General features: G+C 39.8%; 5 protein-coding genes across 13 annotated transcripts in view; 3 read left to right on the plus strand and 2 right to left on the minus strand.

The window, feature by feature from the left end:
- The first annotated feature begins 212 nt into the window (after positions 1 to 212).
- On the plus strand, positions 213 to 7,745 carry plekhs1.1 (pleckstrin homology domain containing S1, tandem duplicate 1). Of its 4 annotated transcripts, none has more exons than XM_079596275.1 (13): positions 213 to 232; positions 2,011 to 2,046; positions 2,168 to 2,265; positions 2,350 to 2,465; positions 2,550 to 2,702; positions 2,850 to 2,895; positions 3,101 to 3,184; positions 3,287 to 3,400; positions 3,514 to 3,578; positions 3,964 to 4,062; positions 4,450 to 4,539; positions 5,136 to 5,268; positions 5,370 to 7,745. In XM_079596275.1, exons 2-13 carry the CDS (start codon positions 2,028 to 2,030, stop codon positions 5,427 to 5,429), a joined length of 1,077 nt encoding a protein of 358 aa, XP_079452401.1. In that variant the 5' UTR covers positions 213 to 232; positions 2,011 to 2,027; the 3' UTR covers positions 5,430 to 7,745. The 4 variants fall into 4 exon arrangements, with proteins under 4 accessions (XP_079452401.1, XP_079452400.1, XP_079452399.1 ...); XM_079596274.1 differs by lacking the exon at positions 213 to 232 and adding an exon at positions 1,292 to 1,388 and having other exon boundaries at positions 2,014 to 2,046; XM_079596273.1 differs by lacking the exon at positions 213 to 232 and adding an exon at positions 1,320 to 1,388.
- Positions 7,746 to 7,769: 24 nt separating this feature from the next.
- dclre1a (DNA cross-link repair 1A (PSO2 homolog, S. cerevisiae)) lies at positions 7,770 to 16,295 on the minus strand. Its single transcript, XM_079596270.1, has 9 exons — positions 15,641 to 16,295; positions 13,709 to 15,115; positions 13,350 to 13,483; positions 12,577 to 12,695; positions 12,285 to 12,428; positions 12,007 to 12,152; positions 11,422 to 11,576; positions 9,316 to 9,454; positions 7,770 to 8,280 (listed from the first exon to the last, which is right to left on the minus strand). Exons 1-9 carry the CDS (start codon positions 16,032 to 16,034, stop codon positions 8,069 to 8,071), a joined length of 2,850 nt encoding a protein of 949 aa, XP_079452396.1. The 5' UTR covers positions 16,035 to 16,295; the 3' UTR covers positions 7,770 to 8,068.
- Positions 14,445 to 35,756, plus strand: nhlrc2 (NHL repeat containing 2). 2 transcript variants are annotated; one of them, XM_079596272.1, is made up of 12 exons: positions 14,445 to 15,137; positions 16,551 to 16,671; positions 17,142 to 17,294; positions 22,669 to 23,124; positions 23,751 to 23,872; positions 24,030 to 24,159; positions 27,212 to 27,296; positions 27,777 to 28,008; positions 29,745 to 29,867; positions 30,780 to 30,989; positions 31,073 to 31,301; positions 34,206 to 35,756. In XM_079596272.1, the coding sequence occupies exons 1-12, from the start codon at positions 15,072 to 15,074 to the stop codon at positions 34,460 to 34,462; spliced, it is 2,184 nt and encodes a 727-aa protein (XP_079452398.1). In that variant the 5' UTR covers positions 14,445 to 15,071; the 3' UTR covers positions 34,463 to 35,756. The 2 variants fall into 2 exon arrangements, with proteins under 2 accessions (XP_079452398.1, XP_079452397.1); XM_079596271.1 differs by lacking the exon at positions 14,445 to 15,137 and having other exon boundaries at positions 16,478 to 16,671.
- Positions 35,757 to 58,171: 22,415 nt separating this feature from the next.
- adrb1 (adrenoceptor beta 1) lies at positions 58,172 to 62,289 on the plus strand. Its single transcript, XM_079596065.1, has one exon. It carries the CDS (start codon positions 58,175 to 58,177, stop codon positions 59,399 to 59,401), a length of 1,227 nt encoding a protein of 408 aa, XP_079452191.1. The 5' UTR covers positions 58,172 to 58,174; the 3' UTR covers positions 59,402 to 62,289.
- Positions 62,290 to 67,980: 5,691 nt separating this feature from the next.
- The window catches only part of ccdc186 (coiled-coil domain-containing protein 186), a 28,592-nt gene continuing 25,043 nt past the window's right edge, over positions 67,981 to 71,529 (minus strand). For 3 of the 5 annotated variants that reach the window (XR_013795663.1, XM_079595420.1, XM_079595421.1), the window contains exon 17: positions 67,993 to 70,099. Coding sequence is in view for 4 of the 5 variants with exons in the window: in XM_079595420.1 (XP_079451546.1) it covers positions 70,016 to 70,099 (84 nt within the window). In the remaining variant the exon portion in view is untranslated. Of the gene's footprint in view, positions 70,100 to 71,529 lie in introns of all 5 variants that reach the window. The other 2 variants (XM_079595422.1, XM_079595423.1) reach the window with 1 other exon arrangement.

Raw genomic sequence — 71,529 nt, forward strand, 5'->3', positions numbered from 1 at the left:
TAAGTCAACAAGGTCTTCACAGGGGATCTTTCTCTAGAGCTGTAGAGTCTATCAGTAATGGTCTACGCTGACATTCAGGACTGGTCGTCTCTGAGTGCAGGTCCACCCTATGGACCGGATAAAGAGCCTGGTCAAGCTGACCAAGATAACTTTAGGATAAGGACGAAACAGAGGCTAATATGAGCATAGATGCCATTCCTCTTCTGATGTAACAAGTACATCAGGTGTTATGGTAAGTGTTCCCCGTTACGGTTGAAATGCACAGTAGGAATGTTTTGTCATTTTAAGATTTCATCTTAGTTCCTTGTGTTAATCATGTTCCCAGAAAGCCAAAGACAAACACACAAAAAAAAACTACTTTATTTTGATGGTCCATTTTGAACATTCTGTTGACTAAAAGTAAACTTGCAACTACATTTTAACTAAGTCTCATTAGAGTATTAGTAGACCGTCTGTATTGTGATGGTCCCCCAACAGACATTCTACTTACTATAAGTAACTTATATAAGTACTGACTATAAGTACATTTCAACTTATTCTAACCCCACCAGTCTACTAATACTCTATTAACATTCTAATGAGTTAGTAGACATGTAGATGCAAGGGTTACTTATAGTCAACAGAATGTGTTAAAGGGACCATCAAAATGAAGTGAAACCAAAAACCTCATACTGTATGTATCAGATATAATCTGATTCTAACTGAGAGTGATCAATAAATCATTCATTTATTGTCCATGTGCAAGTAGTTTCTTATTGTTTACTTGCTATAAGATGTAAAATCAAGGCACTCATCTTAGTCATCATTCAATAATTGATCTGATCTTATGCCTATGAGGATAGTATTATTGACTGTTATTAAACAGTAGTGACTTTTAGATGATTATTAGTGACCTTTATCACAAGTATATTAAATATAGCCATATGTAAATATCGTATTACATTCTATTACAAATGTATTACATTTATTACATATACAGAATGTATTATCTACATATGACATCTTCTGATTCTATCATAAATGACAAAAAAAAGGTCATGCGTGCACCTTTATCAAGTAATCTGAAATGTGGTGGAATTTTTCTAAGCTTGGAATAAAAGAAGTGAAAGGAATTTGTGTAAATAACCACAGCCATCTGAGACATTAAGGAAAAGAAAATGACCCTGCATCGCTTTTAGTCTTTACCAGTAAATATCTAGTTACCATAAAAACAATTCCGTACACCTAAAAGAAAAAATGCTTCCAATAAAGGGAGGACTCTTTGGTGACAAAACTCGAAACTCCTCCTTCAAAGACAAAAGGAGTTTAGTTTCAAAATCATAACATGCATTCTGAAAACAGGACAGCGGTACAGAGGACACTGTTTTAATTGCAACACAGTAGTGAAGGTAATGTATTTACTGCAGGGTCTACTGATCTTATGACAGCCTGTTTCGAGCACATAAAGAAATGATGGCTACACCACTGCTTACAATATGTGCATCTTTCTTACAGTTTTAAGAATTGCAATGAAAAACACTCATTGCCGTAAAAGACTCAGGAAGAACTGTACATAATACTCTATTATATAATAAGGGATAATCCAAATGAAAATGATGTCATCGTTATCCTCATGTTCTTTCAAACCTGTATGACTTTTTTCTTCTACAGAATACAAAAGAAGAAATTTTGAAGAATGTTTTCACTGTTTTTGTACAAAACAACATTAGACCCACTGAATTTCACCATATGGACTTTTTTTTTTTTTTTTTTTTAAAGATCTCCTTTTGTATTCCACAAAAAGTTTGTAATGACATGAGGGTGACTGAACTACAAAATGTTAGTTTTAGTGGGTAAAAGGTCTGGTGTGAAGATCATGTGAAGAGTTTTTTTACTTTATGAATACATTTGTGTAAAATACCTAACAGCACTGTGGCTTTTTCTATGTTGTAAATTCTTAAGCATTAATCATTGCTTAACAATTGTCTGATGTGTGTGAGGTACTCACAACACATATCATGTCTGTTTTAGCAGTCAACGTCATCCAAATGTCAAGACATAAATCAGGTATGTCTGAAATTTATTTCGAACAATATAGAATGACTGGAACCAGAATGGCATTGAAAAGAGATCAGAAGAAAACATTTGTCTTATTGTCTGGTTGATCACATGTACTCTTCTGCAACAGATTCAAATACTTCATGTCACAATGAAGCAGCTGAGGCACACGAAGTGTACTCAGGTTATCTGTACAAGTCCCCTCCTTCTAGCAAGATAAAAATGAAGGTATACTATTTAGATTTCCTAAACACAAATATCAGCAGTTTGCATGTATTATCTCTGTATTTCAAGTTTCATTATCCATTGCAGACAGCATGGAAGCGTCGCTTCTTTGTGCTCGCAAAGACAAAAGACAGCAGCCATGAGCTAAAATACTACAGATCCATTGAGAGAGGAAGTCATATAAAATCCATAGTGGTTTCCACGTAAGACAAAATCTGCTGAATGCTTCTCAAATGAGTAAAAAAAAATTATATTATGCAATTATATAATTATTTTCTTTTATGTAGCATCACACTCCTGCATATGCGCCCTCAATCGCATTCAGCTTTTCAATGGATCTGCAAAAACTTCAGGTGCTCTTCATCCTATGTGCTCTTCATGAAAGCAGAAGATCGAGAAGAGAAGGTCCAAAGAGAATATTTCTTCATTGGAGACACCAGGTTTGCCATGATTACCATTGCTTTACTATAATTCCAAATAGTTAACAAAAAGCTGGATTAAAAAAAAAGGAATTTATGCAAATAAAGGCCAGTAAATAGAAGGCTAGTAGTTTTAGTGCTGTATGTGATCTATTGTTTTCTTTTCAGTGAGGAGGTGGAAAGATGGTTCAATGCTTTATCTGGGGTTATGAAGGTAAGACATTCTACTTTTTGCCTAATATGAAAAGCTGTAATCAGTATGCTCTCTGAAAAAATATATTAACTATATGTTTTATTCAAATTATATAATAAACATTTTACTTTTTAAAATATTTTGCAATTGCATATATTTTGAAGTAATTTATAATCAATGTAATTTGATGGGTCTTATACTGTTCATTTTCAAATTATGTTAATAGAATATCAAATCTGAGTCACAAACTGAACCGCAGATCAAGGCAGAATCCAACTCTAGTGACCAAAACCTCTGTGACACTGAAGAGGTAACTCATCAGCATTGCTTTCACATGAGTGTGTGTGACTGTAATTCAATCCCCATAACTCTGTCAGCATTATTTCTGAGTATTACCTCTTCTTAACTGTAGCCTAAAGTTGATAGTCGACCCCCAGTGCCTCCAAGGAAGAAGTCAGCATCTAATGTTACCACTCAGCATGGTCCATGTAGCCAACCACCCAAGAACAGTCCATCTGCAACAGAGGTATTGTATAGTTCAACCAATAAAAACAGGCTCTCACTTATAAAAACCAAACACTTTCATCATGATTCATTCTGACTTTAAAAACCCCACATACCTTTGTTTTATGTATTCAGGTGTATAAAGAGATGAAAAAAGATGAAACCCTAGATGAGGACAGCAAAGAGGACATGTCATTAAGGTATGACAAACTTATTCTAGATTTAAATGTCCTTTACCTCTCTTTAAGTTGTTAGACAGTGATTGTTGTTCCTCAGGTGAAATTACTCTTTATATTTAAATCCATTTGTGTCCTTGAATAAGCATGAGGTGGTCTAATAGACCAATTTGTCTTTGATTTGCTGCTCATTTGATTTCCATCTTTTAAAATTGTTAATGTTGCACTGAATGTATGAAAGCTTGTTTGTGGTAATCAAGCGTCATTTTGCAAAGTTTTTTATAAATGTACTCAGCATGTAGATGAGTTCACTGATTTTAGAAACTCACAGGCTTTGTGCAGTAATGTTTTACTGGCTGCTGATCAGTGCTGCAAATATTAAATAATAATTATTTGCTTCTCTCTCAAGGCAGAGTGTGACTGGTTCATTTGAAGGCAGCCTGTTGGATTGTCTCACAAAAGCCTTTAATTCTTTGAAACAGCAAACCGAGTCGACTGAGGCAGATAGGTATAACACCCTAGAGGATAAAATCTGAAGCTTAGTGCAAAACTATGTTCTTTTTGTTGTTGTTTTCTTTTTCTGTAACTTTCTGCACCACCATAATGGGTCGTCAATCAATGTCATCCCAGAATTTGTGTAATGCAAGAAACCAGAACGATAATAACTCTTGCTGTGACTTCAATGAAAACTGTGCCTCCACTTAAAGCTAAACTGGTCAGTTCCAGACACGAGTATATCTCTAGTATATAGAATATATCTCTAGTACTTTCTAAATATATCTTAGCATGAAGAACAATTCAATGGAAAACAACTGTTTGAAAATATCAATCAATCTCTGGTTATGAAATTGTGGTGGAATCAAGTTACATTTTGACAATGTTTTCCATTCCTCAGTGAAACGCACACCATTGTCGAGAAGGAAATCTGCGTAAGTCATCATGAGCTGAAAAGCTTGATCTTTACAGAGGAGGGGGGCAAACCATGGTAAAATTCTCACTGATAAATTAAGAAAAGTCATTGCTTCAAAAATACTCTATCCGCTGGAAGACTTCAAATGTTGAGTTGACCCCAAAAAGTGTCATGCCCATGTGCCCTCTGGTTTTTGAGCTAAGTTCATGTAAGTTTGCTTGGATGTATGTAACAACAATTAGCAATATATTAGGGCTGGGCATTGTATTGTATCTTTCAACATAATTTCTGCCGTTCATTCATTCATTCGCTTTGAACTGTCTGTCACATCCATAGACTGAAAAAAAATAGGTCACACCACATTAATTAGCGCCGACAGAATTTGAAAGATGACTTTGTTTCATATAAAAAATAACAAAGCTTATCTCGATTTATTGGATGAGGCGTGCTACATGTTGCATGTTCCATTCATTCATGAACTGAAAACAGACTGATTAGATTGATCCTTGGAATTTAAGAATCGAAATCGGTTCTTCAAAATGAGAATGGATTAAAATCAACACATTTATCCAGCCATACCATCGGTCTATACACCTCTATATGTGCATGTATGTGTGAAATACTCATGTTTAAGTTGTGTTATTTTCCTCCACATCTCTTTTCCTCTCCAGTGTGTCTGAGTGTCAGCAGATTCAGAACTCATGTCTCTTCCAGAAGGGGGATCAGATCCTGGCTGTCAATGACCTGTTGACAGACACAGTGGAGGAGATGCACAGATACCTAAAAAGACTTAGCAAGGATGAGGTAGTCATGAGTCAGAGTACAAGAATGCTTTTGTAATAATCAGGGCTACAATATAACTAGTTTAATTATTTTGTTATGTTTGTTTTTCGCTCCCCCTCCAGGTAAAACTGACCATCCGACGGCTCTCAAGCTCCAGTCCTCTACATTCTGAACCCTGCTGAGAACAAAAACTAAACGACCTAATCTCATAGCAGGTTATTTATCTTCTTCATCTGATTTTTCAGGCCCCTACTATTCTCTCTTTAAGTTTCTCTTAGTAACTAGCAGCACTGAGCTGGAGATCAGTTGACGGTTGTTTGAAACAAAATGAGCTGATGAACGGTTTTATCGTAATATAACTTCTAGACTCGCTAGTGGAGATTTCTAAAACTATGCTTCACTGGAATTTATGATTTGTTAGTGCCAGATCAAACAGGCTGAAAGCATTGCTTTTCACACAACCCAGATTGCTTGCTGAGTTCATGTTTCTAACTAAAGAGGAAAGACCTGTTATACTTGTACAGAATAGTGAAAATTTTTGAAGTTAATGAGGTAATAGAAACAAATTTACAACTTTCTTCTAAATGTTGGGATTACGGATATGTTGAATAGTATTTTGATGTTATTTTTAACTGCCTGTGAATCTGTGTACTGAAACTGCAATTAACTGCAGTATATTCTGTAACCACATGGTGGCAAACTGACACAAACTGAATTATTTTAAAACTTAATCTTGTGATTCTTATATCTTGAATTCTGATTACTTCCAGCATTTAAATTCACAGCAAAGCGTCTTGGTTTGTTAAAGAATGTTTTTTTTTTAATAAACTCCAGCAGCATTGAAACTTGTTTGTTACAAAGCCAAATGTATTGTTTTTAATTGAAATGAGATTCAGATGTTTAAAAAACAAAAGCTAAAACTCAGTGGCGATTCTAGGGGGTGGCCTGGGGTGGCCAGGGCCACCCCTGAAAGCTCATTGGCCACCCCTGTGGCCACCCCAGATCTGATAGGTAGTTGCATGTTCGTCAACACAACAAGAGATGCTGTCAATGATGACAGCTGATCAACTGATTTAGGGCCAGTACAATGTTCAAAAGTTACTTTTTAAAGAAGCACCTTAATCCTTAAAATATTTTTGGTCTGTTGGCATAGGGGTGGAACGGTACATGTATTCGTATTGAACCGAAACGGTTCGGTGCATGAATTTACACGGAGAATACATGGTATAAAAAATTAATAAAACTCGCGTGCAAATTAATGCATGTAATGCTGCGGTACTACTGCTAGATACGCGGGTTATTTGTGGAAACCTAATCTGTAGCCCCGCCTTAAGCTAGGTTTGTTTATACTTTCGCCTGCCTCCGCAGCGCGAGCCTCCGATGACGGCGCGCGCGCCTCCCCAAATGGACGAGGCATTTACTTCGCGCTCGCCGGTGTACTATTCTTTGAAACGACAGGATGCGACTCGGTGTTCTCTAAACCACCAGGAATCAGCGGCGAGAAGTAGTAAGGTACATTCGTGAATGTTTATTTAAGTACAACACTTTAGTAGACCAAAACCACACTACAAAAGAGTTGTGTAAAGCAGTAGCTAAACCAGATTATTCCGTGACATTAGAGAGAAAAAAATGGATATGAGAACGTAACCTACAACTAAATTAACGTTACATATTTTCTAAACATTTTTATTTAGTTTTGTGAACCTTTTTATAAAACATGGCCATTTATTTTTATTTAAAGGGCTTATGTCTGCTATTGTAGGCTCATTTTGTTAATGTAAGCAACTCATTTAGACGCAAGGTTAGGATTAGGGGTGGGGTTAGGATTAGGCAATCAGCACATAAATAAGAGATGCTGTATTTTCAGTTTTATGGCTGATTGTCTTATTTTGCTTACAAGTTAATGCTAACTTAATGTTAATGTGGGGTACTTATTGTTTACTGTTTACATATTACTTTACACACTTCAGGCTGTTGCAGCTGCTCATGGGACTGTATGACACTAGGTGGTACAGACTGAGACATGCACAATAAAATAAAAATGCCTTCTGCATTTTTGTTTTGCTTTTCCCTCCATTGTACAGAATTCATACCGAACCGTGACTTCTGTGTACCATTCCACCAGTTGGCATCATTGGACTTTAAGTCTTGTCTTGTGGTATTATGGCCTATGTGAAAGCATTTTGTAGCAGGAGAATGAGCAAAAAGCAAGAACTAGCTACCTCTATTGCACTTTGTTACTATTATTAGCTCTATTGTTCATGCGAGTTTCAAGGTTTACATAACATTACTTTATAGTAGATATGGCCACCCCACACTAGCTTTGTGTCCCATCTTGGCCACCCCAGTAAAAATGTCCTGGATACGCCACTGCTAAAACTACTGACTACCTGCTAAAGAACTGTTGAGAATGTGTATTTAAATGTATTACTTTTCTTACAGGAAATTGTATTATCTTGTATGTGCATAAGTATAAAATAAAAATATGCAATTCAGAGAACAAAATCATTAGTACACATGTGAAACGAGTGTAGGGTGTATAAAATTTATTTCCTTTAAAACTTAGAGTACAAAAAAACCTCGAAAAAATAAGAGCATATGTGGTCCATTCCAGCATTAGCCACTGGCAAGGTAAAAACAGGCGAAGGAGCCAAAAGTAGAATAAAACACTATTAACTGTCGTGCACCCAGCACTTAAATGGCAGGTTGAAGTCACTTCTTTTTAAACGTGAGAAAGCAGCCCAAAACACTCAGTGGTCCAATCAACAAAGGCACCATCTGACTGTTTGGTCAAAGGTTTGATTGTGGATGTCAGTTTACTTTATTGCCTTGTTCCACAGCTTGAGCTTCTCAGGGCACATGGTGTCGAGCTAAGGTTTCTGGGTTCAGTCTGCCACTCATAGAAGAAGCCCTCCATGGCTTTCCTGCTCCTCCAGCTGCCCACATTCACAGTGGGGATGATCTTTTTCGGCTGCAGCCACTGCACGAAACGCTTCAGCTCTAGATAACTGCTGTGCTCGCTGTAGGGAATACCTGGAATAGATAAGTAGGAAAGTATCTTTCAAAATCTTTGAGATGCTGGGAAAACCTACCGGTATTTATACAAAAATAGTTTTTCCGCCATCGTCAAAAGTCTGTGAACAAACAATGATTTCTGCTGCTCAAGCAGAGTCATATTCTAACCTTTTGTACCATTATTTTACAAATACAGTGTCTTTGTGTAAAGACCTGAAATAACAAGAACAAATTCCCATTAATTCCCACGTTGGATGTCTCAGATTCCAGCGGAGCTTGTGAAATGAGATGCATCTAGTGCTTGAGGCAGCACCTGGTTCGGCTGAAAGACCGCTGATATTCTGAAATTAAAACCCTGGGCTTGCGAAATCTGACATCTTGAGTTTTTCTCTGGGTCAAATCACATCTGCTGATTCTGTTAATACAAGGCATGCTGTTCTTAGCCTGAAACAACATTCAGCATTTCCTACAACTGCAGTAAGGGTGAAAAAAATAAATACAATGTAATTACATTCCACATACAAAGCCATTAGGTATAATCTTGTCAGTTAGTGGAACAGAATGACAAGGCTGTGTTGTGTCTACACTGAAAATCAGTTTAATAGAAAGCAATCATTTCTATAATCTTATTAAGGAAAGGATGGTGTGACATATCAATAAAATATAACGTGATTTCTGCATAATTTTGGCAAAATGGAGCAGACCTATTAAACCGCCATAAAACTGTCAAATGGAGTAAAATGATAAGGTGTTCTCTATATGCTTTGTCAAACACCTTATTTCCATTTTGATTTAAAAAAGGATGACAAAAATACTCACTCATTTTGCCTAGAGCTCTTAAAGTCACCGGACCAACAGGAAGGAAAAGTTGGATGAATATTTGGAAGGTATTTTTTTTTCTCTTATAAAATCAAAATGCAAATACGGTTGCGGTATTACAGAAACAACTCCTGTTGTACATTCACTTCCCTAACTGCACTTAAACACTTGCTATAACAACTCAGATAAATACAATAATTTTATTAAATCCTTTATAAATAGACAGACACATACCATAGATACTGATGTTCCCTTGGGTCTGAGGTTGAATGTCTTCTACTCTCACAGTTTGGTTGAAGGTCCAGCCTGTGGGTTTGAAGGCCACTAGCTGGTCATACTTCCTGGAGAACTTATTCAAGTGTGTCCGCAGGTTCTGTACAGTAAAGAAAGGGCGGGTGTGAAAACATGAAAGGAAAAAAATAATTCCATCTAATCATATAAACATTTAGGCTGGCTAGTTTAAGTTTTTTTTTATAAAGTTCCCTGTCTGGGAAAACTCTCCACAAACTCTCAATTGCAAGTTATAAAGTCTCAAGTCTGAGGGATAAAAGTCGGCTCATACAGTAATTCTAACATTTTCTTACAATTGTGAGTTTATATTTCACAATTCTGACTTTATAACTCGCAATTGCGAGTTTATATTTCACAATTCTGACTTTATAACTCGCAATTGTGAGTTTATATCTCACATATAGCGCGAGATGTAAACTTGTAAGTGCTAGAAAAAAAAAATCAGAAGTGTGAGATAAAAAGTCACAATTTTTATTCAGTGGTAGAAACAAGCTTCCATAGGACATGTGCTGCCATGAATATTTATTATTTCTTCTGGGATAAGGCAACGCAGTCTCACAAATAATTATGAGAAATGTGTAATCGATGTACTACAGTGTTTCGCCAAGTCACATTCTGTGAAAATACAGCACTCATTGCAGAGCGAACAGTTTAACCAGTGTTTGTTGAGGTGCAGTTCCTTTTCACATCTGTTTTATGGTATTCCACACAGGCTACACACGGTCACAGTTAGATGCATATTAAGTGATTTTCTTTAGATTTGAAGCAGAATTTATTTATTTTTTGCCACCCCAATAAAATCCCTGGGTCTTATATGGCCACCCCTGAAAAAAAGTTCTGGCTACGCCCCTGTGCAAACATAATACATCCGAATGTAAATATACAATGCTGTTCTAAAGTTTGGGGTCAATAAGATTTTCATTTAAATAAATTAATATTATATATTATATTTCCTTATATGCAGGATTTTTTTTTTAATTGATCAAAAGGCAGTAAAGACTTTTATAATCTTACAAAAGAGTTTAATTTCAAATAAATGCTGTTCTTATGAACTTTCTATTCACTTAAAGAGTCCTGAAAAATATGTATCACTGTTTCCACAAAAATATTAAGCAGCAACTGTTTTCAACATTGATAATAATTTAAAAAATATATATTTGAGCATCACATTTCTGAAGGATCATGTGACACTGAAGATTGGAGTAATGGCTGCAGAAAATTCAGCTTTGCCATAACAGGAATAAAAAATAAAATAAAAAATAATATTTAAAAAAAATTCAAAAAGATACATTGTTTTAAATTGTAATATTTCACACAATATTACTGGTTTACTGTATATTTGGTGAGCATAAGAGACTTTTCAAAAACATTTTAAAAAAATCTTACCCACACCAAACTTTTCATGGTAGTGTATATGGCAAAAACTTACAGGGTAATCAAAGTCAAATGATGCCACATTGCAATCAGCTTCTTTCTTTCTTTCAATTTACATAATTACTTTTCAATGTTGCTGCAAAAGAAAATGTAGTGCAATCTACAATTAACCTCGCCATGAAATTTTTCCTCCTTCCTGTCATGGGCATTTAAACACGTCTCTCATTGGGAACAGCTCCAATATTGCTCTGAATCAACATCTACATTGGCATGTGTGAGAAAAGTGGAGTATAATGGTTTAGTGCACATATGACTAATCTTTATTATCTGCAACGGTCTCATTACAATTTACTTTCAATCAGTGCTACCGCTGCCAGAACTGCTGCGTTGGCACTTGGTCTCTGTAATTAGAATCCTAATTTTTTCCTTCTACATTAGCATAAACTCGCTGTCAAGGAAAATTTAAGATAACACTGAACTCTGCATGAATTTTAAACTCCAAATTGAATGAGTAAACATAGCCTCATTGATTGTGTTTAGCATAATCAGCTCTTTTTACATGCTTATGATGATCTCAAACAGCAGAAATTGCAGATGATAAAAATTGCACTTCGGAATGTATAACTGACATATGAGAAACAAGTCGAAGAAGTTTTTTAATGTAGTTAAACTCACTTTAAAATTGAGCTGCATCATAGGTAGCACATGCACCTGGGCCGTCTGCCAGTCTGTAGTGATGCGCCAGCCAATCTCCTCGGACTCCAGGCAGCACATGGTGTTATACTTATCCTTGGACAAACATACTTTAGAGCCTAACACTTCCGATACAGCTAGAAGAACAGGCGAGACAGGTAAAAAATCGTATCTCTATATACACAAGGAATGAAAATCAACCTATTGGAATTTGGAAAGAAGTTGTAATTAAGCAAGACAGTCAAAAGAGATTTCATATTACTGGTGAACGGAGACAACACTACTCTGTGTGATCAGAGCTTTAGAAGTAAATGGGCATAGGACATTAATCATGGATGCATCTTGTAAAACAAACAGGAAGCCAGTCAGACAAACTGCTGAACAGAAACATTTCAAAGTCAAGTAAGGACAGCATCTGCAAACTATTTTTTGTTTTACATGAGCCTCATTCATTATAGTCACAGTTTATAGAAAGACGAACAATCTGTCCTTTCAAGAGTGGATAAAGAAGCACAAGGTCTACAAAAGGTCTGCCTGTACAAAGCAGGACAACATATTCTCACTTACCTAGAAAGACCTTCTCTTTTCCAACTGAGTAGGTGCCACACACCACAAGTGTACGAGGGTTCAGTGTGACCTGTTCAAAAGCTGTGTTTACAGCAAAGGTGATGACTTCCTGTTGAGTGGGAAAGGTATACTCTGGACTGCAATACCTATGTAAGATAAGATTTTTTTAAACCTATTAATATCAGTCTCAATTGATGTGATCAAAAGCGGTTTGACACATTGTCACAAGAGAAACAGAAAGCAGAACATAAAAGTAGCTTTGTTAGTAGGGAACTCACGTTGTGTCTAGATAGAGGGTCTGTATCCTGAGACCCTGCAGCTCTGGGTAACGCTCCATGGACGGATCAGCCCGGAAGTCACCTGTGTGGAGTACCTTCTGGCCATCTGGCAGCACAAATAGCAACATGGCTGCCCCAGGACAGCTGGGGGGAGAAACAGTTATAGTAATTACGGTCTTACTCTGTATGAACAGTCCAAACAATAATAAAGCAACAAAAGTAAAAAAATAGGATGCTGCAGAAAAGAAATAAAATTGGCTTCAAACATTCATTAGTTAGAAGATACACTCACTGATTAGCATCCAGGAGAGCAACCTTCACTCCTTGTACTATACACTCTTTGTTCATTGGGAGAACATGAACATACTGCTCATCCACCTTCAGCTTGGTCTTCACAAGGTTACCAGTTACCTGCCATGATTAACATCATTTTGTCATGAAAACACCATCATTGTTCTATCCATTTTGCTTTCCCCAATTTCCAAGTCCCCTTAAAATGGTAGTGAAGGTTTCTTTTGCCAAAAAGTTTTGCATTTTCCACCTGTGTCCTGACCCTTAGATTTAGACATTGATTTACATATAAATCTGAGGTTTTATGCTAATGTGTTGACAATTCTGTTATAAAAACCACAACATTTCTGCAGCTTAAAGGGATAGTTCACCCAAAAATAAAAACTCTGACATAACTAACACCCTCAGGTGGATCAAAATTGTATGAATTTCTTTCTTCTGTGGAGCATAAAAGAAGATATTGAGAAATAGGCCTAGTTGTTTTTGCATACAACAGACAGAATCTGTCAATGGTCTCCAGTTGTTTGGTTCCAAATGTTCTTCAAAACATCTTCCTTTGTGTTTAGCAGAAGAAAGGTTTGGAACAATTTTTACATTTTTGGGTGAACTAAAATATCCCTTTAGTTTCTTGGAAGGGAGATTTTAATTTTGAATGTTAGAGTATGTATTTCTACCGTACATAGAAAATTCATAAGTAAAACTCTTCTGTTTCTAAATAGCAAGGGAAATTCAGTTTGTATGGTTTTTAAAGTGAAATTAGGCAGGGAGACATACTTTGTTACAATAGATGGGAAAGACAGAGTTTTTCTTCAAGCCACCGTAGTGGTCCGAGTGGAAGTGAGTTAGAAAGTAGGCTGTGACGCCTTCAACAGTCCCATACTGAAAAGCATCCACAGCAAATCCAGTTCCTGAACAGAGAAATATCATATTAAAGTCTCCAAAGTACAATCGACTAAAACATTGTCCCTCAAGCTAAATAACAGACTATATCATAGCAAAAATAAATAAATTCAACACAATCTGGTGCATTAAAATTCTGGCACAGCTTATGAGACAAAGTATAAGTGCTTATGTAATCATAGCAATTGGTATTGAATAGGTAGAAAAAAGAAGCATTAAAGCGGTTCACAAACCAGGAATTTTCTTGTAGAATGGACAGCGCTTGGGCTCCTTGGGATCTCCATCTGTCGCTATTCCTCTGTTCCATCTCTTCCACCCCCCTCTCTTTCCTTCTGTTTGCGTGGGACTAGTCATACCATCTTCTACAGCAGGCGAGACACTGGACACTTCAGATGGTGCTTTGGTCTTCCTACGCCATCTACCCTGGTGCGTAGCGTCTTCCCCCTGAGCTTCTGAAATCCTCGCTTTCCTAGGCCCTTGCTGATCGGCCTCTCTGACCGCTGCCTTCACTTCCTCCTCAGCCTTTTTTTCACTTAATGGCTTCAGGCCAAAAAACACTCCAATGTCTGTTTGCTTTAATCCAGAGGGACCTGTCTTATTCTGAGTCCTCCTAGGAGCCATAGATGGTGTTTTCTGAGTTATGGATAGGGCTGTTTGGGTGGAAGACAACTCTTGGTTTATGAAAGTGGCGTTAACTTCTTCAGAAGGTGAAGCCAAACTGTTGACACATGCAGGATTAGATATACGATCCCGAAGATGCTCTAATACCAAACTTTGGGGTGACTGTAGCAGAGAGTTTGAACCTTCATTGTTTGTTGTGGCATGTTTTCCCATTGATTGAGCTCCCTGCTGAAATGTTCCATCAGAAACACCTGTGGAACTGGAAGTGGTCAGGTGATTATCAGGTGCTAACGATGTCTGCAGTTTCTCACAGGTGTCTAATAAGTTTTTGTCTGGGCCATGTTTCCTGTTCCCAGTCTCATATTGGTCCAGCATATCAAAGAACAGATCATCATCTTCATCGCTGAACAGTTTAAGAGAATTATCATCAACTTCATTTTCATCTTCCTGCAATGCAGTACTGTGAAACAGTATCTCTTTATTGTTTTTTTGCATCCTGTGCTCCTCATCCACATCTGGAAGTTTGGAGAGTGGAGAGTAGGAGATATAATCATCATTATTACATTCAAAGAGCTCTTCTTTAACCTCATTAGTCTGCGTCTGAACAGCACCGTGAACACGATGTCCCTTGAATGGAGATGGAGTTGTCATACTCGACTCCTGCGATGAATTCTGGGACTGAGATCTTTTGATGGAAGGAGACCAGCCTTTCTTTTTCTTGATGTCCTCAGTGTTAGGGGAGCGCAAAAGCAGCAGAGCATTGCTCTGGGTGGGAGTTCCCTTTGGCACATCACCGGATGATGAGTTTTGGCTGGATGAAGCAGATATATTTAAAGCACTGTACACTGAGCTCTCTGTACCATTTGTGGGAGCAGCATTATTATGTGACTTCAAGCTGAAGTCTGAGATGCTTTGAACCGTGCAGTCGTTCAACGCTCGAGTCTGAGCGAGCAGAGAGTGGCTGTGCCTCTTGTAATGATTGGGAATGGAAGACGTACATTGAAGGCCATCTGGACATTCTGTAACATTAGAAGGGTTAGGGTTAGTTTAAACAATTTTTTTTCTGAAATATTATACGTATTCTCACAAACATTGAACATTAAGGTTTTAAAATCTCACACACCCAATTCATGGATAATTTGAATAATGACGGAGTTCTCAAACCTTAGGATCAATGAATTTCCATGAGTTTTTTTTTATTCAAATAACAAATAATAAAAAAACAAAAACATAAAGCTGGCTAGGAAATTAATTACCACAAATAAGTCAGGGAGCAGTCAATTTCAAAATCTATAACGAAATATAACAAAATCTATATATGTAGTGCTTTCAAATCGAGTAATCACATCTAACATAAATGTTTTTGTTTATATAATGTTATATATATATATATATATATATATATATATATATATATATATATATATATATATATATAATATTTATTCTGAATTATGTATAAGCGTATATGTGTGTATGAGAGAGAGAGAGAAAGAGAGAGAGAGAGAGAGAGAGAGAGAGAGAGAGAGAGAGAGAAACATTACCTTTACAATTGTCAACAGGGGTATCTAAGCATTCTGCAACATGCCATTGTTGAGACTGAACCACCAAAAGGGAAAATGGCATTTGACAGACAGGACAGAAGCCTCCTGACTGAGTGTCTGTATCCTGGACATCCTGAGAAAGTGTCCCACCATGATTCAAATCCACAGATTCTGAGCTTACAGTGTAAATGGGATCAGTATTGCTATTCTGGTCTAAATCAGTGTGTGTTTCGGCACTGTTGACTTTTATTTTTAGCACTGATGTCCCAGAGTTGCTATCCTTTCTCTTCTTTGTCCCACGTTCCCTTGATATCTGTGATTTGCAGCTTCGTTTTTTGGTCTTCTTAAGAGGTTTATAATTCCAGATGTCATTCTCAGAGCCGCTCTGTGACATTTGTAAACATTAAGAGGTTCTACTGGTTTGTTTTGTTTAACACCGTTGTTTTGTAACATCACATTCATGGTCTCCTAATGCAAAAAATACAACCGCACAAAGACCGTATCATACAGAAATTCATCCCGAAATAAAAAGCCTACAGAAAAGCGAATTTTGTTAACGTATTTTAACAAAAACCGTTCATATTAGTTGAGAAATAAAACCGACCACTATCTTCCGTCATTGCACTTACCGCCAACGTTGAAAGCATTTATTATCACATTCATGTTCGCATTTTCAATATTGCATAACCTCTCTGGTAATCCCATAAGGCATCCAGGACCTTTATTTAAACATTTAATAAACCCATTATTTTTAGTAGTTAGACGAATATATTTACAGCTCGCAAAATAAGTTTGTCACGGATATGGTTGAGATATGTTTGTCGAAAGTGCCGAGCATAAACTCTGGGTTGTTATTGTTGTGGGAGTCATGGCGTCGTACAGTAAGCTGACAGATATTTTCTCCATTCAGAGCCAGCTAGATTGTGCCTTAGAGGACTCTACAACCCAACAAGAGAAGGAAAATCTCGTACATCAGTATTTGCACAAAATAGACGAGAAGGAAGACTTAATTATACCGGATTTTGAAGATGGTAAGAGTGTAACGTTAAAATGAACTCAGTGGTGATTAGTGTATTTACAGTACCGGTATTTGTATCTTATGGGAGTGGATTTTAAACTTCAGCCCAGTCATAGATCGATTTGTGGTGTTAGATAAATGACTGGCATCATGGAACATGACAAGACAATTACAAATTGCTGTTGTCTGCTGTTTACTGCTGTGTAATATTGTATTGAATCAACAGTGAGTGGTAAAGCTGTAGCAAGCGATTTAATGCATATCTGGTAGAGATCCGAGATAACGTATTGATCATCCATTGGTTTGTAACTAGGGCCCTCAGTAATTTTCCAAAGAAAGAGGTCTTACGATGACTTAGTTTTTTTAACAATATAATTATGTTGACAATCCTAGTTTCTGTTTATTATATATTATATAGTTAGGACCACTGAATCTAAAACTCACATAAAAAAAAATCTCTAACCATTCATTGTTATTCTGCAGGACTGGAATGGTTGAACACAGATAGGCCGCTGTCACTCGGGAAGGAACTGTCAGGCAAAGTGGTGGTGCTTGACTTCTTCACCTACTGCTGCATAAACTGCATGCACCTACTTCCTGATCTACACCATTTGGAGCAGAGTTACTCCATAGAAGGTATATACACTTAATTTTGGCATGAATGTAAATGAGGATGTTTGTGATGGAGTCTGTTTGTTGACCAATGAAAGACAAAGAGAGTGCAACATTTTAAATGACATCTATCCTGACTTCAATGGTCATTATGCTGTATATTACTTCATTAGGTAAACAAAAAGAATCTTACAATATGAAGCTGCAGTCAATAGCCAATCAAGATAAATGTTTCTTGGCTGTTTTACTTTGGACCTTACACATATTCCATAGTAGAGCGGGATATCCCAGGGTTCACTGGGTTAGAAGTCAGAGCCTTTTGAGCTTGATAACTATTTTCTTCTGATCCAGCAACACATTCCCATTATCTCTTAACTGTATCGGATATGAGACTGAAAATATCCAGAGACCAGGTCGAGGGCAGGCAGTTTCACATAGATACACCATCATACTGGCCTGTGGCTTATTATAGCAGCTCTGCATCCAGTGCTATCAGCTCCAGCTGTCAGTAGCCCATCGGTAGCCACTTCTGTGGGATCATCCGGGGCAACTGGCCAGGCAGCCGTCAGCCCACTCACTGGCATATCTCACACATACCTCATCTTGGCACTTCTTTTGGTACATTCTGTTACCGCTGTTCTGTAACAGAAGCAGAACATGCCTCCCCACCCCTCCTCCCAGTGTCTCATTAATTATTATGGTTTATCGCTGATTATATCACAGAGCAGTGGCCTTTTATTATTACGCAGAGCCTTTGTTTTTACTCCTGCCATTCAAGTCACATATTCAACTGTTGGTTCTGGGAGGTTATCAATAAATCAGTTCAGATTTGTTCTTGCCCTGCTAGTATTTTTAAAGGCTACATCACAAAAATGCATTTTATTTTCAGCAACATACTTTAGATGCGTAAGGAGAATCTATTTATATTTTTAATTTAAAGGGGCTATATGGAACTTTTCCCCCCAAAATAAACGAAACAATAGCCTTTTTATGAGGCAGTGTAGAGAAAAAAATCTCTGATAGCCGAGGCACTCCTTAATTAAAATGTCTTTATTGTACAAATGACATGTCCTAAATGGACAAATTTAAAATGCCCACGCGTAGCGGCATGGGGCCTTCTTCAGGGCATGAAGAAGGCCCCATGCCGCTACGCGTGGGCATTTTAAATTTGTCCATTGTAAATTTGTCCACCGAAGAGCACCCAAATCAAACTCAAAAAGGATTGAGCACGCCATTCATCTTGAATCTAAACAATAGCCTTTTTATTTTACCATTTATGACTCAAACATCCCCTGATGAGCATACTGACACCTTGTCTCCTCACAGTGGGTGCACCTATAAGCCTGTATCCTATTTTTCCTATTTTCTGTCGGGTCGGATTTTTCCCGCGCTGTCTGCGGATGTGACGTCAAGCGCGTTCATGTTAAACGTTTCAGATCACTCAGAACACTTATCTCAAGCAATATATGTATTTGACTGTTCTTACCTCTGTAAACATGATGTTGACCTGACCTCCTTGCAGCAGATGACTTGTGAAGTGTGCACGTACGAGCGAGCAGAAAGGAAGAGCAGTTCTGTTTTTTGGCCACAGGTGTCAGTCGCGAGTTTAAATTTCAGAAAAACGCATATAGCCTCTTTAACGTAAAATTGAATTTACAAAAAAATATATATATTTTTTATTTATTTCAGACAAGTCCTAAAAGTAGACAGAGAACCCAATCAAACAGATAAAAAAAACTATTTATTACTCATTTATTTATTGAGAAAAAGGATCCAGTTTTACATATCTGTCAGTGGCAAAAGCATGTGAAAGCATTCTTTGGTAGAGCGACTTGTGTGGCTGGGGTTTTCTTTCTTCATGACCCACTTTCTATTGAGCTTCTGTTCACGGACAGATGTCCGGACATTTTCCTTTAGAATTCGCTGGCATATTTTAGAATTCATTGTTTCATCAATGATGGCAATTCGTCCTGGCCCACATGCAGCAAAACAGGCCCAAACCATAATACTACTACCACCACCATGTTTAACAGTGGGAATAAGGTTCTTATACTGGAATGCAGTTTTTTTATTTCTCCAAACATAACACTTCTTATTTAAACCAAAAAGTTCTATTTTTGTCTCATCTGTCCGCAAAACTTTTTTCCGATAGCCCTCTGGCTTGTCCACATGATCTTGAGTAAACTGCAGACGGGGAGCAATGTTCGGAGTTGTTTGGAGAGCAGTGTCTTTCTCCTTGCAAATCTGCCATGGACTCGTAAACATTAATATCGGCCAACGTGAGATTGGCCTTTTGTTGCTTAGAAGTTACCCTGGATCCTTTGTGACCTCTCAGACTATTACACATCTCTCTTTTGGAGTGATCTTTGTTGGTTGACCACTCCTGGGGAGGGTAGCAATTGAGGGTAGCAACAATCCTTGTTGTTGAGACCTGCATATTTTCCATAGTTTACTCTCATATCTCACTCTCATGCTTATCATCATAAGTGGAAGTGCTGGTTTTACAACCCATTTACTTCCCTGGGGGGACATCAGCTGGGGAGACATTGATCACATTTTAACTAAGCTTGGTATATTTCAAATGCATCTATAGGCAAAGGGGAAGAAAGCTAAAAGCATACTGAAATGGGACACTCGTCCCCCGTGCGTGTGCTTCCCGTCTCTGGTGCTGAGCCTATGAATTTTAATCTTCTAATGGACGGCTGAAACCGGAATTTAAAAACCACCATCCGTCTGCTTCAATCTTAAATGGTGGTGTTGCATAGCCCAGGGACACAGAATGGAGGAATGTCACTTCCAGTGACAAGGCGGAGAAGTTCCGCTGACATTTTTGTTAAATTAGACAAAGTCAAGCGGAGTGATCGCAGACTATAGCGCAGTGCAGGAGACTGGAACAAACAGAGAAACGGAACGCATTGGTTATAATGGGATGCCTGGGGGCTGCATGAGCTCTCAATCAAGACCCCCGTGTTTGCCTTGATTGGTTTTAACATTCTGCATGCAGTTGCCCATGTTAGGATGTGTACCTCTGGGATTCTTATACTCTCATTCTTTAAAGGGGCCTACATTTTCTTCACTTTTTTTGTAGCATTTATTTTTCTAAAGTCCACTTATAACTACAAGGTTTCTTGCACCAAAGGTTTTGACCTTTAAAGGTTTGACCTTTTAAAGGTTTGGCTCACCCATAAATAAAAAATGTCATCAGTTACTCACCCTCATGTTGTTCAAAACCAATAAGTCTTTGGTTCATCTTTTTTTAAATGGAATCTGAGAGGTTATGTCCCTCCAAGGAAGGTCCAGATAACCAAAACTTATCTAAAAGTTCTACAAGATCTAAAAAGGTCACAAAGGCATCATAAAATTATTCCATATGAATCAAGCAGTTTAATCCAAGTCTTGTGAAGAGCTACGATCTATTTAAATGATGAACAGATTTAATCTAGGATTTCCAATCAAAGTCTTATTTGGTTTAGAATGACAAAAGGTGAGTAAATGATGACAGAATTTTCATTTTTGGGTGAATTAACCCTTTTAGGCCTATTCACACCAAGAAAAATAACTATAAAGACCATTATAATGAACACTATATTAGCATCCACAACACACAATAACATTCTGTTTATTATAAGCGCACGCTTCAGTTATGTCATCTGTCACTTTAAATGCTGAAGGGCTTTAATGTCAGTGTGGATTCTGATTGGCTGTCAAATCTGAAAGTGATTTTAAATATATCGTTCCTCTGTGTTATCGTTATAGCTATTCTTTAATAATTCTTAATTGATTATTTAAACTTTATAGTTATTGTTATAGTTACAGTCCTTTGTGTGAATGGGCCTTTAGTGTCCTAACCAGACACTGCATCAAGCAATCAAAGCTTTTCCATTTTGTCATTTATCACTTGACCTTGATAAGCAATGAGTGATATTACATTGTCAGTTGCATAGTTTTTCTTTTTGCAGCATTATGTTGGGTAGCCATACCCACTGTATCCCATTGGTCCCATTGGTCCAAAAACACACTCATCATAACTGTATGTTATAACAAATTACTTGTCGCTGGAACGTACCCTGTTCTGTCTATTAGGACACAATGTTAAACTGCAAGTTTTTGCTACTTTACCAAGGCTTCTATATGTAAATTAGCTATGTTATGGCTGGCTAACCTCTTTGCATATCACTTTGTATAACAAAGCCCCTCCCAAATTATGTTTCCAATATTATGTGTGTTTTTTTTTTATATGATATTATTTCTGCTTTTATTATTCTCCGGGAGAGTGGATGTGAGGGAGTTTTACAATGTGATTGTTACAGTGTGTCTAGTACATTGAGGTCTTTTATATCAAGTAAAATCCCGTTTTCATGTCCCCATTACAGACAATTTTGTTCCTGATAGACTTTTGTTGTTCTTGTATTGAACGTTTTTAAAAGGAAGGAACTGTGACTCACAAAGAGTGAAGTTTAGTACTGTTGAAAATATTCAAGGGCTGACACTCAGACAAAAGATGCTTCTTTTGAGATTTTCAGTGTTCAAGGACTCGAATAAAACGTGTCAGAAGCATACACCAACGCAACATGCTTCCACGCATTGTTTGATGAGATAAGAATGAACAGCTTTGTGTAACCTGAATAGATTTTGTTTGAATGATAAAAAAAAAAAGTGTCCACAAAAACCAATTAGGCAAAAAAATCAATTTTAATAATTAAGTTAAAGACTCCTTTTGATTTAGGGCCAGAGATATAGATTAAACAGATTAAACATTTATTATTTCATAAACGTTCTCTATAAAGGACCTTTTTAGAATAACTTTGAAACCTAAATGTACCTCAGGGCGTTTTAATAAAAAATCTTCTAAGGCCAGCAGGTTTTGATGAAAAAAAACTTCTTCTTTTTTTCCGTCCCCATTAAAGAGAGTATCAAGTGCTATCTGATAAAGCAGTCTGAATTTGTGAATATTGTTTTTATTATTTTATTATAAATATTGACTTTTATTATTAAGTCAGGATCACTTGCGTCACAAGTCTTTTCTTCTCTATTGTGACTTATTTTCAAGTGAAACGGCTTTTCGAACAAGAAAATATTTAGGATAGGACTTGATTTTGTCCATTTGGAATTGATTGGATCGTTGTGGTTTGCTATTACTGTGATCTCATGTGAGTGACAGGTTGTCTCGCCCTCGTTCCATTAAACACATCATCACAGAGAAGAGCTGTTGCTGCAAGTGGGAGGGACGTTATTTTGATTAAAGATTATGAGGGGACATGTATATTTAAAAAAATTATGAAGTACATGCATACATTATTTATAATAAACACTACAATATTCCATAAATGATGCTATTCAGCATCAAACGCTCTATAAATGTTGTATATTGCGTTTCTCTTCTTTTCCATCTCTGCAGACGGTCTGGTTGTCGTAGGTGTGCACTCGGCTAAATTCCCCAATGAGAAAATCCTACAGAACATACGCAGTGCGGTGTTGAGATATGACATCACCCATCCTGTAGTGAATGACAGCGATGCTCGTCTATGGCAGGAGCTGGAGGTGTCCTGCTGGCCCACACTGGTGCTGCTGGGACCCAGGGGAAACCTGCTTTTCTCACTGGTGGGTGAAGGTCATCGAGAACGGCTCTTCCTTTTCACTGCTGCTGCCCTCAAGCACTACAGAGAACAAGGGCTGCTCAAGGACCACGGTGTGGGAATCAGACTTTATAGAGACTCCCTACCTCCCTCCATCCTCTCTTTCCCTGGGAAAATAGCCATGGACCCCAGTAGCAAGCGGTTGGCTATTGCCGACACGGGACACCACAGGGTTTTGGTGGTCTCCAATACTGGGCAGGTGCTGCACTCTGTAGGGGGTAAGACCTGGTAATACACACTTTTTGAGTAGAGTTACCAAATTCAGCAAGGATGTGTTAAAATGATCAAAAAGGGATGGTAAAGACATTTACATTGTTGCAAAAATTCTTTTGATTTCTGAAGGATCATGTGACACTGAAGACTCAGCTTTGCCATCACAGGAATAAATTACATTTTAAATTATATGAATACATTACACAAACATTACATGCATTAATACATACATAGTGTATTTTGATGAATAACAATAGTAATTTGATTTAGTAGCAGAAATGTAATAGTTTAATACATTTTACGTTATTTTATTTCTTAATTAATAAACAAAGTCCCATGCATAATCTTTTTAATGATACATATTAAAGCAAAATTCTGAATGTCTTTGCTGGAAAAAGGACATTCTCTGTAGCTGCTTGGTGTAAAATTATGTGCAAATGGCATCCTGTATTAATTTAATGTGAAACGCAATTCTATTGCCGTAAATATCGGATGGTTCCATAATATATGGGGCAGTTGGCAATGGCAGCTCTATTTTTAAGTATAGAAAGGCTGCTATTTTTCTCCTTGGTGAATGTTTTGAGGCTATTTTAGTCTACTTTTAGACTGGTTTATCTTTGCCTTTTTTTAGGTCCCTCAAGTGGGAGACAAGATGGAAATTTGTCTGAGGCTCAGTTCAGCTCCCCACAAGGGGTGTTCATAAAGGGAGACACGGTCTACGTGGCTGACACTGAGAACCACCTTGTTAGAAAGGTAAATCTGCAGAATCAGGTCAAGCTAGTTCTGCTGGCATCTCTAACCCAAATTCACTCTGATTGGTGCTTGGAAAAAAAGGCGCCATGATAGTGCTTGTGTCTGTTCTCAATAGAATTTGACACTTTTTTTTCTTCTTCTTCTTCTTCTTCTCCAGATCAACCTTTCAGGAGGAAAAGTCTCAACCTTAGCCGGCATCGGCGTGCAAGGCACAGATAAAAAAGGCGGAGCACTGGGACCACAGCAGCCAATCAGCTCTCCCTGGGATGTTACCCTTGGCAACACAGGTACTTTTACTAGCCATCCTCTTCCAGTATACTCTGCTCCTGTTTAGAATAAGGGTCACTTTGTCATTTTTTTTTTCCTACCTTGCTCATAAAATTTTATATCTTGTGAATCTGCGTTTTATTATTCTGCCGGTAGCATTGTATGCGTCCCTTTTTCTCCCTCTCACATATTCTTCACATCTTCTCTCTATCTGTCTGGTCCATCTTGGATTCTTTAATCAGGTTGTTCTCAGAAGTCTTCGCTTTGTAGATACCACACTCGCCTTTGATTTTCACACAAGTGTGTATGGTGAGGGGTGCAAAAAGATCTTTGTTCTGCTAAAATGGCCTCTTGTTGTTTGGCAGCAGCCCTGAAGTAAATTGTGTGGTCTGTCAGTTGCTAACCAGAGACACAGAACTGAATGTTGTGGTGTTGCCTGAGTTAAACCCACAACACCAAAGAAAAAGAAAAAGATATGATCAGAAAGCACTCATGTGGCTGTGGTTTCGATAAATGGTGCCTCTAACAAACTGTTTCGTCACAGATTGCCTCGTTTTATGAAGAGCAAGATGTCCCACTGGTCTAGATAGAAAATTAAATTTTACATGCTTCTAAAACATTACTTTACATTGAAGCCATTATTAAATCACTCTGCATTATTCAGTCATATCGTTCCATTAATCTGCTGAAGAAATGGATGTGATTAGCACTAGCTGAGCAAGAGACGTTTAAAGTGGTCTGTGTGTTGTGTGCCTGATTTAGTCAGTGTGTGTTTGGAGCACATTCATTGAGTCCCCGCTGTGCATTAGGTCCGTTCCCTGAACAATCGGCTGTTTTCTTGCAGGTTCTTCTACTAAAAAAACAAGATATCGCTGTATCCTGTGCCTATCACTTTTCCTTTCCTTTTTCTTTCTTTCTTATGTCATTTAATGCAGAAAATCAATTTAAATGTTTGATTTAAAGTGGTCATAAAAATGTATTTTCCTGTTTTGAATAAAAGCTACCTCCAGTCCAAAAGACCATTTAATAACTAAGCTGCAAGTGCTCCTCGTTCCAGATCGTTGACGTCAATTTTTTTTATCAAATTAATATATGGTCGCCTACATTTACACATCAGTGATGCCTATGGTCAGAAACTGGCACTAGCAGGGACAAGGGTTAGGATTTATAAAAAAAATCCTAAACAAACCGGAAGATGATATTACTCAGTTTGGCATAAAACTAACAAAGATAACATGACTCTCAGTGTAAAAAAAAAAACTAGTAAGTAAAGTGCCTAAGACAGCTACAGGGAAACAGGAGGGACAGCTGATCGTCCTTGCAGTGTCAAATCATGTGTAACCTGTATGTCTCCTCAGGTCAGGTGTGTTTGAAGACTTACAGATGTTTTGGTGGTAGAGTAGGGTAACATCATGGTAACAACATGATATTGATCCCCCCTCACTTTGTTCAGGGACTCATTATTCTATTTCTGTTCATCAAATGCCTGTGAAATTGTTGTATCTTTTTTTGTCACATACAAATATTTACACATGTTAAGAAATTAGCTGGAATTAAAAGCAGTTGAATGTGAGAGGATGTTTCTTTTTTGCTAAATTTTGTTTATTTAGTTGATAACAGTTATTTTCGTTATTTTAGTTTATTAACTATATTTTTGCTCAAATAAATGAAGCCTTGTGTTAGCATTATAATGGGCATTATAATATTTTTAAAGTTATTTATTTATTTCTACACACACCCACACATGTACATACATTTATTTAATCATTGGAATAATACATTTTTGTAAGCTCAAGTAGACTGAGATCATCTGAAGCACTTGTTCATATAGTACAAACCAATACCTTCTGTAATGTTTTATATGTGCCACTTCATAATGTTTCCTTAACCATCTAGCTAAATAAGCGCGTCTTTGACCTTCATCAGATTTGATCCACTTTGGCTCATTCTCTGGTTTTACTTTTTCTATCCATCTCCGATTCCTTTGAAAACCCAGGATGAGGAGGAGAGTTCTGGTCCCTTCCTCTCCATGTCAAACCTTTTCAATTTCTCTTTCCCTCACTGTTTCTTTCCCTCTGTCTCGCTCTTTCATGAATGTGTGTAGTTAGGCTCCGTTCCTGATAAGCGCAGTACCATTAGAGGTCTATTGTTAGACACAAGTACAGAGCCCTTCATTTCTGATTCCTCTAAGAGAAAATGCATTGCAATGCTCTCAAGTATTAGTCCCCCTCCACGCAATTCTTAAACTGATTTCAAATGTCAATTTATCGGTACAGGTCACTCTGTGCTTTTCTATTTCCAGTGCTCTAAATCATTTCGGTACTACTTTGTCTTTTCCCATTTTTCCCATGAATAAGATGCACCAATAGGGTCAATTTTTTTTTCTTTTTCCACAAAGGGTCAGTACAATGAGGCACACATGTTGGACAAAATGTCACCTTATGTATTTTTATTACATGTTGTTTATAATTATTAATTAATTTATTATTAGTAAGTGTATGGCTTATTTATTTACTTTTAACATAACTAAATAAAATAAACAACAAATATTTATGATATATTATTTATAATATTGCCCCCAAAAAATTTATATATTTTTGTGTTCAACTTTAGGCTTCTTTATTAACAATTATTAAGTTAAAATAAAATATTGCACTGATATAATATGATATAAGACTTTTTCACAGTCCAAATAGTTTTCTATTTAGCCACAAATATGGAATTGTTCTGTTTGTTGCTTTAAAAATGAGTAACGGGACACATCTGTGAGGCAGGTGGTTGAGTCGATCCCCTACATCAGACACCATATATTACTTTATCTAGATATACGCACTCATTTACAATTCAGAAAGACCTCGCATGCATTGATGAGATCTAATAAAGTGATCTTCATGTAGCCCAAAAGGATCAAATGTGAATACGAAGTTTGCGCGTGTTTGAGATTGAGATCTTGTTTCATACACACTAGACTAAGATTTTGTTCTGTTATGTTTAGCAAGATAATCAACATCAATATATTGTAGAAAACGTAAGATGTTTACTCTTTGATACCGTGTGTTTGTGTTTATGAAGGTGGTGATAAATTGTGGATAGCCATGGCAGGAACGCATCAGATCTGGGCTCTCTTCCTGGAGGACGGGAAGCTTCCCAAAGGGAGGTGAGCTCTTCTCCCTGTGTACTCCTCATGTCAGTTCGGTACAGACAAGGCAACATTCATGTAAAGAGGCCACGGGACTGCCCAAGTGATGTCATTTTCTGGGCAGCCACACAGTTCACTGTTGGCGGAAATCGTTCTGATCGTCCTGATACAAAGTGAACCCTTAACTTTGTGTGCTGTTCACTAGTGTAACATTTCTCTTGACATTTTTAGAGTCGTTGTGAGAACTGATAACGGCTTTAATATCTCAGATAAAGAACATGTGTGGGGGGAAACTACTTTATTAGATATAACGATTTTGACTTTGTGGCAACATTTGTTTCTGCTCTTACATGCTATTAACTCCTAATTGTGCATATTTTGTCAATTTTATCACAATTCCGGCTTTTCTTTTAGAGTCAGACAAATTAAGAGCTAAGTAACTGTTCCATATAATCAGTCTTATCAGACTTATCCATCTTTATCTAATGCCTTTTCCAGCGACAGCAAAAAAGGAACATGTGTGTGCTTTGCGGGCAGTGGGAATGAGGAGAACAGAAATAACTCGTACCCTCATAAAGCGGGACTGGCCCAGCCGTCAGGCCTGGCTCTTGCCCCAACAGAACCCTGGGAGTGTCTCTTCATCGCAGACAGTGAGAGCAGCACCATTCGTAGCCTTTCCCTGAAGGACGGAGCAGTCAAACATGTGGTGGGGGGAGAGAGAGACCCTATGGTAAGCCCTACCTGTCATGTATCCAGGTTAACTCTCTAACATGTTAAAGATTAGTGTTTCTCGTCCTTTTATGTTTTATGCACCAAATTTAAACGTTTTCCCTTGAAAAATTTTTTATTCATGCTTTAAAATAGCTTGAATGTAACTCTACACCCTTGCCTCATTTAGTATACGCGGTTCTATGAATATGCAAATTAGCCCGCCTTCACTCACACCCAGCTCAGAGATCCAATCGTTGGTGTGATTGGTTACAAGGTAGTTTGTGACGTCAGAAACACCAAGGATTTCAAAACGCGTTTTTTGAGACTGCAGTTTTAAGGAGAAAATACTGAAATGGTGTTGACTTGTGAATTTACACATGGTTTGTCTTAAAGGGATAGTTCACTTTGAAATTAATTTGTGATATGTTTTAGCTTACCTCAAGGGCATCCAAGATGTAGGTGTCTTTGTTTCCACAGTATTTTCAATTTTGATATTTTTAGGTCAAACCGTTCTTGTCTGACAGTCATATCATGCAGGTCTATGGGGTCCACCTCAAAGAGCATGCACAGAGAAGTCCAAATTAAACATGATTTAATTACTCGTAAATGTAAGTACACATTGATGGCCTAAGACACGAAACGAGCGGTTTGTGAGAGAAAACGAACAGTATTTATATCGTTTTTACCTCTTGTAACACAGCCATGTCCAAGTGATCTGAGGGCGCGGGCGCTTCCTTCTGTGTGTTTATCATTTTCATTCATATTTATAAAGTCACATTTAACCCAAAAACCATCAATACTATGGGTAAAAAGCTCATATATAGAACAAGTAGAACCTGTACACATTTTTGGTTGTTATTTTAAACAGGTTGTTTACATGTTGATTAAAGCTTATAAACCTTTTTTTATATAAAGTTTTAAATCTCTCATCTATTTACAAGTTAGAACTTCTTCATACATTATTTTTTGTTTTGTGGAACAATGCAAAAGCTGCCGGGTTAATGCAAGGACTTCTAAAACAATCAGATACAAAGAAAGAAGTTTAAAGGCGTTGCACTTTTGGGGTTTTTTTGGGGGGGAGGACTCGGTTCTTTGGTCAAGCAGACCTTTATTTCTTCTGATCAGTATCAGATCATTTCTCAACCCTTCTGAGCAAATTGTCTTCCCTGCACATGCTTTATATGGAAAGGAGGGTGTTTTTATCCAGTTCGCTTTAGGAAAATCACACCACATGTAGAGAGTTGAATTTTTATGGGGTCATAAATTATCACAGTTGATTGCAAGTCACATTTGCATACATAAAGCAGTTTTTTGAACAAGTTTGTTTGGCACTGCAAGATCCCAACGCTTGCTGTAATGCAGGGAGACGTTTAATAAATAAAGTCGTGGAGAAATTTTTATCACTTAATGAACCTAGGCGATTTGAACGAGAAACTATTTATCTCCATTTCTTGGAGCAGTCGAGACATTTTTCAGATCTGCTAGATTTCCTTTGAGTCTGTCAGAGAATGAGAACGGATTGGGTTTCGCCATATTTGGTCACTGGATTAATGAGATTTATTTTCCCCCTTGTGATGTTCAGTGACTTATTTTGTACATTAGACCACCACAGCGCTGTGATGGAGTGAATATACAGAAAAGGATAATTTATATGTTCACACAACTTTGCACCAAAGCGTAACATTGTTCTCATGGGTAAGCAGTCAAGAAATCACGCATGGCCCTTTAAGATCGTGTTTTCTTTATGTTGAGCAGAACCTGTTTGCATTTGGGGACGTTGATGGAAAGGGCATAGATGCAAAACTGCAACATCCATTAGGAGTGTCCTGGAATGAGGACAGCAGCCTCCTCTATGTCGCAGATTCTTACAATCACAAGGTCAGTCTTTCTGCACCGGACACACAAACCTATATATATCCTATATATATATATATATTTATATGTGTGCGTGCGTGCGTGTGTGTGTGTGTGTGTGCGTGTATGTGATTCTATTTAACAATATTGTAGGCCTAGGTGATATATATATATATATATATATATATATATATATATATATATATATATATATATATATATATTCATTTATAAGTAACTGAAAATTCTGTCATTAATTACTCACCCTTATGTGATTCACCCTGGATGTGTTTTTGTTTTTATTACTTCATAAAAGTGACCCAACCACTTGGGTCCACGGATTACTTTTAATGATGTCTTTACTACCTTTCTGGGGTTTGAAAGTGGTAGTTGTGTAGACTGTCAATGGTGGGACAGTCAGAAAGCTCTCAGATTTCATAAAAAAAAAATCTTCTTTTGTGTTCTGAAGATGAACACAAGTCTTACGGGTTTGGAACGACATGAGGGTGAGTAATTAATGACAATTTTCATTTTTGGGTAAACTTACCCTTTAATTATTCAGGATTAATTAAACTATAGTGCAGTGGCCCCAATATATATTTAAGCAGCACTTGAGCAGCTTTTTAAAAATTAATGTTATTTGATTAAATAAAATATCAAACTAAGTATCATTGGTTTTAGCGAAAGACAGCTTAAACTTTTTAAACAAAACATTTGACAAAAAAGGGAATTATTTATTTATTATTTATTTTAATTTATTTTTCTCCCTTCTTCCACTTTTTTTTATTTGGGAATCATGCCACTCTTTAAAAAACAGTTAGTTAAGCAACTTGCAGAACATGTTGTACAATACATATTGTCATCTAATGTTGCAAGTTTTGAAATGGGCAAACACCTAGTTAAACTACCAATGGTCAAAGAGCTTCTCTGTTGCAGATCAAAGTGGTGGACCCGAAGACTAAGCAGTGCAGATTGCTGGCTGGCACAGGGGAGGCTGGGAACGGGATTGGCCCAGGCTTCCTGGAGTCCAGCTTCAACGAACCCGGAGGCCTATGTGTGGGTGAGGGAGGAAAGCTGCTGTATGTGGCAGACACCAACAACCATCACATCAAAGTCCTCGACCTGGAGACCAAAACGCTCTCTTTGGTGAGTTCCCATATGTGGGTTGTCATTTGACAGTTGTCCTTCTTAATAATTGTCTCATTGTTTTCTCTAACTTTTTGCACCAGTTTCCCATTGTAGGGAAACCAGAGGTTGATGCTATCCTCACAACTGCTACCAGCAACACGCCTGCAGTCAAAAAGCTTCCCAAGCTTCCCAAATCAGCCCCAGTTCTTGCCATGCCATCAATCACAGTCTCTTCAGGGCAGTCAGTCACTCTTTCGCTGAAATTGGCGCTACCGACTGGGACTAAGCTGACAGAAGAAGCCCCTAGTTTCTGGAGCCTTTCTGCAGAAGGTACAAAATAGGGCTGTGTGATATTGGAAAAAAAAAATATTTTGTTTTTCTGCGATATGAAAAAATACAGGAAGCTTCACCATTGTAAAATAGCTCTGTTTGAAAAGAATGAATCATTCTGGAATGATTGGGGTGACCAAATTTGACCCCCAGTGCAAAAACCTTTTAGGACTGAACAATTTGGGAACAACTTGAAAAAATTGTGTTTATTCATACTTGGGTTTACTATTTGCAAGAATAAATCAAACCATCCAGTTTTAAAAAAATCATTAAAAGAAATACATAGGCCACATTCACACTAGTTTTGAACAATTCAATGTAACTAAAAATATTATTTATTATTATGATTTTATTGTGACTATTAAGTATATTTAAATAATAAATAAATAACAATATTGCACTGTAAAAATAATGTAATACCGTTTATTTTATGTTTACTGTAAAATTACAATACTAATATTTACATCTTCATTTTCAAATAGTTTACCATTAAGCTTTTATTTTGACTGGTAGCCTGCAAATAAACAGGTACACTCCCCCATTTAGCGAAAAAATATGCGTTTTGTCCGTTCATTTACACGACAATGGAGTTTTGGGGGCCTAAAAACACAAACTGTTGAAAACAGGTTTCAAAGTGCAAGTTTTTCAAAACGGTGACGTCATACGCATGCAAGTTGAGTGTTTAGTCTATAGGTGCGTATTGTTTCTTGTATTGTCTGACATTCCCAGCTACTAGTCTAACAGCATAATAAAGCGTTTTTAATCGTCTTTGCAGATACATGTGAATGTGGATCATTTTTGACAGTGTTGTCATCTGTACAAAGGAAAAACTTTTCCGTTTTGAGTACATCGCTGACATGTAAACATAGCCTACCCAACGTAGTAAAAGCAGTGAATGTTCATTTGCATGTGTGTTGCTCACATTAAATGAACCAAGCCGTTCTGAGACTGAGACGTTATCATAAACTACATGTGTGCAAATTATGTGCATAATTTTGAACCCGGTAGCACATGTATTTACTTAATTAAATCCCAGCCCATATCACAATATCGTTTTTTTTTTTTTTTTTTTGGTACATCGTGTAGCTCTAGTACAAAATCAAATTTATCGAAAAAGAGCGTATTTAATACCTATCAATTCCAATCCCTATCCATGAATATTATGTAATACGCATTTATTTACACGCGGTTTTCGCACCTTGTATATTATTCCTCTGGGGCATCTCCGTGGGGTGAACTGTAGTGTTTTGTTTGCTGGATTGCTGTGTTCACACATTTTCAGCAGGCTTCAGGGACCAGCTGGCCGTACTGGGAGACGATCCAAGGATAAATAAACAATTCCTCTTTGCATCCCAACACACGGTCAACCCTTCATTCTATCTTACCCTTCCTATCTCTCTCTTTCTCTTTTTTTAGCATCATCATTTCTGCCTCACTCTCAGTCCGTCTGCTGCGACATTTGTCTTTCCTGTTGTCTTTTCTCTCAGTTCTCCTTCACAAAAACATCAATCCCTTCCGAGCGCACATCTTCCACGATTGATAATCAGCTCAGTCACCAGAGACGACTTCTGCTCATCACTCTGGTTGTTTGTCTCCGCTCTGCACCAGAACGTTTTACCATCCAATAAACAAGCACCTAATTAGTTTACGAAAGTGGTCATAGTTGAAGTGACAAAAAGTCCCGGGGGGCTACGCCGCATAATTAGAACAAGGATACCCATTAGGACCCCCCCAAAAAAGTCAGACTGTCTGTGGGCGTAAAATTCTCAGAAACGGGAACTAATAGTTCTGTCTGACTTTGATTGATTGACTGTAATTATGCACCACATTACCGTGAGTGCTTGTTTGTGGGTGGCTTCGCGTGTGTATTAGTTAGCAGTGTTAATTGTTTTGTGTGTTATATGTAAATACAAGTGTGAATTGAATTCTTGTTTTCTAGGAAAAATATTATCATTATGTAAATAGTTATATCAGCAGGGTCAGGAATTAATGGAGACTGGGGAAAGTGCCATCAAGGGTAACAACACATGACTGATTAAATTGATCAGAAGAAACATTTATAACGATACAAATCATTTCTATTTTAAATATTTGCTGTGTTTTTGAACAAAGAATCCTGAAAATAATCTTTCACGGTTTCCACAAAAATATTAAGCAACAGTTATAATAATGAGAAATGTTTCTTGAGCACCAAATCAGCAAATTAGTCTGATTTCTGAAGAATCGTGCGACACTGAAGACTGGAGTAATGATGCAAAAAAAATTCAGCTTTCCCATCACAGTTATAAATTACATTTTCTAATTATATATATATAAAAAAAAAGCATTTAAAAATGGTAATTATTCACAATATTGCTGTTTTTACTGAATTTGTGATCAAATAAATGCAGCCTTGGTTAGCAAAATAGACTTCTTTTAAACCATCAAACAATGTTACCAACTCCAAACTTGTAAATGGTAGTGCATATTTTGTATATTTTTTATAAAAATGAACACACAAGATACAATGTATGTGATACTTATCTGCACCTCCAGGTGGCCGATATTGCATAAACTCAGTTCCGTGGGTCTTTGCTCGCGTCCTCTCCTGTTTTAGCTCTCACTGGGGATCATTTGATTGGACACTGTCCTAATTCTATCTGGCACTTGTCTTAGGAGCCTGCCCTTGATTCAAGGCCAGTGACACACGCTGCAGTGCAGAACCATTAACTAAAGGCATTTCCTTTGACCACATATAACTTTGTATGCATTCTGAAAGTCCCTATCAATTGCCTGAGAAATATTTAATTGCCTTGGCAGGTGTGTGTTATTTGACACCCAAACGCATTGTACTTCAGAAACCAATGCCTTTCAAACAAACATCAGCCAGAAATGTCAAACGTTAAATGTTGTTTTCCTCGGCAGGTAATGAGTGGTTACTGGAAGGGCGAGCTGTGACGGGGAGCATCGGTGATCTCTCTGAACCCATCTCGATCGTCTCATCCATCCCAGCGACCCCCGCGTCCCCAGACCCAACGCTGAGGCTCGACGCCTGGGTCTACTACTGCCTTTCTAAGGGCGGGACTTGCATGATGAAGGCAGTGTCCTTCAGACAACCTCTTCTGATCGGTTCCACGTCCCAGGAACGTTCTGTTGCTGTGACGCTCAAGCATGCCTTTTAAAACAGGCGTGTACATGGTTCTTTGGGCATATTTAAAGGGATAATTCAACCAAAAATGAAAATATTGTCATTTACTCACCCTCGTGCCATTCCAAACCTCCATGACTTTATTTCCTCCTTCTGTGGAACACAATTTTTTATTTTTTTTATGTCTACACATTAAAAGTCAATGGGGTCCAATGGGGTTGTTTTGGACCCCATTGACATTCATATTATGGACTAAAACTGTTTTTCCACTCTCTGTTCTTCTTCGGTGTTCTGCAAAAGAAAGACAGAACGACATGAGGGTGAGTGAATGATTTTTAGGTGAATATCCCATTAACATTCTAATCACTTCCTGTGGCTAACACGTACTGTAGTAATCAGACCTCACACAGGCTTGTCATCACGCTAATGATGGATCGCAAGTGCTAATTGCAGAGTCAGGATCTGACTGTTAAATCTTGACAAATATTATACAAAGTGCCTCGCTCTCATCGGCAATATATTTAGTGGTTCTGCTAGGGGTGTTTCACATGATTAAGCTTGTGTAATGCCTTTGTTAAATAGCCTGATATCATTATCAGCCATCTTCATTCACTCAGTCACATGCTCTCACACAATAATATTCGAAATTATGCAGTGTAGTGTAAAAATGTAGCCTGTCAGCTGCTCCGACAGCCCTTCATGGTTGGTTTGGCTGATATTATTACTATACCTTTTTTCCCACAGTTTTTTATTATTTTTCTTAGCCGTATGATACTGTAAGGAAGCCTTGTAAATGAGCAGTCAGACTTAATGCAATTTTTATTGGCATTATTTATTATTGTTTACCAGGCTTGCGTGCCTTCACGATGAGCAATACACTTTATATGAATGAATTATGTGCGGTGATATTCATTTCAGTGTTCAGTCTTTTGCTAAATGGAATCATGAGGCATTTACATCTACATATTAATGTTTTCTGAAATGATAGCCTCTCAGTGCTGTTAAGCATTAACAATGGAACTGCAATGTATTCGTAAAGCTGGCTGATACATCATAGATCATGTGCTTGCAGATCATGCACTTGGAGAGTGTGAGCGTGAATCAGACCAGGTGATTCTTCTAGACTCTGTTCAGAAATGGCCACTAAAATTGTTCTGTTTCTGTTTTTGCTTGCTTTTCCTGTGGCAGTTCCTGCCCATAAATTATTGAATATAAACTAAATGCATCTTTCTCTCATTTCTGAGGGCAGCTCTTTTATACAACCTCCAAATTCTGCACTTTAACAGATTAATTGGATGCAGTGGTCTAATAAAGTTTATTTTCCCAGCATTTTGTGTTCAGCGTTTTCATATCCTCTTCACTACACGCAAGGACCAATGCATTCATTGTGAATGACAACAGACCATCTGTTCCAGCAGACATGTTTCATGGTACATGTTACACATTTTTCAGTGACACTTTCGAATAAGGTTTGATTTATTAACATAAAGCATTAGGAGTCATGAACTAACACATTTTTTTTAACAAACATTTATTAATCATTTATAAAATATGCTACTGTTCATCGTTAATTCATTTGTTCGGTATCCTTTAATTTAACAAGTAATAGAAAATTAATCTCAAAATGTTTAAAATGTAAAAGTAATGAAAGAATTACTAAATGCTGTAAAACTATATTGTGGGTTAATACACTGCTGTTCACAAGTTGGGGGTTGGTAAGGTGTTTTAATGTTTTTGAGAGTAGTCTCTTTATTTTAATATATATTTAAATATAATTTCTTTCTTGTGATGCCAAAGCTGAATTTTCAGCATCACTACTCCAGTGTTCAGTGTCACGTGATTCTTCAGAAATCTGAATCTAATATACGAAATCTAATACGATGATCTGATTTTTTTTTTTTTTTTTTTTTTTTTTTTTGCAAACCATGTAACATTTTCCAGGATTCTTTGATTAATAGAAACTTCAAAAATACATTATTTATTTATAATAAATATAGTGCAGTAATATGAATTCTGGAAAACGTAATCAGGTTCCAAAAAATTATATAATTGTACGTTTTAAAAATACTCAATCGTGATTGCATGAGTTCACTCACAGTTTTTTGTCAAGCATAACAAATAAAAAGAGTTTTAATCTTTTTTGTTTTATGTTGATTGTTTTTATATCAAATTTTTTATTTATCAAATTAAATTATGGTTTAATTATTACCTTTTCATTAACTTCTGAAACCCTGCCTGCAGTTCCTTCACAAACCCCAGTTTGGGAAACCCTGATGTAATGTTTAATGTACTTCACGTTGTTGATGACATTTTCAAAAACAAATTCTCTTTGCATTTTTATATCACTATAGTAAAATATTATTCAAATCTATGTGATAAACTAGATAAGGCTAAAAGTAAAGACAAATGTAATTTGTATTCAGTGACTACACTTTGTACACAGTACTGAGTGTACTTAATTCAGCCTTAAAGTGTTAATATTTCAGTAATGGTCCACACGCATACACCTTATAACCATGTGCTCCATTCACTCTAGTGTTTGGCTGTCTAAAACCAGTATTGCCACTGTAACCGGTCTGCAACTGACCGCTGTTACGTTACTGTCTCTGCGTTGTGTAATAGAAGGACCAGGACACTGTTACTGCGGTTCACCAGACCAGGGATGTTTATTAACAGTCGCTCACGCCCAACATGGACTTATCACCATCTGTGGATCAACATCAATAAAGATGACAAACTGCTTGTGAAGATCTCATCATTACATCACCTCTCTCCACCGCATGCAATGCAAACTCCATTAACAATCAAAAATAATACACATAACATTGAAAGATGTGAAATACCTGTGGATCAACATCAATAAAGATGACAAACTGCTTGTGAAGATCTCATCATTACATCACCTATATGATACAACACTAGTTTAGTTGATTAATGATTCAAAGCCCTGTTAATGCATATCATACCGCCCACACAATATATCTTCACATTATTGATCCACTCACACATATAACATGCAATAAAACACAATACACAGTCTCTGTACTGTTCACAAAGGGATATCAACTCAATTAACATACTTTACAAACTTAATTCGCTCATAGATTGAAGAGCACTGAAAAACGCTTACCTCTCTCCACCGCATGCAATGCAAACTGAAGAGAGGCGCGCGCACACTTCAAAATGGCACCACAACAGCGGCAGAAGAAAATATCAAAATAAAAGTCTCTGGAGAATAAATAGCAAAAATCAACATATATTGCTCAGAGAAAAACGGAAATAAATCAGTAATAAAATAATAAGGATTTTAGTGAAAAAGCAACAATACATTAAACTTGTATTGTACTTATAACTCGTTACATTCACCCCTTCCGGATTTCACTTAAATCCATACTGAATGATCCAAATAAAATAACAACTGGTACAGGTCTGCAATGAAACAGTCATTAGTTCAACTTGTGAGTTACCCACTAATAGGTCAAGAAAAATCTCAGAGTGATCAAATCTAAGATTATCTTGGAACACTACGGTGCCTTGTACACCATAATATAACCTGACCCTTGTGTTTTACATTTGAAATCAAAATGTCTTCACATCATACAAAATCAAAACACATTAGAATACTCTTCAAAACAAAGAAAGGAATGACCCAGTTCTCTTTTTCAGATTACTTCCTACCCCTTGAAGATAAAAGGGTTTCTGAACCATTGACTCAATTAATCTGTTCACTTTCTTAACGACTCTACCTGCCCGTGTCCTAACACCCTGAACGTCAGTGACTGGAACTTGGGTATCAGTGTCAGTTTGAGAGTCAATAAGAACTTGGGCTTGTATGTCTGTGTCACAGTCAATGTTGACATCAAGAGATGATGGGCTGGATTGAACTCTACTCTGAGGGAGATCTCTGCTACCACTCTCTTCAATTTGTGACTGGTCACTGGACTCTTTTCCTTTCAAACTGAAATGGTCTGTTCCCACAGCTTCCTCATCATCAGAATCGGGAACTACAGGACTTTCAGAGTCTACGTTCACCCATCTTCTGGTTCTCTCCTCCAGATCTGTTGGTTCGAAGTCGTCCGCACAGGACTCACTTCTGTCGCTACGTGACTCACACTCTGAATCTTCCGCAGAGAGCAGAATGCTTTCCTCCTCATCAGGCGATTCAACAGGTAGGAAACTAATGTCTAGAAGCAGGTTCCGGTGCACAATCTTCACATTTCCATTCCCATCTTCTAGCTTGTAAATGTGCTTCTGCAGGTTCCTGTCTATTACAGTGTACACGACAGGGTCCCATTTATCCGCTAGTTTCCTCTTGCCTCTTTCTCCTTTATTCGCCACCAACACACGGTCCCCAACATTGAGACATGTCCCTCTGACTTTTTTGTTGTAACCTTTTGCCTGTTTCCTCTGCTCTTTTTCAGAATGTTGCTGCGCAATCTCAGCCGCCTCATGGAGGTATGACAACAACGATTTCAGGTAAGTACCATGATCAACAACCACGGGGTCATGTAGCACCTGTCTGAACATGACATCCACTGGCAGCCTTGGGACACGACCAAACATAAGCTGAAATGGAGCATACCCAGTTGTCTCATGGACTGTAGCGTTGTAGGCAAAAGTCAGCGTTTGTATTTGCTCTGGCCATTTGTGCTTTTCTTTCAGAGGCAGGGTTCGGAGCATACTCCCTAAGGTCCGATTAAACCTCTCTACTCCTCCGTTTCCCATGGGGTGGTACGAAGTGGTGTGAGATTTGGCAACTCCTGATAGTTTCAACAACTCTCTTATAAGGGCACTCTCGAAGTTGGCTCCTTGGTCTGTGTGGATGCGGCTCGGGAATCCGTACACACAGAATACGCGATCCCACAGCTTCCTTGCGACTTGTTTTGCAGACTGATTTGCGCAAGGGAAGGCATGAGCCAACTTCGTGAAATGGTCCGTCACAACGAGCACATCCACAGAGCGTTTTTTCCCATCCTCCGCAGACCAGAAGTCCAGGCATACCAGCTCCATGGGCATAGAGGTCTTAATACTTTCAAGAGGGGCCCGCGCAGATGGTTCGGGAGCCTTGGCTAGGATGCATCTTTGACAGCACTTGATGTATTCACACACATCGTTTCCCATTCCTGGCCAGAAGAAACGTTGGCGGGCTAGATGAATGGTTCTGGCTTGGCCCTGATGACCCGCAAGATCATGTACACCCTTTAAAGCCTGCCCCTTGAGGCTAGAAGGTAAGACCAACTGATACCGCTTCTGTTTACTGTGTGGATCTTGTGTGACTCTGTACATTATTCCATCCTTGAGTTTTAATTTGTCCCAATGCCTGAGAAGAGATAGGGTTCTGTAACTCATGTTGGCCTTCTCTCGCCTCGATGGTTGACGCTTCGAGTTTACAAAGAATGTCACTCTTGAAATTACTGAATCAGCCTCTTGCATTTCACGAATTTCATCCGCAGGGATCGTAGGAAGGGTGTCAATGCCAGCAGGTATTAAATCTGGGTAAGACTGAATTAGCTGCACAGCTCTTGCTTGAGATGTTTCTTCCCACTGATCATGTAAACTTAAACAGGCTTTGATAGTGGCACTGTCAGAGGGTAAGGCAAGACAGGACTGGAAGCAGATCTGAAGATTCTGAGCTCCTTGACGAAAGGCATCTCGAACTCCATCTCCATCAACTGCTTCAGCCTCCACAAGCAAATCATGATATGGCTCCTTCATTAGCCTGCTGCTCACGGTCTTGACAAAAGGGTCTCTACTTAGAGCATCCGCCACCACGTTTTTCTTCCCAGCTATATGCTTCAGTTCAAAGGTGTAAGCTGCCAGTTTGGACACCCAACGTTGCTCACATGCCGCGAGTTTTGCTTTGGACATGATGTACGTGAGCGGATTGTTGTCTGTCCATACGGTGAATGTCTGACCTTTCAACCAATGGCTAAACTTCTCGCACACGCTCCATTTGAGTGCCAGAAACTCGAGCTTATGAACTGGATAGTTCCTCTGTGATTTGCTCAGAGTCTTGCTTGCAAATGCGATTGGACGAGCTCGCTCTTCACCCGCAGGCACTTGGGATAATACAGCCCCCAGTCCGTCCAGTGAGGCATCAATCGCCAAGATCAGAGGCAGAGTAAAGTCAGGGTGGGCTAGAACAGCACTTTGAAGCAGACTCTCTTTAAGACAACATAATGCGCTATCACATTCTGAAGTCCAATCCGTGGGCTTGAGCTTCCTGTAAGTTCCCCTTTGAATGTCTCCCTTGGTGCCTCTTTTCCTCCTCTGCCCACCCGTAAGGGCAAAAAGCGGTTTTGCCAAAGTAGAACATCCAGGAATGAAGTGTTGGTAATATAAGATCATACCAAGAACTGATTTGATCCTCTGCACTGATGGAGTACATTTATCATCTTCCATAAGATCTGCCTTAGTAAGCTTCGAGATGACCTCGACTTTGGCAGGATCTACTGAAACTCCATCCCTGTCGATGATGTGACCCAGGAATTTTACAGAGGATTTCAGTAGATGGCACTTCTTAGGGCTCAGCTTAAGATTGTACTGCCTCAGACGACTGAACACGACCTCCAGTCTTTCCAGCGCTTCCTGCTCATTCGGAGCGAACACCAACAGGTCATCAAGATAACACAACAAGCTGCTGAAGTTTAAGTCTCCGAAGATGCTTACCATCATCCGCATAAAAGAGGCTGGACTGTTGCATAGTCCTTGCGGCATCCTATTATACTCGTGCAGCCCTACAGGAGTCGTGAATGCAGTGTATTTCTTGTCCTCTTCAGCCATGGGGATGTTATAAAACCCTGACGTCAGGTCCATGGTGCTGAAGAGTGTGTTTCCGCCCAGAGCAGCTAAGCAGTCAGCCTGGTGTGGAAGTGGGTGTGCATCCTTTATTGTTCTGGCATTTAACCATCGGAAATCTGTGCATAGCCTCAGACTGCCATCCTTCTTCCACACCAGGACTAACGGAGAAGCATACTCACTCACAGACTTCCTAATTATCCCTTGTTCTTCCATCTGGGACAAAACCTGCCGCAACTTTTGGTAGTGTGCAGGCGGCACTCTACGATAAGGGAGTCTGAATGGACGCTCATCCATTAGTCGTATGCGATGAACAAAACCCTTCACTTCTCCACAGTCCAATGCATGCTTAGAAAACACGTCGTTGTATCTCTCTAGCAACTGCACTAACTTCTCCTCCGTCACTTGGCTGACAGAAACAGACTCAATGTCGAGATCAACGAGGCCAACCGTTTCCAATCTCTGTTTGAAATCAGCTGACAATCTAGGGGACTGCTGACTCTCCTCCGCGGACACTTCAGCTCGACTCAGCCCCTGGAAAAGTTCAAAATCTTCCATGGCAACACATGGGAACACATCTGCTAATTTGCGATTCCTCTTAAGGGTGACTGGCTTATCAGAGAAGTTAGTGACTTTTACAGGAACCCAGCGATCACCCCATAATGGCGTTACCACCCGCCCGACCATAATGTCTCTTGACACAGACCTTGAATTTGTAGGTTCCACTACCACTGTGCTCCCGGGTGACATAGGGGCATTCTTTGGCAGCTTTCCCCAAACAAGATGTTCCTGCCTGGGTAAGAGAGTGACACACTGCTGTAGCTTGATAGTTCCCACCTTGTCTGGCAGCTCTGAACCCCTCCACCGACATGTGTTGGCCATTACATCCAGGAACTGTTCACATCCCGCCAGCGGCTCCACTGTATGATTAGAAACAAGTCTCCAAAAGTCACTGGTACCTTTCATGCGATGCGCAAGGAATTTTATGACATTTGTACCGATGATCAAATCATCCCGCTGGCCGGGTACAACGAGAATAGGCACTAGACAGCTCTCTCCATAAACTTTCAATTGGACCTCATACATGCATTTTGGTTTTGTAACCTTGCCACCACATCCTACTAAGATGACTTCCTCATGAAGTGGTGTAGGTGAAGGCAGTACATTCTCACTTAACATCCTCTTTTCCACTTTGTCACTAAAAGTGCAGGCCATGGAGCCTGTATCAAGCATTCCTTTTATTGAAAACACATCATTAATACTGACTGGTGCATAGAACAAATCGTCGAATGCCTCAACTGCCTGGACATTTTGTGCTATCACCTTAGTCCCAGTGGGAGCCTGTGCGCATGCATTCTCATAAAAGTGGTGAAGATCAACACTCTCTAGGGGTTCTTCACTTATGCTCACGCATCCCCCTTCCAAACGTGAGCGATCTAGTTTAAACCTAATGGACCACGGAATTGTGCTGGACCAGGTCTGGACCTGTCACTTGTACAATCCCTCTTACTGTGTCCAGGCTGAAAGCATGCAAAACACAGATGTTCTCGTCGACAATGTGTTACAGTAGAGTGATCATGAGATTGGCATACTCTACAGAGCTTGCTTTGGGGCTGGCGGGATGGCATTTGGACATTTTGAGAGAGTGCACGATCAAGGAGATTGATCAGAGTTCTCATACAATTGTCATCCTGTACAGTGTGTGCTTTACTGGCTCTGCTGCACTCACCTAGCTCTGAAGAGTCAACATCCTGTTCATCGTCATTGAATGTCTGAACGTGAGCGGTGACATGCCTTGTAGCAGGGTGACGCTTTGGCTTGGCTGACATCTGCTCTTTTAACTCTGTGTGGTACCGGTCAAGCTGTTCTTGGACTTCCTGTGCGGTCCACTTTTCTGGAGCTTTGAGACGGAAAACTGCAGCAAGAGTGGAATCAGGGCAGTATTTCACGAACATCATTGCAGCTTCTTGGCATGGATCTTCCATTCGTCGCCCAAGTCTCTTTAAAGCTTCTTCTGCAAGATCCACTGCTTTGTTCAAACGCACCCAGTACTCGACAGGATCCTCCCCTGCTAATGGAACAGTTCCATAGAAATCAGCCAAAGGCATACATGAGTAATTAACATCGCTAAAATGTTGTTTCAGGATGTCGATGATAACCTTTGGGTTTTCAACTGGGTTCAAAGCTGAATTACAGCGAAGAGTGACTTTGACGACATCTTTAGCTTTGCCCATCAATCTGCTTAGAATCTCTTGATGCTGATCTGCTAATGGTATTCCTCTCTTTCTCAGATATGTGTCTACCAGCTCCTCCCACTCACGCACACCAAGCTTGTCTGATGCATCACCACGGTAGACTGGGGGCTCTTTTGCTTCGCTTTGCATAACCAATCTCACTCCAGTCAAGTTAAGTGAAGGGATGTCTGAGAATGTCTTACTGGTACCTAACCCCTGTGTCTGTGCACCCTTATTCTCTCCTCCACCATAACTAGCCTCTTTTTGAGATGCTAACATGGTTTGCCCCACTTGTTGAGCAATATGTGCTATCAAACCTTGCCAATTTGGATCTGCTATGTCTGGAACAGCTAAGGGTACAGTATCATGATCAGTCACACGTGTGGAGCTTAACACAGGAGGTGTTCTGTTCACATTACGCTGTCTTACAATTGGGGTTTCACTAAGAAATCTTCCCCTCCCAAGACCTAATCCCGTAATTGTCTCATAAGCATCAACTTCATCATCTTTTAAACTAAATGCCATGTTTACACTTTAAGATTAATTTTCAAACAGAATAAGCAATTGAAAAATATCAGAAAACGTGAGAAAAATAAATCACTTAAATGGGAAAATGCATAATTTGGTTTAAGAAATATCAAATGTCCGTTTGTATTCTCACAGTTCTTTTATCAACAAAACTGAACCTCAATGCAGCGTCCCTCGGCGACCCAACTGACGTTGATCCTGAAGCAAATCTTCTGATCCGGGTCACGGCACCAATGTAACCGGTCTGCAACTGACCGCTGTTACGTTACTGTCTCTGCGTTGTGTAATAGAAGGACCAGGACACTGTTACTGCGGTTCACCAGACCAGGGATGTTTATTAACAGTCGCTCACGCCCAACATGGACTTATCACCATCTGTGGATCAACATCAATAAAGATGACAAACTGCTTGTGAAGATCTCATCATTACATCACCTCTCTCCACCGCATGCAATGCAAACTCCATTAACAATCAAAAATAATACACATAACATTGAAAGATGTGAAATACCTGTGGATCAACATCAATAAAGATGACAAACTGCTTGTGAAGATCTCATCATTACATCACCTATATGATACAACACTAGTTTAGTTGATTAATGATTCAAAGCCCTGTTAATGCATATCATACGGCCCACACAATATATCTTCACATTATTGATCCACTCACACATATAACATGCAATAAAACACAATACACAGTCTCTGTACTGTTCACAAAGGGATATCAACTCAATTAACATACTTTACAAACTTAATTCGCTCATAGATTGAAGAGCACTGAAAAACGCTTACCTCTCTCCACCGCATGCAATGCAAACTGAAGAGAGGCGCGCGCACACTTCAAAATGGCACCACAACAGCGGCAGAAGAAAATATCAAAATAAAAGTCTCTGGAGAATAAATAGCAAAAATCAACATATATTGCTCAGAGAAAAACGGAAATAAATCAGTAATAAAATAATAAGGATTTTAGTGAAAAAGCAACAATACATTAAACTTGTATTGTACTTATAACTCGTTACACCACCATGCTCCATTTCCTTGGCTTAATGTTCTCAGCAATTACAAATAAAGCTGAGCTGTGAAAATATATGCTTTGTGCTGTTGAATGTGATCCCCGTAATCTCTCAGCAAACACTGAACCCTATCAAAATGTTCATTCCCACTCACAAGAATCCCCCAGAGAAGCTGCAGTGCCCATTACGACGCAACAGGCTAATATTTAACCAGAAAGCACATTACGAATCAGAGCCCGAGTCCATACGCAGGATTAACAGAAGCGTAAATAAGAAATAGAACATTAGAATTGAACAGGCAGTCAATCAGACAGCTGCTTTTTGACACATGCCTTCATCACAACAGCTCCCAGCAGCAGTGAAAGAGCATTTGCACACTTGAGATGATTACACACATGCAAATACTGTATCAATGTAAGAATTTATGTTTTGTTTTTTTAAAGACATTCTTCACAAAGTTTTTGGGAGGGAAAAAAAAGCAGCATTCTCATTGCCAAGAGCACTGAAATAATCTGGAGAATGCCATGGGTGATTGAGAGAGGCAACAACATTAACTCAAGGCCTCAGTGTTTAGATCTGGTGATACTGAGTGTTGGTTGATAGAAACGTCAGTCTGTAAAACGCCCATAAGTCTTTCAGGTCCAGTTATGATTCCATGACAGGACTATTAACCCTGGTTGACTCTTGCTTCAGTCATTTTCACGTTTGAAAGCACACCCTAAATGTGGTTAGCTCATGTAAAATCTTACATTTCTCTAGCCGTTCAGTTAGCAACACAATCTCGAAGCGCTGCACTGTACAACGTGAACCGGAGACTGACACAGAAGAGAAGAAATCTTTGAATAAAGTCGTTATTTTAGTTTTTTTGCACACAAAAAGTATTCTCGTCACTTCATAACACTCGCACACACACACACACACAAAGTAGAGCTGAGTAGAGTTGAGACCAGACAAAGGTTTTATCCTCAGTGCAGGTGATAAGGATGCTGGGAAATGTAGATTTTGACTAGATGACTGGACTGTTGAAGATGGAGAGCATATGTGACAAGGTAGGCCTACATAGTGAAGTTAGTAAAAGTGAATAGTGTGTGTAGTGCACTGTAACAAATCTCGATGAATTTTCTTTCTTTTTGGATTTTTAATTGCTCTCAAAAGATATCTTGACCTTGCCCACAATAATGCGTTTTTATTAATGAAAACGAAGCTTTTTGAAAAAGCTCTCCAATGTGAATAAATTTGAAAACGCTGTTTTCGCGTTGTAGTGTGATTGTCAAAACGGAGGTTTTTGAAAACGATGACGCATGTTTAGTCATGTTACACATATTGTACCAATAGATATCCTATTCATGTTTATATTGTTATTGTGCCTGTTATGTGCCATTCACTTCCACACTAAAATATTACTTTTGCACACTCTATCACAGTCCTGCAAAGATGACAGAAAATTCACTCACATTTGCTGTCCTGAGGCAATACATGAGATCAGCGTTTTAGACCAAAAATTATGTAACTGCGCGACCTGGACACATCAGTGAATGGTGAGATTTGATAAACAAATTTATCCTGCCAGAAGAATTGCGCGATAACTTTGTTATTTTATTATTTTTCCATCTGTATCATCTCAGTGAGCTTTTGTGAGTCACGCACATGTGCAGTAAGGTGAATTTAGCGTTTTGCGACGTTCAAGTGTGGATGAGAAACTTTTGGAAAATGCCTGAAAACGCTAGTGTGGACAGAGAGCGTTTTTTAAACGAAAACGCTTTTTCATATGTAGGCTATCTGGATAGACTTTGTCAAATTTAAATACTTGTTGGACAACGTTGGTTTATCAGTTGGATAAACACAGTAATTTGCGTTTAGTTTAATAAAATCAATCAAAAGAATTAGGCCTACACACTTTTTTCAGTGCATGTCATTTGGTAGACAACTTTACATTGACAGAGGGACGACACGTACACCACATAGTAATGCACTACAAATCACCTTTAAATTACATCATAACCACCGAAGATACCCTTAGTTGCGCATGGGAAAGCACCACTCTAGTGTTTAATGTAGTGTAGAGTGTTCATTAACCATGAAAGAAGTGTCAGTATTACTGATGGAGTTTGCTAAATGACATTGAAGAGTGTGTCAATGCGCTGACTGAAGCACATACTTGTGTCATGCTTAGTTCACCCAAAATGAAAGATTCTGTCAGCATTTACTCAACCCTCATGTCATTCCAAACTTCAATGACTTTCTTTTTCCCGTGGAACACAAAAGAAGATCTTTTAAGTAATGTTTTTATCCATACAATGACAGTCAGTGGGGTCCAAAAAAACTGAACCTTTCATTATATGGATAGAAAATACACTGAGACATCTTTTCAAAATGTCTTATGCATGCTCTCACATTAAGGTTAGTTGAACTACCTTATCATGAAAATTCCACCAGATGTTGAGTTAACTGCAATCTAAATGCATCTGCAATGAAGTGGCGGGGGAAATAGCCAAAAGTTAATGGAGCTCTGTCTGTCTGGGGGGAAACGCTACACTTCTAGAGCTCTAACCATTGAATAACGCACCTCGTAGTGAACAAATTGAACTTTCAGCTGCAGTCATGTTTATGTTTGCATACATGAAGCTCATAGAATGAACAACATGTTTTCTGAGGTTAACAGCCTGAGATCAGAATGTGCTGTTTGTCAGATAATGACCCTTTGAACCTTCCATCCATTAGGAAGAGGGGAAGACAGATGCTGTTTTTGATCTGTGATATGTGCCAGGAGTGTGAACGTATGGAAAGCATGAAACATATGGAGTGTGAAGCATATGCACTGTCAGACAGATGTGGAGTAAAATCAAACAGGCTCCCTTCAAGGGTTTATTAATGTCTGGAACCATAGGCTATAAAAGGCGCATAATCCATAATGCAAGATTTAAAGGGTTAATTCTGTCATTTACTCACCCTCATGTCATTCCAAACCCGTAAGACTTTCGTTTATCTTTGAAAAATAAACAAAGACATTTTTAATGAGATCTGGGAGATTTCTTTTCCTCCATTGATAGTCCATGCAACTACTTTGATGCTTTAGAACGTTCATAAAGAGATCATAACGTACTCGGTTACTAACGTAACCTCGGTTCTCTCTAGGAGAGGGAACGAGTACTGCGTCGAATCGACGCTGCGGGAAAGATATTTCTTTGTCGAGATTGAAGCCCAAAAATTAATCCTTAATTTTGTAATATGTAAAACGCTTTTCTGTAGCATACAACCCTAGGCGGAGCAATACAGCTCGCCCATTGGCTGCTCCGCCAGAAAAGCACAGCCTATGCGAGGCCAGTGACGCTGACCAATGAGGGCGCTTCGCGCCCTTCTGCGTCATCTCCCGCCGAAACAGGCGTGGCCTAGGTCTATAAATACCAAGCATAGCTGCTTCCACTCCGATTTTTGTCACAGAAGCGACACATCGTGGGCATGCACGGCATGAGACGCAGTACTCGTTCCCTCTCCTAGAGAGAACCGAGGTTACGTTAGTAACCGAGTACGTTCTCTTACGTAGAGTTCTCTCCTACTGCGTCGAATCGACGCTGCGGGAACCCCTGTAAGACGCCGTGCGTGCTCTTGGACCGACCCAGACACCCGAGGGCGCGCGCACGCGCCCCGGCATGCCAGAGCCTACACCAAGAGTATACAGGGAGAGCGGCTAGGATAGCATCATCCCTTTATAATAGGGCCCCTAGGGGCATAATAACATATATATGTAAATAATAGATATATATGGGGGGGGGGTAAATAGCATGCTCATGGGACACATTGTCGGTGAGTGATGCTTAAACATTAGTGACCTGGGCCGCAGTGCGGGGCAGGAACACTATACCTGGTCTTAGACCGAGAGCAGTTTAGCCTGCAACGCGGGAACCTCTAGGTTATAGAACCTTATAAATGTAGACGGGGAGGCCCAGCCTGCCGCCATACAAATATCATGCAAAGAGATTCCGCTATACCAAGCCCACGACGAGGCCATGCCTCTCGTAGAATGTGCTCTGATGCCCAGGGGGCATTCCAAACCTCTAGATGCGTAGGCTAGCGCAATGGCATCCACTACCCATCGAGATAGGCTCTGTTTCGTCGCAGCACGCCCTTTAGAGCGCCCACTGAACGAAACGAAGAGCTGCTCCGTCTGTCGAAAAACAGCGGAGCGGGACACGTAAGCTCTTAATGCCCTGACCGGGCAAAGAAAGCTATTTCCGTCCTCAGAGGCCGGCAGAGCCGACAGGGAGATGACCTGAGCCCTGAACGGTGTGTTGAGGGACTTAGGTACATACCCGTGCTTCGGTTTCAACACGACTATAGAGTCGTTGGGCCCGAACTCCATACAAGAGGCTCTTACTGAGAGCGCTTGCAGATCCCCCACACGCTTCACTGAAGCGAGAGCCAAAAGAAACATGGTCTTGAGAGACAGATGTTTCATGTCAACTGAGTGAATAGGCTCGAAAGGGGCCCCTTTCATAGCGTTCAACACTGTAGAAAGGTCCCAAACGGGGACTGAGGGAGGCCTTGGAGGATTTAACCTTCTGGCTCCTCTAAGGAAACGTACCACCAGGTCGTTTCTGCCCAGTGCATGGCCAAGCGTCGGATTGACGAACGCTGATATGGCTGCCACATAGACTTTGAGCGTGGATGGGGTCCTACCCTTATCCAACAGCTCCTGCAGGAAGGAGAGAACCTCCGTTTCACCGCACTGAAGAGGTGATAGACCTTGGTCTGAACACCAGTCAGAGAACACCGACCATTTGGAAGCGTAGAGCCGTCTAGTAGACGGGGCCCTAGCCTGCTCGATCGTGTCTAACACTCCTCTTGGGAGTTTAGCGGGTACCCGTTTATGGCCCACACATGAAGGGACCATAGCTCTGGGTGAGGATGCAAAATCGAGCCCCTGGCCTGCGAGAGGAGATCCCTCCTCACCGGGATCGGCCACGGAGCAGTACTCTTGAGCTGCATCAAGACTGGGAACCAGGGTTGATTCGTCCAGTATGGTGCTACAAGAAGCACTGAGCATCCGCTTTTCCTGATTCGCTCGAGCACTTGGGGCAGGAGCGAGACAGGGGGAAAAGCATAGAGCGGACGGCGGGGCCAGACTCTGGCGAGCGCGTTCGTGCTCTTTGAAAAGAATTCCGGGCAGTGAGCGTTTTCCTGGTTTGCAAACAGGTCTATCTCCGCTCTGCCGAACGTTTTCCACAGCAGACGCACTGTCTGTGTGTGTAGGGACCATTCTCCTGTCGGAACATTGTTCCGTGAGAGTCTGTCTGGTCCTACATTCAGGCGACCAGGCACATGGATCGCTCTCAGCGAGCGCAGGTTGTGCTGGGCCCATACCAGTATGCGTTCCGTCAGCCTGTAAAGGTTTCGGGATCTCACGCCACCCTGGCGGTTTATATAGGCTACTACCGACGTGTTGTCCGAACGGACTAGGACGTGGTGTCCTTTTATCCGAGGACAGAAGCGCCTCAGCGCTAAGTCCACTGCCATCATTTCTAGGCAGTTTATGTGCGGTAGTTCGACTCGTTTTGCCCATTGGCCAAAAAACGGTCTGCCTTCGAGCAGTGCTCCCCAGCCTGAGGTGGACGCGTCCGTGGACACCACCTTCAGGCTCGAAGAAGTCCCCAGGCTTACACCTGACCGGTACCAGTCTGACGCTCTCCATGGTGTCAGGGCTGAAACGCATTCCTGATTGACCTTGAGGCGATAACGACCGTGGACCCATGCTCGGCGCGGTACACGCGCTTTTAGCCAGAACTGCAGTGGGCGCATGCGCAGCAGGCCCAACTGTAGAGCTGTCGATGCTGCGGCCATGAGGCCTAGCATTTTCTGAAATCTCTTGAGCGGCACTATGTGGCCGCTGCGGAAGGATTTCGCCATCCGCAGGGAATTTCGCCTGCGTTGTGATGACAGTCGAGCTGTCATAGACAGCGAGTTCAGCTCCAGTCCTAAAAAGGAGATCCTTTGACTGGGAAACAGTGAACTTTTCTCCCAATTGACTCTCAGACCCAAGCACTCGAGGTGATCGAGAATTAGGGTCTTGTGGCGGATGAGTTCTGAAGGTGATTGAGCTAGAATCAGCCAATCGTCCAAATAATTCAGAATTCGAATGCCGCGGAGTCTCAGGGGTGCCAGCGCCGCGTCCATGCACACTGTAAATGTACGAGGTGCTAGAGACAGGCCGAATGGCAGGACTGTGTACTGATATGCCTGGCCCTCGAAGGCGAATCTCAAAAATCGCCTGTGACGTGACGCAATTTGTATGTGAAAATACGCGTCTTTCAGATCTATTGCCATAAACCAGTCTCCTCGGCGAACCTGCGCGAGGATGGCTCTGGTCGTGAGCATTCTGAACTTTCGCTTTGTCAGCGCTTTGTTCAGATGCCTGAGATCTAAAATGGGTCTGAGACCCCCGTCTTTTTTCGGTACCAGAAAATATCTGCTGTACAGACCCCCTTCGCTCTGAGCTTGAGATAAAGGCTCTATGGCCCCTTTGCTCAATAGCTTCGCTATTTCGGCTCGAAGTAGATGTGCTACTTCTGTTTTTACCGTTGTTTCGACTTTCTCCGTGAAACGGGGAGGGCGTCGATGAAACTGTAGCGAATAGCCTCTTTTTATAGTCTCTAGCACCCATTCTGAGACCCCGGGAAGTCTTTCCCATGCATCTGCACGTGTGACTAGGGGTTGAATGTAATCTGGGCCCTGGTCGCGAAATGGCGGCGACACGAGAGCAACCGTGTGCTGTGACATGGACGCCGTGGCGTGTGAGGCGGGGGGCATGTTTAACACAGTATGCATCCCGCGCGCGCTCGGCTCTCTGTGTCGAGAGAGAGCGCGCGGGACGAGTCCCGTAGGGCTCGATATGTTTGTGAATAAACGTGGGCGCTTGGTGGCGGGCACATTTATAACACCGGGGACATTGTGTTTGTGTACTGACTGACCGTTCGTTAGTTTAGTTTTTACAGAAACCGCGGAACGTGCAGTGTGTAGTGGTTGTGGGCACTGGATAGTGGGCACGCTCACTACATGCAAAGCACAATCGGCATGAGCCGATTTTATGTGTGCAAACCCTGTGTTGAACGGGGCTGTGCTTGTGTGAATGAATGGGCACTGGGTGGGCATTGCAGTTACACACATTACACCATCGGCCTTGGCCGGAACACCAGAAATTAAACTCTTTTTTAGATTTATCTGGGTCGCCGTGAAAACGGCGTTTGTGTGCAGGCAAACGGGCTTTACGGCCGGTTTGTTGGCTGCTAAATACACTGGTACAAACACGGAACTTAGGGCTGTACAAGCGAAAATCTTTGGTGGAAGTCCGGCCGCAGCGGGACCCGAACACCGTCTTTTTCCTAGCAGGGCTAGGATGGCGCCGAGGCCTCGGGCTTGAGTGAAATCTTGGGCCGAGGACCACGCGGTGGCGGGCGGCGTCCGGCGGAGCGAGACCGTGGTCTCTCTCGGGCCTGTTGCTGCTGGGCCGGTGCGGCGGGCGCGGGGCGCTGCTGAGTTCGGGCAGGCGGCTGTTTAGGGCGGCCTGTTACGGAACTGGAGCGCTTTGGCAGAAAATGTCTCATGGCCTGCGAAGTTTTCTGTACCTCGGCGAATCGGTCCGCGAAGTCCTTCACGGAGGATCCGAAGAGGCCCGTCGTTGAAATGGGAGCGTCGAGGAACGCAGAGCGCTCCGACTCCGCCATTTCAGAGAGAGTCAGCCACAAATGTCTCTCGGAAACAGTAGCTGAGGCCATAATCCTGCCGATGGCGTGTGCGGCGGACTTTGTAGCGCGAAGAGCTAGGTCTGTGGCGCTACGTAAGTCCGGAACACTGATCGCGCCCGGGCCTTCCTCGTCTAGCTTGCAGAGGAGGTTAGCCTGGTGGATTTGGAGCACCGCCATGGTGTGCAGCGCCGATGCAGCTTGTCCGGCGGCGGAATACACGCGGCCGTTCAGAGCTGACGATGTGCGGCAAGCTTTCGATGGTAGGACTCCCTTAGCCCGCCGTCCAGCAGAGGGTGGGCAAAGGTGAGTCGCTACGGCCTCCTCGACCGGAGGGAGAGCGTGGTAGCCTCTGTCTCGAGCACCGTCCACTACGGAGAATGCTGGCGAGGCAGAAGTACGCACTCTGGCTGAAAAAGGCGCCTTCCACGATTTCGCTACCTCTTCGTGAAGCTCAGGAAGAAATGGTGCGTGTCTGGAGGGGGGCGCAGCGCGGTCTCCAGCGAGGAAGCGGCCATCCAGCCGGTTGAGTGCAGGTTGTTCGGGCGTCGACCACTCGAGGCCGAGGCTCGACACGGCCTGTGTGAGCAGACGCATCAGCTCTGTCTCGATGCTGATCTTCCCTCCTCGACGTTCCGGAACGGCGGGGGAGGGGAGATCCACAGAGCTCGCCCATCCCTCGCTCTCCGAAGCGAGAAGCGAACAGCAGTCGTCATCCCCCTCAGATACAGCTTGCTGGTCGTCCTCCATAACGGACAAAGCGGCGTGCTGCGGCTGTTGTCCGTCGGTGAGCGACTCGAGCGAAACGTTGAGAGGAGCTAGCGGCGGCGGCGGCGGCGAGCTCCTCGTGGAGGGAGGTTCCGGGACCCGCTGAGCGCGGCGCTTCTTACGGCGCGGCGCTACAGGGGGCGGTTGAGCAGCTTCAGCGAAAGATGCCAGGCGAGTCCGCAGAGTCGCGATTGGCATCATGTCGCAGTGATGGCAGCCGCCATCACCGAGAGCGATAGCTGCATGTTCCTCGCCCAAGCAGGAAACACATAGTTCGTGGTGGTCCCCGTCGATGAGCGCGGCTCGGCAGGAGCCGCAGGAAACGCGAGACATCTTAAAAAAGACACTCGTGCTCTTTTGTGAGGAAAAAATGTGTGACGCAGTAGGCGAACACACACACAAAACACACACAAAGACTGAAAGGATATTCCACGCCGGAGAAGCGCAGCAGGGAACGGCGGCTGAAGGCGGCGATGACCAGCGGCTTCAGGTAAGGGCTCGTCCTGCTGAGGTGCTGTGTCAGACGGCTGTGGTGGCTCGAATCCGGTCCAACGATGCGTGTAGCTTCGTGAAGTAAAGAAAATCGGAGTGGAAGCAGCTATGCTTGGTATTTATAGACCTAGGCCACGCCTGTTTCGGCGGGAGATGACGCAGAAGGGCGCGAAGCGCCCTCATTGGTCAGCGTCACTGGCCTCGCATAGGCTGTGCTTTTCTGGCGGAGCAGCCAATGGGCGAGCTGTATTGCTCCGCCTAGGGTTGTATGCTACAGAAAAGCGTTTTACATATTACAAAATTAAGGATTAATTTTTGGGCTTCAATCTCGACAAAGAAATATCTTTCCCGCAGCGTCGATTCGACGCAGTAGGAGAGAACTCTACGTAAGAGAACTGGTTTTAGTCTGAATTTTATGAAGAGACACGATTGCTTTATACACTGAACAGATTTAATTTAGGCTTTTATTCACATATCATATTCATCAACGCACATGGTAAATGGAAGCTCAAGCATAAATAGACAGGGCAAACAAAAGAGTTCACCGTTTTCAACTAAAAATGTACAACTTTTTATGCGTTTTGGGACGGTCATTTAGACGACAACTGCGTTTTGGGTCCCTGAAAACGCACTTTTGAAATCGGGTTTCAAACTGCACGTTTTTGAAAATGGTCTCTGTAAACAACAAAAACGCGAATCTCTGAAAACGATGACGTCATACACATGCGTATTACGTGTCCAATCTATAGACCTTATGCGCCAGAGAAACAAGGGCGCAGCCATCTTTAGAATATTGTCTTTGAACTTCCGTTTTGTGGTCGCTCTGTGTATTTCAATGGGATCGCTGTCCAGGAGTAACTAGCTTTTAAAGTGGATTTAGTTAATGTAAAGATAACGAAAGTTATCATGAGGATTGTAATGTTTAAAGCAGATGTCTTAATAAATGTCAGTAGACCGGGAAGATTTTAAAACGAGCCGTTCATTCATAAATACGCAAGATCGCTGTGAAAATACAGACCGGAAGTCAAAAGACGAGTGCAGCGCTGAAAAGGGGCGGGGCTACATAAGGTTTATAGACAGTGTTTCATCGCCATCTAATGGCCTGGCAGCAGAATACAGCATTTTTAATCGTTTTTGCGGATCCTTGTGAATGGGGATCGTTTTGACAATGGTGTCGTCTGTACAAGGAAAACTCAAAGGAACAACTTTTAACGTTGATGTTCGCTGATCAGTGTTTAGGCTATATGTGAATAAAAGCCTTCACTTTGTTCAATTCATTCTCTCATATCAAATAAAGCGATCGTGTCTCTTCAGAAAATTTGGGCTAAACCGCTCAATTCATATGGGTTAGTTTTACGATCTCTTTATGAACTTTTTGAAGCGTTTGTGGTAGTTGCGTGGACGAATGGAATGGAGGGAAAGAAATCTCTCAGATTTTATTAAAAATATCTTCATTTGTGTTTTGAAGATGAATGAAAGTTTTTGGGGTTTGGAACGACATGAGGGTGAATCAATGATGATATAGGCCTATAGGCTACTTTTGATTTTTGGTTGAACTAACCTTAACCTTGTAAACATTGTAGGGGTATTACTTTTTTGTTTCTTTTCAAAACCACAACAGATTTCTTTCTGAAGGTCAGAAGATGAAAGTCTATTATTTTGGTTCAGGTGTTTGGTTAAATACTATTAATATTCTGAAGACATTCGCCATGACTCAAAAAACGTGCTCTGAGAATTTGAATAAAACGGCATGAAACTAAAGATAATTGGACTGCTGTGAATAGAAAGTTACCTGGGTTTCACTTACATAATTGTCACAGTACTTTACATAAGACTGTGTGGTTTTAATCCTCTCGTTTTGATAATACTGAGAAGAATGTTCATTTTCTATGCGGTATTAGCACTGGGCTTGCATGGGCTGATTTAAATTCAGAATATCTTTTATTAGCTGCACTGTGGTTATGGATTAAGATTAGTTCTGCCATGCAAAAGTCATTACAAGGATTAAATTGGTATAAATTGTGAGTTTGTTGCTTATTTGCTCTATAATGTGCTAGAGTATAAATATAGGAGAAAGATTCTTAAATTATAGAGCATTCTTATTATGTCCAAACCTCTTCAGTTGTATTTTAAACTAGACATTTTTGTTTTGAATCAGTCTGACAAATGCTTCCAACGTATCTTTCATTAAATGAACTGGGCTATTGAATCGACACACTGTGACTCACTTACTGAACCGCAAGTTCCAAGTCAAAGCATCATTTCAATATAGCCATTTTTATTATACCTCACAGTCATGTCTTTGTACATGGTTATACTAATTTTTCAATTTTACCAAAAGCCTTATATAATTGATAAGTAGGACTTTTTAATGTAAAATATAATAAGGAAAATGCTAACTAGGAAAAAACTGTAATACTGTATAGGTCCCATTAGTTCGCGTAATAACATTGAACAATACATGCCAGGATTGATTCATCTTTAATTAACATTAGTTTTTTCATTGTCAGTTCAGATTAGCTAATGCAGTTAACTAATGTTCACAAATGTAAAGAGTTACCAAGAAAACCAGCCTTTTTTCACCACATATTTCTCTCTGAAAAGTAACACGTTTTATTCTAAACCCTTTGAGATGCATCACCTCTGTTTCAAGGTGGTCCTAATACACAAAAGTTTTTGGTGGTACACCTCTAGGTGGGTCCTATGAAAACATTTGGGAACACCAGGCTTAGGATAATGAAGCCCTATTCCTCTCTTTCATTGCTCAGACTGTTCATATGACTATTCGCTTTCTTATTTTAGTCTGAATCATCTATCATGTTTCAGTCATCACCGTTAAACTGCATTACCCACAATTCCAATGCCTGCACGAATGTCTCAGTTTGCACTGGTAAGAATGGGACTTATGCTACATATATTGCATAACACAATAGACATTATTACCTCTGCATCCCGTACAGCGCCAGTAGCCATTCAACTTGAGTAGACTTCCTTTTGCTTGCTTAGAAAGAGTGAGATCATTTTGTTCACAAGAGTCCCAGGACTTAATCTGATAGATCAAACAATTGACAAAAGGGTTGAAAGTGTGGAGGAGCCGGCCCCACGTTATTACACGTTGGCGAAGGTAATATCAAATATCTATTCTTTTTCTATAGAATTAAAAAAGAAAAAGTCAGAGTGCTGTTCTACAGTGCTGGAATGTAGATGAGAACGAGAGAGAAACTGTGTAGCCGCAGCATTAGTCTAATGTGCCTGTCTGTGTCCCGGCTATAAGGAGGTGCAATTATGATCTTATCTACAGTAACAGCTTCCTACTGCTAGAAAAACATCTCTCGCCATGGCTGATTCATTTTCATAAGCAAAGCAAGTGGCCCAGTGTTGGCTCTTTTTATAGCTTGGCTGGTGGTGATTTGTCCAGGAAAGTGCTGGGGCACATGGAACAACTGAATTGAGCATTGTGAAGTTTGCAAACATGCACCAAATCTGTCCAGGGGCCCTGTAATTGCCTAGTGCTGTCAGGTAGTGTTGTTACTACTTTCCAGATGTTTGAGAAGTCGGCACTGATGTTGAAGTAAAAAGTATTTCACTTAAAGTTCTATAGCTTTAGAATCTTGGCATTGCAGTATCAGTCAATGGGTCGCACGTAACACAGCACATGCATGAGTCTTATGCAGTAGAGAAAAGTATATATGCTATTTGTATCATTTTATGGTTACAAATTTAAAAGCTCATGAGTTCAGTCACACGGAGATAAAAGGTTCAGATCATTCAGCAAAAGTATTGTTATTTTTTCTAAAGCCTCAAAGCATTACTGTAGTTTTGTAGCTCATGATGAATAGGTAAATGTAAGATTTTGGATAGAATATACTTCATAAGGCACCAGAATGAGACATTAAAATGTTCAATCATGTGTTTACAGTTACATCAGTCCCAATCTAGTGATTGATTTTAATAGAAAATGTTTAAAAAAAAGAAAAGGTAAACAGTAAAAACAAACTGTAAGTCACCATACTGTGTAAAATACTGGGGGACTTTGAGGGACTTGCAATTTAGAGACGCGGCGCCATTGGCTGTGCAGCCTGTGACGTGACCGTTGTATTTGTCGCTCTGCCTGTTCTTTGAGCGCGCGCGTGTGCGTGTGTGCGCTGGGCTGGAGACCAGAGCGCGGATGGAAGCGCTCCACACAGGACCTGAAGTTCTGAATGAACGCGCTTCATTTCTCCACACCATGGGAGACGGTTTACCGTCTGTAAACTACAGCAATGACTCTAAACGCCCCACGGATAACTTATCAGAACAGTGGCTCGTGGGCATGGGAATCATCATGGGTCTGATAGTATTTATCATTGTAGTGGGGAATATACTGGTTATAGTCGCCATAGCCAGGAATCAGAGGCTCCAGACGCTCACCAATGTTTTCATAGTGTCTCTGGCGTGCGCAGACCTTATCATGGGGTTACTGGTGGTGCCATTTGGCGCAGCCTTGGAGGTCAGAGGATACTGGATGTATGGATCGTTCTTCTGTGAATTCTGGATATCTCTTGATGTACTTTGCGTCACGGCGAGCATCGAGACCCTGTGCGTAATTGCAATAGACAGGTATATCGCCATCATCTCTCCATTTCGCTATCAAAGCCTTTTAACAAAAGCACGAGCCAAGGTGGTGGTGTGTGGAGTGTGGGCTATATCAGCTATTGTGTCATTCCCACCCATCCTAATGCACTGGTCCCGACACAGCGTGGATACATCGTGCTATGACGAACCCGAGTGCTGTGACTTTATCACCAACCGCGAATATGCCATTTCCTCCTCCGTTATATCGTTTTACATCCCTTTAATAGTCATGATATTCGTCTATGCCAGAGTGTATAGAGAAGCCAAACAACAACTGAACAAAATTAACAAATGTGAGGGAAGATTCTACAACAATGGTACTAATAATTGCAAACCTAACCGAAAACGAACCACCAAGATCCTGGCTTTAAAAGAGCAGAAGGCGCTGAAAACGTTGGGAATAATCATGGGAACATTCACTCTCTGCTGGCTGCCGTTCTTCATCGTTAACGTGATGCGGGTGTTTAGCGACAAGGTGGTGAAAAAGGAACTCTTCGTGTTTTTGAACTGGCTGGGGTACGTGAACTCCGCCTTCAACCCCATCATATACTGTCGGAGTCCCGACTTCAGGAAAGCCTTCAAGAGGCTGTTGTGTTGTCCGAGGCAGGCGGACCGCAGGCTGCACGTGAGCTCGTGCGATCTGTCGCGCTGTACCGGGGGCTTTGTGAACTCAATGGAGCAGAGCATGCTCGGGACCTGGTCGGACTGTAACGGCGCGGACAGCCGCGACTGCAGTCTAGAGAGGAACGGAAGGGTGCCCCGTTCAGAGTCTCAGCTGTAAAAGTACATCTGCGATTATAGTCAATATTACACGAGCTGTTTGTAGCCTACTATTGAAAATCAGGTAATTACGGGCGCGCTAAGAGTGTGATATTGCTTGTTCCAGTAAACGTTTCAGACAAAAATTGGTTCGAAAATATTTCCAGAAAAAAAAATCAAAGCTTTGAAGTCACCATGAAATAAAAATGGACAATTCTTATTTTTATGGAATAGCCTATTGCAGTCTATTTACTATGATGTATCCGTGCACATATTATTTTCAATTCATGTGCCCTCTAATCTTTAATCAAAATATCTTCTCTTGCAACAAAATCTCTTCACCGATGACGTGTTTGCTGGCGTGAGGGCGGGACAACCTGTCACTCACACGAGATCACAGCAAGCAAACCAAATTGATCCAACGACCCAATCAACTCTGATTGACAAAATCAAGTCCCGACCTACATTTTTATTCTCATTCAAGATTTCACTTCATCCACTTCACAACAGGAAAACTAACATTAATGCCAACTTTACATTTTCACCAAGCAACGCACAAACTAAAGGGTGGAGCAGAGCGAGAGATTCCCCTTCCTCCACTCAACTCGTTCTGTAATATATCCGCTCCACTCCGGGGTTTTTTCCTGTGCCGAGTGAACGTGGATCAAGAGAAAATGCGCACTCACTCCATTTCCACTCCGACCGGCTCCTCCATGAACACGGGTAAGCGGAGTGATCTAGGCTAAACAGTGAAAAGTCCCAGTGCTGTTATCGGCACTTTAAAAAAAAAATCTAATTCAGGGACCGGAAATAATTGTTAGGCTATAAGATATAGACGAAATTTAGCTGTGTTCAAAAACAAAACAATAATTAACCTATTTAGTCCCATTTCCCCAAGCTAAATTTAGCACATGTATTTGGAGAGCCCACTGAAGCAGATTGTATGTCCTTTCTGAAAAAGGTGAAAGTGAAAAGGTGTATTGTTTCTGACACAGTTGTAACCAGTGGGAAACTTTGCTCAGTTTGTCAATAAGACCAAAAAAAGAAGTTGCAAACAATTAAGCAGTGTAATTTTATAACTTTGCTATGTGGAAAAAATAATTGAAACTCCAAGAATACATGGATATTTCTATTTCTTTGCTTTATTTATTGTAACAATACCTTAAAAATCTACAATTTTCCCTTGTGAATCAATCAGTTAGGCCTGTTCAAAAGCAGTTTCTCACTGGTCACAAATGTGATCACTGACATGTTTACATAGTTTTTTTCTTCTTATTCCAATTAAGTAATGATATCAATTAAATATTTTATACAATTTGCAGGGGGGCAAAATTTAATTAAACAGTTCATGTGACTGTTTAAACCAGCTGATTAAAAATGATCACATTAAATAGTGACATTAAATCGAGACAGTCTGCACTTTCATTTTCTATTGAGAATTATTTGGAACACACACACACACACACACACAATCTTTTTAGACCCTTCGTTCAAACTCAAAACAAAATAATGCAAGTCACATGATAATGTGGGATTAAATGGGTTAAAACATTTTCCAAACACCGTTCAAAATTCAAGCTGAAATCTTTTCAAATACAAACTGTGCAGTATTTTGCAGTGAATACATACAGCAGTGATGTTTTGTTTAGCTCTGAAATGGAGTGGTGAAACAGTGTTTTTCATTCTTCGTAGCAATGTTAGGCATTGAGCCTTTACATTGTTTATTGGAATGTTTTATTCACGAATGTGTGATATTAAACCTTGTTTTACCTCATACCTGTATAATGTGCAAATTGTACGAGGAAGTTGTTTATATTAAACAAATTGTCAAAATGTACAGTATTTATTTGATGCATTGTACAGCATATATTAAAAAAGCGTGGCAATGTGATACAATAATGTTAAATATGATTTACATGCACCTTATTTGTGTCAAATGTGAGCTAATGAGCTTCTTGCATTTTCCATTCTTTTAAAATTTCTACCGTACCAGTTATATATGTTACTCATTATCTGTAAAGATGCGCACACATGTTTTGTTATGAATATATTTCCCCAACTTCACATTTTTACAGAAATAATTTATGTACTAGTGCCTCATGTGAAGTATTGTACAGGATTTATCATGTTGACGTCAAGTTGGCTAGCGTGCAATAAAATGTGATATTGTAAAAAGGCACAATGCTTTTGTAATCACTTTATAATTTGATGGGATTTCTGAAATCTGTTGGGATTTCAGAATGTTGTTTGTTTATTTATTTGTTTTTCAAGGCAAAATGTTTTCAGGCATGCTTGTACTGAAATTAGTTATTCAGTTATATGTCAGGAGATCTTTAACTATTTTACACAGTTGAGATTTACATCTCAATTATGAGTTACCCTAGTTGATTGAAAGTATAAAAAAACAAAAACCCAGTCTGTTTCAACATTGCTAATATCTACCAAAGGCCTCCAATTAGAGCTTGCCTTAAATATTTATGTGCTGACCTCATTTAGTTTGCAGCACTTGCGTCACTGTTGGGTTTTCCACCATCTCAGACTGCATTGGACTGTAAAAATAACACAACACAACGTAATTTCATGTCACACGTGCAAACAGAACACTCTTAGAAGCAAAGGTTCTATATAGAACCCCAATTAACCTTTTTGTCCCCAATAGTGTGTAGGGGTGTGTGTCCCTTGGTTCTTAAGATTCACATCATAATGTGAACACAAAGCATTATGAAATTCTCCTAATGGAATCATTTTCCACATCAATGAAATGTTATGGAAATTCAAACTTTCTGCAGTTGAACTTCCCGTAATCAACTTTCACGAATCAACTGCATGCAAATAAAACAGCAATATAGGCGAATTTGTTGTAAGTGAAATCTTTTTTTTTTGTTGCATTATGGACAATATGATGCAATAATGTGGTAAATTTTCAGTATATTGATTAGTGTGATTTATTGGCTTCCTTTCTGGTCGTGTATTGTTCTAATGATATATTAAATTATATTTAAATGTTTATTGTGATGTTGACTGAATAATAAAAAGCAGTTCATGGCCTTGTTTGGCTGCTTATCATTTCATTCCGTCTAGAAAAAATCGGACATAAACGGATGCCAAGTGCATTGTGCTTTGAAAAACAAGCTTTTAAGGAATACATTTGATTTGAGCTCACAGCTGTGTGCTGTTAATTTCAAGAGGTTGGATGGTTTAAAATGCATTACAGCTCGGAGCAGTGTCCCCAGAGCCCTCTCACATCTACAACTGCCTCAGGGTCGCTGAATGCAATATGTCCACATCGCTTCGGCTAACGAACCTTATTTAAATGTGATTACCTGTGCTAATACAATAGCGCAAGCGTTTCACAACAACAACACTGCCCGCATCATGAATATGCTCTTGGCTGCATGTCACCTTGTTATTAAAAACAATTTGTTTGGCAGGAATTTGTATCCGGACAGACGTGACAGATGAGGGCCCTTGTGTTGAAACAAATGGTGCACATGTGATTGCCTTTGGTTTCTTTATCAGCGTCGAATCTCTTTCATTAATCAGAAAGCTTATTCATTCTGTACCTGATGACTCTGACGTAACGACTGCTTTTATTTGCTTGGAGGCTCATATGATGCTGTGCTCAAATCAGGAGAGTTGCACTGAACCCTAAGTAGAAAAGATTAGCTCACTGTGGTCAGTGAATGGTACATTTGCTTACTTCAAAAACGTTAAGTGTCTATTAATAGCAGCTGGTGGGCAAGTTCAAAACGTTTTCTGAGCTTTGACTGCCATTACACATCTTTAGTTCACGTAAGGGCCACTTGGTCTGCGGCAACAATCTTTGAACACGTTGTTTTATGTCAGCCAATGGCTGCCATTAGCACATCGTGGAGATAAAACGCTCTCATGTTTTTCCCTTACATGTTGGCCAACAGCTCACACGGTTAATAGTAATACGTTACTGGCTTATGAGGTGTTGAGAGAACGGCATCCACTTATATATACCTGTGCATGCCTGGCTGCCTTCCATGCATTCCAGTGTTGTAGCCTAGTTTCCATTCAACAGCTTGTCTGAAGGGCGCTTTTGGACCATTATATCCACGCTCACACATACTGAACTTTTGAGGGTGTGATAAAAGTTATGATAATCTTGTTTATGTTCGAGATGAGATTTATCACGCAGTGCTAATCTCGTTCTGCTAATCTGAATTACTGGAAGTGTTTGTTAGCAGAAGAAAATGTGCATCATGACAGCAACGATTTCACTTAAAACATATGCTACTGTCATACAGTTATACAAAATATAACTGATTAAAAATATCCCATTCATCAGGAATAGCCCGTTTTAGCTATCCTGGCTCCGCCCTACGTACTTCCGCTCAGTTTTCATTTTCCTTCAGTATGTCTGCATGGGGATTGTGGTATATTCTTGCGTTTTCACTGGTCAATTTTTTACCGGTCCAATCAGCGAACAGAGGGAGTGGCTGAGAACGATGACGTTGAGGTTGTGTGCTATAGTTTGAGTCGCCATACGTCACGACCAAATTTTAGCGATTGGTTATGGCTTATGGCAGATCCGTGGCTCTGGGCAGATCCAATAGTTTTAAACTTCAACAGAGCACCTGCCTTCAAGGAAGTTAACGCTTGTCAATGGAGAGAGGCCAGACTCTCTGTACAAATGAAATGTACGAGAGTCTGGTAGAACCAGACTACGTTTTAGCTGCAAGAACTGAAAAGTGAACACCGTAAACTGCCACTGTAAAAAAAAAAGTAGCTACCTTAAATTTTTAAGTACAATCAACTTGGATGTTTAAGTAATTTCAACTTAAATTACATTAAACTGACTTAAAAAAAGAGTTGAATCCTGTATAAATTATAAAAAATTACTTGAAAATATATGAATATATTCTTCTGTGATATAAAATACATTAGAAATACCCTGTTGTGATTTTTTAAAAAGCTTTTACTTGTAAACTTTGCTTGCAAGTGGCTATGGGACTACAGAGCCTATAGCTGACATCGAACGTCATCAGCCGAACAGGAAAACTCATCTAGCACACTCCCTTGCTTTCACAGCCTCCATGTGTTTATAATCGTGGTCATGCAAATAATTTTTTATTCTATTAAATGCTTGAATGAACAGTAACAACAAGAAGTGTTCGTGCAAATTATTATAACACGCAAGCGATGGTGTCGGACCGCAGTGTATTCAGATGTTCAGATGAGCTTTTGAGTTCTGCCGGTTTTATTTATGCAGATTTATTTATTTATTAAAATGAATAAAATCTGTGTTCATTTGGTAAGATTATAATAATGGACAAAATGTGCATTTGTTGGACACAAACCTTATTTTCTGAAATGATCCAAAACCAATTGTCCTACTGGGTTTTTGTCGGGAGTACCAGGCCACTCTCAACCTTTCTTTTTTTTATTCAAGAATTTTTACAATGCAAACAAGCATCTCTTAGAAATCTAGAACGTTTCCAAAAATGTATATATATTAAACAAGTAAAATCATTCTTGCTCAATCACAAATGGAAAGAACAAAAAATTGAAAATTAAAACTTTGCCACAAGGATAAGGAAGTTAACAGTAGATTCTAAAGATTTGTTTGGGTTTTCAAAAAGACAAATGACATCCTTAATGCATAGATTATAGTTAATATTATCTTATTAAAATTGAAGAGAAAAACATATGACAGATGTCTTCAATTTCATTCTTACAGAAGGTGCATACATCAGCTAAATCACAGTATTTGGACAAAAGTGTGTTGATGGTATATATTATGTAGAATTTTAAAATGCACTTCTCTTCCTCTCATTCCTGCACCACATGCTCTTTTAGTAAAAAATAACTACAGCTATAATAATAACAACAATTATATAAAAATGGTAGCCTAGTTTACCCATTCAAATATTATTCCAGGAGTTGTTTTTGTTAAACGTTGATATGTTTAAATTACAGTTTTTCTAGGCTATAAATTCAATTGTCACAACTGTTTGCTGGAACATCAGAACTCTGTTGTATGTCTGCAAAATGTAGGAACTCGCCCAAAACATTGAATTCATGCTTCAAAACATATTGTGTCAGTAAATTGGCAAATGGCACCTTTCCTACTTGTTTTGTTGACTGACTGCTTTCTATAATATACAAGAATGTCAGTTCTGTCTATGCTTGCATATCACACTGAGCTTTTTAGATACAGATTTCAACAGTAGGGGAAAAAAAATTCTAGGAAAAGTCAATACTGATTGTAAATGAATGTATTAATTTCAACAGTAGGACAAAATATAGGAAAAGTCAATACTGAATGTAAATGAATGTATTTCAGCACATTTATTTTTGTAGAAATGTGTTGTAAACTGAACATTCTTGTTTATTTTGACACATTCTTATACATCCACGACAAGCGACTGTGAATTTTCAGTTTACACTTAACACATTTCTACAAAAACACACTGATGTTGCTGTTTAGGGATTTAGATGTTCATCCGTGTTCAAAAATGGTAGTGATTGTGATGGGGCAAACTCCATATACTGTATACTTCCAAACTTGACTGGTAAGATTGTGGTTCATAGCCTATTTCATTACAATGGCAGGCCATTTGACAAATAGCAGACATTCAATGTTATAGGTATTTACTGTATGGATATGAATATGCATGTCCAACCAATTTTGAATGGATAATTTTGCATGTGAAGGTTCACACATGAAAGAATGTTTAGAAGTTGTGAAGAGTTTGACAATTTCACTGAGGAGTGTCAATTTATTTTTATTTTTTAATGAGAAGTAACTCATCGGTTTTGATCAACAAGCCATGTGCATTTAGGTATTGTGCAAATTGTAGACAATTGTACATACTCTTTTTGCACACGTGCCAAAACACATGCAACTTGCTTAATAAGAAATTTAAAATATGATGTGAACAAACTTACTGTTCAGAAATATGAACATTGTTTTGAGAAAAAAAAAATCTAATTTAAGAATTGAGCCAAAGCGATTGAGAAAAACTAATATGTAAAATGTTTGAAATTTACTTTTTTAACAAAAAAAATGTTGTTGTTGACTAAAATTAGATGCAGTTCAAAATGGCGTGACATGAAGAAACATTTACTATATTAAAGACATTTTCGGCAAAAGACAAAAACTAAGAAATGAGTAAGAAATGCACAATGCTCTGAATTAGTCATTGTGAAACATGATGTGTTAAGTTGGACAAGTACTATTTTCCTGTGTTGTGCTTTTTATCTTCAAAAAGATAAAGATCTTTTTTTTTTACAAGTTTATTCAATTTCTACTTTCTAAAAAGAAGAATTTGAATCTAATTATAATTGTGTATAGATATATTTGCAATAGATGTGGCTAGACAATCACACATTCCTCCTGTTACTCACGACAAGACCTCCCAGTTAGTCAAAAGCATTGACTGAGGCTTATGAATTCTCTGGAGGTCTACAAGGTTGATATGAGTGTCGGAGCACGTTATCTTGAAGTGCTAAAAATAAGTGCTGAGCGGAGTTTACGCAATGGCTCTTTGCCATGTACAGGATGTTTCAACCTGCCATCTCTCGTCACATTCAGCAAACTCTGAAATGCCACACAGGTGAGATGAATTTAAAACAAGCAGGGTGCAAGTGTCCATTATTTAAATAAAAAAAAGGAAAGAGATGTTGTGTTTCAACAGTTTTGAAAGTTGTAGAAAACATGTAGGATGGTTCTTCAGCTGGCAAAAACTTTTGTGCATTTCATATGTAGACAGAGCTTCTGTTTGATAAACACATTCAGCCATTTCTGTAAATATGTCTATAAATAGTGCAGGCCGAAGCTAACAGGAAATGCACCACCTAAATTACTTTTCAAAAGTGTGTTTCCAGTACTGAATGTCCTGTGACAGTTTGCCTAAAAACATCAGTTTCTTGTGGGAGATGCAAAGCATTCGAACAAGTAGTTTATATATTATTATGATTACTTGTAATAAAATTCTAAGAGCTTTCCTTTATATGTTGACCTGCTCAATATCAGCACTCTGTGTTGTTGATGTGTGAGGATCAATAAGTCAAGGCCCAGTACACAGAAACGTTTGGTTTTGAACATCAACTGCTACTGCTATTGTTACATACATACTGTTACATAATAATTACATAATGCAGGGGGGACACGTGGTTTATTGTGCACTCTCACACACACACACTAAATTAGTGACCAGTGACCCGGCCATAAGTCACCTTGTAAGTCAGTAAGAAGGGGCAGAAGCTCTGATAGGGAAAATGCAAGACTAAATGGAGTAATAAAACGCAACTGACCATTTAATCTTGAATAGTTATAGTAGTAAAAATAAATAGGCTTATTATAGGGAGGAGAAGAAAAAAAAAGTCCAAGAACTTTTAGGAAATTTTGTTTAAAAGAAAAAAGAATCTATTAATTATATAAAATACATATCTACTACAAATGATATATATATATATATATATATATATATATATATACAGTATACAAATTTGTATATATATAAATATACACACACACACGTGTCTCTGTGTGTGTGTGAGTAATATATACCGTATACACACACACACACACCAAAAAATAGATAGTTTTAATCAATCTTGCATTCAAATATGGAAATTAATGACTTGATTATGAATTTTTCATTTTAATCCCCTTTAAACGCCATATATACAGAAGACTCCAGAAGTTTAAAAACATTGGACCATTGTACAATATATCTACAAGTTTATAATCACAGTTTCACTCACTATACAATCAAGCAGAGCACAGGTTACAGACCATAAACAGAATCAACACGTCATTTTTTTTTCTTTTTCTCATCAGTTTCAATTCACCATTCACAAACATACATTCTTCAAGAGATCTTTCTTCTATTTTGAGACATTAAATAAATTATGAATGTAAAGTACACTGATAAATTATCAACAGATTAGTGAGTCTTCATTTCGCCATTAAGGGCTGTGTGTAAATGCTTCTTTTTCTGCTAGCATTGCATAATTTCCTTCATCCTGTGTTTTCCGGAATGTGCGCAATGTGTTTGGGATTTGGGAGTACTGAAAGCTACAACACAGGCTCTCAAGTTGGAACAGCTGATATGACCTTGTCAAGCTTATATCGCAGTGTGTCATGTTATTATAAACCCTTTATCACAGTGTATGGCATGATTTTTCTTTCAATAGCGACTCAAGCGGGAGAAAACCCAGTGAGAATGGCACTAAAATGGTTGGTAAACAGGCTGAGATCTGCCAATCAATGCATGTCTGTCTTTTACAAGCTCTAAAGGTGAAAGTGGAAAATCCATCAGCTGCATCCGATGGTGCAATTCCTCATCATGCACCCCTGAAAGAAGGGACGGAGTCAGAAGCAGAACAGCGATGCCTCAGGCAGTCGCAATTCATGGGTTGGAATGGATTCAGCTCTGCACGATGTTGCGTGCCATATGGTTACATCACCACGGAATTGAAAGCTAACAGGGGATATTTTGCAGGAGTCTTAGATGGGACGCGGGCCAGGGTGATTACGGCACAGTCAAACAAACAAAAAGGGAGGTTAAAATTGCACTTTTGCCCTTAATATTTACAATGTCTCCATTTCATGGGGATGTTACACTCTACGTCTCTTTGGGGAGCAACCGGCTTTTCAAAAGCAGCTTTGCAACATCATACAAAGAAGAGAGAGAGAGAAAAAAGATGGAACATAAAATAGTTACAAGCTTATTTCTACAGAAAACATACAAGCAGAGGTAGAAGGGTGGAAAAAAAGAATCACTATTTAATTACTTAATCCAGATAAAAACAAACTGATAGTAAAAATGCAAGCTCCCTTAAGACTAGCCCAAGATTGATCAACATTTCTAAGATGAAGTTAATCATTCTGATTAATGTTTTTAACTTCATAATGCGACAGAGCAAGAGCTGTACTTTTTGGCATGGCCCTTCTCGCCTAAGTGCTTTGTGAGAGATAATGCTATCCGGGCGTAGCGGTAACCTAGCAGCGGCGCGAACGGGGAATGTTGCCCACTCTCTTGGGTCGGAGCGTGTGGGATTACACACAAGGGTCCTTTTCATGACATAATACATTCATTAATTGGCACGTTTGCATGAGGGGGAAATGAGAGCGGGGAGGAGCGGCCATTAACCTGCGGCGTCGTGAATAGAGGAAAAGCCTCTGAAAGCCTCTAAAGAGCTGCAGAATCCGCAGGTCTCCATTAGTCCAGCGCATTTTGTTATTCAAAAAGAGCGCGGGGGTCACATTTATGAGAATAGTCATTCATCTACCCAACTTCATACACCAGGTCGTTGGATAAAGAACTGCAATTCTGCTCTGAACCTGATGACCTTGACTCATCAAGGCACAGGTGAGCCGGCTACATCACAGAGGACGGTGAAGAGAGGAACGTTGGATGTCGGGCACGGTGTGAAGAAAAGTGAGCACAGACTCTTGGTAATCTCTGTGCGCTTCATTCATTTGTCACGCGAGTGTCTCTTGCGCAGTTCAGTCCTCATCGCAAACTGTGCCTCCAGTGTGTGTATCAGACTGAACTTGTCTGATGAATTGAGAACTGTTTTGATCTCAAGCGTTTTGTAACGGGCTCAGTTGAACAGCGTGTGCTGTTTACTGTAACAGCCTTCCCCTCAGCTGACTTCACTTCCTTCCGGCTGTATCATCCGGCACCCTTTGCTGTTTGATTAGTCGTTCGATCTCCGAACCCAGAGTCTGGAGATTTTCCTGCAGAGAGAGAAACAAATCAGACTGCTGTGAGGACTACTGCTATTATTTACATTGCCATTCAGTTTATTCACATACAAGCAGAGCAAAAAGAGGCACATCTGAGAGAAGCGAGCCTGTAAGCTTGGATAACCAGGCAATTCCAGGCTGTTTTGCTTCGAAACTGTCTGATTTCCTGCTCATCTCACGATAAGACCGTAATCCTGCCATTGTGCCTTGAATGGAGCTCTGCGTTCCCCTTGTGCCCTGTCCTCAAAACATACTTTATTAATTTCTCTGATCTCCCAGCCGCTGTCCCTGTTGTGACCTGGATGTGGCTCTATAACCGAGAACTGGTCACTGTCAGCATGGAAACTTGCCCACTTACTCAACAGTCGTCCATCACCACCAAATTTGCTTTTCTTCTGATAGCCATCACCAGGAATCCAGTTACGCAGAAGCTTAGTTTAAAAATTGTAATTACATCAGGGGATGTCATTGTGGAACTCAACACTAACGTCAATATAGCAACACCTAGTTTGGCTATATATGGTCACACTATTGCAATTGCAAAAACAAATGCAATCTGTGAGAAGTTGGGTTTAAAACGCATAGAGACCCCATGAAATAGCTTGATAAGTAGGGCTGTGATGGTGGCAGTTTTTCTCAACACTCTACAGCCAGTAAAACATTGAAAAAATATCAGTAAATAATGGTAGCCTAACCTAAATAATATTAAAAAGTTAAATATTATTTAAAAAAACTTTCCCACAAGATGCGTCATATATAGCGTACCGCTCTGCACTTTGAGAGGGATGTGGGGCACGAGCAGGAAAGAGACCATCTCTTTTTAATATATTCATGTTTTCTCCTGATGTTCCAAAGCAACTGACACTTGTTGGTCTGAAGAGCAAATTTTATCTTCCACAAAGTCAAGACATTTATGACCCTATTTTAATGATCTTAAACGCAAGTATCAAACGCAGAACTCAAGTAACTTTGTGGGCAGATCTCAATTGGCAAATCTCAAATGACGAAAATCTAAAATGGGTTGGTCTGAAGTAGCTATATTACTCATAGGTGGGGTTTGGGCGTTAACGTGCAATAAACCAATCAGAGCGTCATCTCACATTCCCATTAAAAGCAGGCGCGCTTGTTCCATTGCGGATTGCTATTATAACGGCGGATTTGCCAGGCGCACGCAACTTACATGATGTTAAAGGTGATTTCGCAGTCTTCAGAATTTTGTTTCCTGGTTCTTGACAGACAACCCACTTTGTCAGATGTCCTTATATACCTATGTGTCTTGCCACTATTGATCAAACAGGTTAGATCCGTCATTACTACAATTACCCTGAAAAATTTGGGTAAATGTGTATAGATTTATGCCTATTTTTTCACATCTTCATTGACACCACAATGATCTCCCTCGTGTGGTAATATTTTTCCTT

Source organism: Phoxinus phoxinus (assembly GCF_949152265.1).
Source record: "Phoxinus phoxinus genome assembly, chromosome: 21".
NCBI classification, from domain to species: Eukaryota; Metazoa; Chordata; class Actinopteri; order Cypriniformes; family Leuciscidae; genus Phoxinus; species Phoxinus phoxinus.

Excerpts from the sequence above, each read along its gene's own strand:
- plekhs1.1 (XM_079596275.1), top strand. Across the intron at positions 2,266-2,349 it reads CTAGCAAGATAAAAATGAAG|ACAGCATGGAAGCGTCGCTT; the intron begins GTATACTATTTA and ends TATCCATTGCAG. Across the intron at positions 5,269-5,369 it reads AAAGACTTAGCAAGGATGAG|GTAAAACTGACCATCCGACG; the intron begins GTAGTCATGAGT and ends CTCCCCCTCCAG.
- nhlrc2 (XM_079596272.1), top strand. The coding sequence starts at position 15,072 with ATGATTGGGAATGGAAGACGTACATTGAAGGCCATCTGGACATTCTGT. Across the intron at positions 23,125-23,750 it reads GGTGCTGCACTCTGTAGGGG|GTCCCTCAAGTGGGAGACAA; the intron begins GTAAGACCTGGT and ends GCCTTTTTTTAG. Across the intron at positions 30,990-31,072 it reads AGACCAAAACGCTCTCTTTG|TTTCCCATTGTAGGGAAACC; the intron begins GTGAGTTCCCAT and ends TTTTTGCACCAG.
- dclre1a (XM_079596270.1), bottom strand. The coding sequence starts at position 16,034 with ATGTCACAGAGCGGCTCTGAGAATGACATCTGGAATTATAAACCTCTT. Across the intron at positions 11,577-12,006 it reads AAAAGAGAAGGTCTTTCTAG|CTGTATCGGAAGTGTTAGGC; the intron begins GTAAGTGAGAAT and ends CTGTTCTTCTAG. Across the intron at positions 8,281-9,315 it reads AGGGAACATCAGTATCTATG|GTATTCCCTACAGCGAGCAC; the intron begins GTATGTGTCTGT and ends TATCTATTCCAG.
- adrb1 (XM_079596065.1), top strand. The coding sequence starts at position 58,175 with ATGGAAGCGCTCCACACAGGACCTGAAGTTCTGAATGAACGCGCTTCA.